At 42.6% G+C, this 72,089-nt stretch overlaps 2 protein-coding genes, 3 long non-coding RNA genes and 1 other non-coding gene across 10 annotated transcripts; 4 read left to right on the forward strand and 2 right to left on the reverse strand.

Moving 5' to 3' along the window:
* The first annotated feature begins 17,703 nt into the window (after positions 1 to 17,703).
* Positions 17,704 to 20,226, forward strand: LOC139562373 (uncharacterized). Of its 2 annotated transcripts, none has more exons than XR_011672346.1 (4): positions 17,704 to 17,994; positions 18,472 to 19,499; positions 19,620 to 19,666; positions 19,756 to 20,226. It is a non-coding gene; the product is annotated as an uncharacterized lncRNA (long non-coding RNA). The 2 variants fall into 2 exon arrangements; XR_011672345.1 differs by having other exon boundaries at positions 18,472 to 19,472.
* An 865-nt stretch (positions 20,227 to 21,091) lies between these two features.
* trnai-uau (transfer RNA isoleucine (anticodon UAU)) lies at positions 21,092 to 21,185 on the reverse strand. The gene is made up of 2 exons: positions 21,148 to 21,185; positions 21,092 to 21,127 (listed from the first exon to the last, which is right to left on the reverse strand). It is a non-coding gene; the product is annotated as a tRNA-Ile (tRNA).
* An 8,635-nt stretch (positions 21,186 to 29,820) lies between these two features.
* Positions 29,821 to 33,869, forward strand: LOC139562124 (uncharacterized). 2 transcript variants are annotated; one of them, XR_011672304.1, is made up of 3 exons: positions 29,821 to 30,207; positions 30,558 to 30,631; positions 31,700 to 33,869. It is a non-coding gene; the product is annotated as an uncharacterized lncRNA (long non-coding RNA). The 2 variants fall into 2 exon arrangements; XR_011672303.1 differs by having other exon boundaries at positions 30,558 to 33,869.
* Positions 33,870 to 34,163: 294 nt separating this feature from the next.
* LOC139562122 (transmembrane protein 229B-like) lies at positions 34,164 to 44,884 on the reverse strand. Its single transcript, XM_071379482.1, has 2 exons — positions 44,420 to 44,884; positions 34,164 to 35,440 (listed from the first exon to the last, which is right to left on the reverse strand). Exons 1-2 carry the CDS (start codon positions 44,469 to 44,471, stop codon positions 34,956 to 34,958), a joined length of 537 nt encoding a protein of 178 aa, XP_071235583.1. The 5' UTR covers positions 44,472 to 44,884; the 3' UTR covers positions 34,164 to 34,955.
* Positions 39,657 to 42,112, forward strand: LOC139562125 (uncharacterized). Of its 3 annotated transcripts, none has more exons than XR_011672305.1 (5): positions 39,657 to 39,792; positions 39,947 to 40,080; positions 41,560 to 41,686; positions 41,801 to 41,865; positions 41,976 to 42,112. It is a non-coding gene; the product is annotated as an uncharacterized lncRNA (long non-coding RNA). The 3 variants fall into 3 exon arrangements; XR_011672306.1 differs by having other exon boundaries at positions 39,947 to 40,075; XR_011672307.1 differs by having other exon boundaries at positions 39,947 to 40,071.
* Positions 44,885 to 48,502: 3,618 nt separating the features above from the next.
* Positions 48,503 to 51,604, forward strand: LOC139562400 (hydroxycarboxylic acid receptor 2-like). The gene is made up of 2 exons (XM_071380098.1): positions 48,503 to 48,647; positions 49,214 to 51,604. Exon 2 carries the CDS (start codon positions 49,312 to 49,314, stop codon positions 50,317 to 50,319), a length of 1,008 nt encoding a protein of 335 aa, XP_071236199.1. The 5' UTR covers positions 48,503 to 48,647; positions 49,214 to 49,311; the 3' UTR covers positions 50,320 to 51,604.
* The last annotated feature ends 20,485 nt before the right edge of the window (positions 51,605 to 72,089 follow it).

Here is a 72,089-nt window from a genome sequence, read left to right on the forward strand (position 1 = left end):
CCGCGTCCCTTTAATGGTCACTGGCTTGTCTAGACATTGGCTCCGAATCCTAAGAAAATATAATCAAGATCTTTGGATTACTTTTCTTGATGCGATACCATGGACATATACAGTGCATTCCTTGACATTTTTGCACATTTTGCTACGTGACAGCCTTATTCTAAAATTGATTAAATAGTTTTTTCCCTCAACCTAAACACAATAACCCATAATGACAAAGCAAAAACTGGTTTAGACATTTTTGCAAATTTATTACAAATAATAACCTGAAATATGACATACTGTAAGTTTTTAGACCCTTTAACTCAGTACTTTTTGGAACACCTTTGGCAGAGATTACAGACTTGAATCTTCTTGGGTATGACGATACAAGCTTGGCACACCTGTATTTGGGTAGATCCTCTAAAGCCCTGTCAGGTTGGATGGGGAGCATTGTTACACAACTATTTTCAGGTCTCTACTGAGATGTTCGATTGGGTTCAAGTCCGGACTTGTCCCGTAGCCACTCCTGCGTTGTCTAGGCTGTGTGCTTAGGGTCGTTGTCTTTTTGGAAGATGAACCTTCGCCCCAGTCTGAGGTCCTGAGCACTCTGGAGCAGCTTTCATCAAGGATCTCTCTGTACTTTGCTCTGTTCATCTTTGCCTCAATCCTGACTAGTCTCCCAGTCCCTGCCACTGAAAAACATTCCCACAGCATTATGCTTCCACCGCCATGCTTCACTGTAGGGATGGTGCCATATTTCCTCCAGACGTGACATTTGGCATTCAGGCCAAAGAGTTCAATCTTCGTTTCATCAGACCAGAGAATCTTGTTTCTCATGGTCTGAGTCTTTATGTGCCTTTTGGCAAACTCCAAGCGGGCTGTCATGTGCCTTTTACTGATGAGTGGCTTCCGTCTGGCCAGTCTATTATAAAGGCCTGATTGGTGGAGTGCTGCAGAGCTGGTTGTCCTTCTGGAAGGTTCTCCACAGAGGAGACTCTAGAGCTCTGTCAGGGACCATCGGGTTCTTGGTCACCTCCCCCGATTGCTCAGTTTGGCCGGGCGGCCAGCTCTAGGAAGAGTCTTGATGGTTCCAAACTTCTTCCATTCAAGAATGATGGAGGCCAGTGTATTCTTAGGGACCTTCAATGCTGCCAAAAAATGTTGGTACCCTTCCCCAGATTTCCCTTGACACAATCATGTCTCAGAGCTCTACGACATTTCCTGCAACCTCACTGCTTGGTGTTTGTTCTGACATGCCCTGTCAACTGTGGGACCATATACAGACAGGTGTGTGCCTTTCCAAATCATGTCAAATGAATTGAATTTAACACAGGTGGACTGCAATCATGTTGTAGAAACATCTCAAGAATGATCAATGGAAACAGGATGCAGCTGAGCTCAATTTCGAGTCTCTTAGCAAAGGGTCTGAATACTTACGTAAATAAGGTATTTAATTAACTCATTTTTAAAATAAATTTGCTAACAATTCTAAAGACCTGTTTTCACTTTGTCATTATAGGGTATTGTGTGTAGATTGCTGAGGATTTTTTTATTTAATCCATTTTAGTATAAGGCTGCAACGTAACAAAACGTGTAAAAGGGTCTGAATAGTTTCTGAAGAAACTGTAACTACGTTGTAGGATTTAGGAATAGCAAAAGGATATAGGAGATTGACTTTATTCAGTCAGTTTGGCACCTTTTATAAACCAGTCAACACTTGCTGTTCGGTTGTTAATCAAAGCACAGTGGCTTAAATAGCCTATGCGCCCGACTCCGTAGCTGGCTATTAGGTCAATGAAACACGTCAAAGAAAATAAATGAATGTGCCACAAAATAATAATTAAGTGGCTTTCAACTCAAAGTTACCACTTACATTATGATTGTAGCCAATCAGAGCACACAAAAGTAACACAGGTACCAAGAGGCGGGACAGACAGCAGATTGACAAACCAGCACTGTTTCCTTGTCATCGATCACTGTGTCCAATCACTAGAAGATGCATATTGTTCATTCTAGCAGAAGGTTATAGGCCTACGGACTTTCTGACTAGCAAATTGAAACTTTTAAAAATGACAAGTTCACACTAATAACACGGAACATCGCACCACGGGGGGGGGACAGGTCTAGTCGGGCACAGCAGAGTTCCACTAGACCAGCCAATGGAATAACAATGTTACAGCAATGCTCTGGCTATTACAGGACGCAGTCAATTGAAAAAGCAACAGCACTAAGCCACCAGCCCTGCCAACTCTGAATGAATCCCTGAGGAGGGAGAGGAGGAGATGGGTGTGCAGCACCTGTAAGTCCACTTGCCTGAGAGCCCAGAGAGCAGGGGGAATCCGTGCAGGGCTTTAACCCTGTGTTTTCCCAGGCCCAGCTCTGAATGGGAAGCGTTGTTCCCTGTGCTAGGCCGGCCCTGCTCTGCCAGGATCTTACTGGAGGATCTCTTTGAATCTGTGTGCATGCGCAAATGTCTGTGAGTGTGTGTGTTTATACAAGCTCATCTGTGTGCGTGTGTGTGGTGTGAGTATACTTTATGTGTGTGTGTGTATGTGTGCCTTTGTGTGTGTGTGTGAAGTAGCTCTGACTGTCACCCTGCCATCCAGGTATTAACACGATTTAACAGGGGCCTCGCTCAGATGAGCTCAGGTCCGTCTAGGGGCGCTGCCAGGGACACACTCCGGGAAAGCAGGAGAAAAAATGCTCTGGGGGAACCTGGACTTGCATCAGGACACACACATCCTCTGCCAGAGACCCCGCAAGCACATAAATCACAAGCAGCTACTTCCAATGAGCAACCCATTATTCATGACATGTATCTGGATGGGCAGCCGCGGCCAGAGGATGTGGTCTGCAGTCCAGTTCAAACTCACTGGCCAGACAGCATTCCAAAACAATCTTTCATTGATAAATGGCCTGGAAATTTGGGCCACTAAAAGCCAGTAGTAAGCATAGCAACACCACTGCTGCAGAGAGTTATGTATAGAGCTGCAATTGGTGGGTTACGGGGGAGCGAAAGTTTCGCTGAAAAAGTGTAGGTGTCTAGCTCAGACTAATCACTAGAAATATACTTTGATTTTGGACCTTTGAAAAGGTCCGGAGAACATCAATATATGCCTTCATTGTAGCTCACAAAAAAACGATCGCCCAGCACTGGGCGCAAACTCGTGATGCTCGTAGCCAAACTACGCTACTCAGAACTCTCTGCCAGCTCAGTTCACAATGCTTTAGCAAGCTGTGAGAGTTCTTGATGATGATACTTGATGGTAATATTATTATGTTGTTGTAGCCCTTTCCTACAATCAAATGGTCAAATCGCCCTCTAGTGACCTCACGGGTGGAATGTTAATATTTTTCATAATTTCCTTATTCATAAAAATGTATATATACACTACCGTTCACAAGTTGGAGTCGCTTAGAAATGTCCTTGTTTTTGAAAGAAAAAAAGATTTTTTGTCCATTAAAATAACATCAAATTGATTAGAAATACAGTGTAGACATTGTTAATGTTGTAAATGACTATTGCAGCTGGAAACGGATGATTTTTTTATGGAATATCTACATAGGCGAACAGAGGCCAATTATCAGCAACAATCACTCCTGTGTTCCAATGGCACGTTGTGTTAGCTAATCCAAGTTTATCATTTTAAAAGGCTAATTGATCATTAGAAAATCCTTTTGCAATTATGTTAGCACAGCTGAAAACTGTTGTTCTGATTAAAGAAGCAATAAAACTGTCCGTCTTTAGACTAGTTGAGTATGTGGAGCATCAGCATTTGTGACTTCGATTACAAGCTCAAAATGGCCAGAAACAAAACACTTTCTTCTGAAACTCGTCAGTCTATTCTTGTTCTGAGAAATGAAGGCTATTCCATGTGAGAAATTGCCAAGAAACTGAAGATCTCGTACAACGCTGTGTACTACTCCCATTCACAGAGCAGCGCAAACTGTCTCTAACCAGAATAGAAAGAGGAGTGGGAGGCCCTGGTAAACAACCGAGCAAGAGCACAAGTACATTAGAGTGTCTAGTTTGAGAAACATATGCCTCACAAGTCCTCAACTGGCTGCTTCATTAAATAGTACCCGCAAAACACCAGTCTCAACGTCAACAGTGAAGAGGCGACTCTGGGTTGCTGGCCTTCTTAGCAGAGTTCCTCTGTCCAGTGTCTGTGTTCTTTTGCCCATCTTAATCTTTTCTTTGCATTGGCCAGTCTGAGATATGGCTTTTTCTTTGCAACTCTGCCTATAACACTGTAAACAGGAAGAAGGGATATTAACTGCCAAAAAAAATATTAAAAGGAAGACGTGATATTTCTTCCACCAGCAGCAGTCACTTTGCTAGCAAGCTGAAGTTACCTAGTGAGTCACATAAATGTACGTTCAGCCTGTTAAATGTTTCAGACCGGTTGGACTTGTCTTACTATATCATTATGGCTTAACATAGTTTCTTTTGTTTTTGACCTCAACATTTTTGATGGATAGTTTTATTGCTAACATGCTAACGTTAGCGCTGTTAGCTTCCTAAGCCAAGGCGCTAGCTAGCTAACCTCTTATGTGGATGCCTCCATCTAGTAGTTCCCAAGAACAGCAGACCAATAAGTCAACTTTGTTTTCAAACTTTGTAATAATTTTAAAGTTGTTTTACATCCACTCATACTAGCTAATGTTTAGTTAAAAAGCCTGTTTATGTCATTGATTGTTTCTTTGTAGCTAGCTAGCTATCACTAGCTATCTAATGTAAACTCACTCACTTTTGTACATCGCCTTGGTCCGTACAATTGACCTTATTTTAGCGCCCCAAAAACGTAATACTTCCAGATCAACTGTAATGTCAATACAATTGTAAAGCACAATTTCTCCCCTTTCCAACAGAATCAATTACATGACCCCCACGCTGCCAGTTTCTGCATGATTCAAGAAGGCAATGAGCCCCGTCGGATCTTTTTAAAAATGCAGGTGGGGAAGCGAAACTAATGCGTGATAGTGAGAAGGAGAGATGTTGTGTGGGAAAATTGATTTTTTTCACTCGATCTGTCCAACTTATCACCTTATCGCCTCTAAAATGTAAATAAAACACTATAAAGAGTTTATCATTTACATTTACATTTACATTACATTTTTTTATTATAGTTTATATTTTTATATTTATTATAGTTTATATAATGTGTCATTACATACCTATTTGAAGGTTTGTGTCGAATTTGAATCGGGTTTTTAGGGCAGTGCTAAAGTGATCTTCAGAAGTAAACAGCGGCTTTGAGAATGATGATCGCTTGCAGTTATGACGCAAAAAATGATTAGGTATCCCCCCTTACCCCCGTCACTGTCCATTTCTTGTTTTTAAACGATGAGAGAAGTGCTACACCTGGAGAAGAGAGATTGTAAGACAGAAATAGTTGCTTTATGCGTGCTATATGTTACGGCATGACACGTCACGATGTAACGGAGGGTCAGTTTTTTTCAACTTTTCTCCAATACTATAGAGCCATTACCATGTCGATCAACGCATGAATAGAAACGTAGTTCACACCCCCGATTTTGAAGTCAACACAGTCACTACAGTCCCATTAGTTTTCTTTGCAGCCTCGTTTGAATGTTGCGTTTGCGCACATTTGTAAGGAATGGGGTGAGTTTACGTAAGGTGGTTAATTCAAAAAAAAATATATATATTTCACCTTTATTTAACCAGGTAGGCTAGTTGAGAACAAGTTCTCATTTGCAACTGCGACCTGGCTAAGATAAAGCAAAGCAGTTCGACACATACAACAACACAGAGTTACACATGGAATAAACAAACATACAATCAATAATACAGTAGAAAAATCTATATACAGCATGTGCAAATGAGGTAGGATAAGAGAGTAAGGCAATAAATAGGCCATGGTGGCAAAGAAATTACAATATAGCAATTAAACACTGGAATGGTAGGATGTGCAGAAGATGAATGTGCAAGTTGAGATACTGGGGTGCAAAGGAGCAAGATAAATAAATAAATACAGTATGGGGATGAGGTAGATTGGATGGGCTATTTACAGATGGGCTATGTACAGGTGCAGTAATCTGTGAGCTGCTCTGATAGCTGGTGCTTAAAGCTAGTGAGGGAGGTAAGAGTCTCCAGCTTCAGAGATTTTGCAGTTCGTTCCAGTGGTGTACAGTAGGCTACAGTGCCGTTACAGCATTAGTAAATGACAACAATATAGCCTTGTCACTACTAGTCGGCAAGTTAGTTGATATGGGGTACAGTAGGCTACAGTACAACATTACTAAATGTAGAGTAGGCTACAATACAGCAACAGTATCCTTCATACTGTTCTGTTATTCGTTGGATCTGGAAATGGTTGAATTAGCCAACATTATAGAGAGACAACACATTCATGCAGCTGTGGTGGTGTCGCATTGTCTTTATCCCTACCATAGCTGATGTTATGGATTTGCCTTTTACTTGAATGCTCTGCCCTGTTTGCTAGGTCTACCTTGATTTTATTTTTAATTGTGTGGTTTAGTGGCAGATTCTCAAAAGAAAATAAACATATACAGTACCAGTCAAAAGTTTGGACATACCAACTCATTCAAGTGTTTATTTTTTACTATTTTCTACATTGTAGAATAATAGTGAAGACATCAAAACTATGAAAAAACACAAATGGAATCATGTAGTAAACAAAAAATGGCTTTTTGAGATTCTTCAAAGTAGCCACCTTTTGCCTTGATGACAGCTGTGCACACTCTTTGCATTCTCTCAACCAGCTTCATGAGGAATGCTTTTCCAACAGTCTTGAAGGAGTTCCCACATATGCTGAGCACTTGTTGGCTGCTTTTCCTTCACTCTGCGGTCCAACTCATCCCTAACCATCTCAATTGGGTTGAGGTTGGGTGATTGTGGAGGCCAGGTCAACTGATGCAGCACTCCATCACTCTCCTTCTTGGTCAAATAGCCCTTACACAGCCTGGAGGTGTATTTTGGGTCATTGTCCTGTTGAAAAACAAATGATAGTCCCTCTGAGCGCAAACCAGGTGGGATGGCGTATCGCTGCAGAATGCTGTGGTAGCCATGCTGTTTAAGTGTGCCTTGAATTCTAAGCAAAGCACCCCCACACCATCACACCTCCTCCTCCATGCTTCAGGTGGGAACCACACATGCGGAGATCATCTGTTCACTTACTCTGCGTCTCACAATGACATGGCGGTTGGAACCAAAAATCTCAAATTTGGACTCATCAGACCACAGGACAGATTTCCACCGGTCTAATGTCCATTGCTCATGTTTCTTGGCCCAAGCAAGTCTCTTCTTATTATTGGTCTCCTTTAGTAGTGGTTTCTTTGCAGCAATTCAACCATGAAGGCCTGATTCACTCAGTCTCCTCTGAACAGTTGATGTTGAGATGTGTCTGTTACTTGAACTCTGTGAAGCATTTATTTGGGCTTTAATCTGAGGTGCAGTTAACTCTAATGAACTTATCTTCTGTAGCAGAGGTAACTCTGGGTCTTCCTGTGGCGGTCCTCATGAGAGCCAGTTTCATCATAGCGCTTGATGGTTTTTGCGAGTGCGCTTGAAGAAACTTTTAATGATCTTGAAATGTTACGTTTTGATTGACCTTCATGTCTTGAAGTAATGATGGACTGTCGTTTCTCTTTGCTTATTTGAGCTGTTCTTGACATAATATGGACTTGGTCTTTTACCAAATAGGGCTATCTTCTGTATACCACCCCTACCTTGTCACAACACAACTGATTGGTTCAAATGCATGAAGAAGGAAAGAAATTCCACAAATTAACTTTCAACAAGGCACGCCTGTTAATAATAGAAATGCATTCCAGGTGACTACCTCATGAAGCTGGTTGAGAGAATGCCAAGAGTGTGCAAAGCTGTCATCAAGGCAAAGGGTGGCTACTTTGATGAATCTCAAATATAATAAATATTTTGATTTGAGTAACACTTTTTTGGTTACAACTTGATTCCAAATGTATTATTTCTATCAGGAATCAAGGTAAGGCCCAAATGCAGACACGTCAAATTGACAATGGTTTGATATTCCAACCGGGGCAGGCAATAGACAGGTCAAGGCAGGCAGGGGTCAGGAAACCAGAGGTGGGGCAACGGTACCGGACGGCAGGCAGGCTCAGGGGCAGAGTAGGCAGAGGTCAACAATCCAGAGGTGGGGCAAAGGTACAGGTTGGCAGGCAGGCTCAGGGGCAGGCAGAGTGGTCAGGAAGGCGGGCTCAGAGTCAAGACAGGCAAGGGTCAAAACCATGAGGGACCATGAGGGCGAAAAAAGAGAGACTGGGAAAAGCAGGCGCTGAGAACAAAAACACTGGTAGGCTTGAAGAAACAAAATGAACTGGCAACAGACAAACAGAGAACACAGGTATAAATACACAGGGGATAATGGTGAAGATGGGCGACACCTGGAAGGAGGTGGAGACAATCACAAAGACAGGTGAAACAGATCAGGGTGTGAGAACTTCCCCTTGGTGCTCTGACAGAAGCCTCATCACCAACCTGACAGGGCTCTGTGGGAAAGAAATCACAATAATTATACCTTGACACATAATGAATACAGCCCCACGGGCCACTATACATAACAGCAGGGCTATATGAGCTGTCACTGCTCCCAGACGGCTAGCACTCAGCGCTAACCAAAGACACATGAATTATATCTCATGACACATAGTTCTGTCATTAATCACGAAGGGACTGAGATCTAAAGATTTTTGGCGTACAGTTGTAGGAGGCCTTTCAAAACATTGAAACGCCTGGATTATGTCCCACAGAGTTGCGGGACATCTCTCGACAATTAGGGGAACTGACAGACATTGTATGGTGAAGGGTTTTGTTTCATTTGACTGTAAAAGATGTGATAATGGTTCTGTTTTCTAGAGTGGATGTATTTCCCACATCCATTTTCTACAGCTAGTTCACTGCTCTTAGAAAAAATACTATGCATGGTGAAAATAACTGTTTTGAATCCAGTGTGGGCTCTGATCCAATTGGGAAATTAATATTTTAACCATCTGTTCTTTTAATAAATGAGTGATCGTGACAACTAAACAACTACAACTGGAGTTTTTCCAGCAACTTTATCTACAACTAAATCCTTATAGGATTTCCTCTGTGTGCAAAGCTTCACTACATTGCTACTCATATTGACTGTTCCGTCATACAGCATACAGACTTCCCCATGACCAGGGCTCTAAATTAAAATGTTCCTAAAAGAATTAGGAGCACCACATAAACTTTAGGAGCACCACATAAACTTTAGGAGCACCACATAAACTTTAGGAGCACCACATAAACTTTAGGAGCACCACATAAACTTTAGGAGCACCACATAAACTTTAGGAGCACCACATAAACTTTAGGAGCACCACATAAACTTTAGGAGCACCACATAAACTTTAGGAGCACCACATAAACTTTAGGAGCACCACATAAACTTTAGGAGCACCAGAAAATATGTTTTAATTGATTGAGATACAGCCTTTATTGGGCCTACTTGTTGTGCCCTAGAAACTAATATGTAACCCTGTAAAGACATTTGTCATTTAAAAAAGCTAAAATGTTGATACAAACACCTGTCATTGAAATTACACAGTAATTTGTGGAATATTAGGTTTCCAATAGACAGGTTGGTTGTTTAGCAACAAAACCAACGTGTGTGCAACTATGGGGCAAAACAGACAGGGTTGACTTAGATTGTTGACAAAATGTAAATTATAGTTTGTTTCCGGTGTTTATTGAAAACATAAATACATTTGCACAATCAGCACGTTTTGTCTCTCAAATAGAATTGTTATAGTTGTTGGTAAGCTAGCTAGCAAAATTTTGCCATATTAGCATAGACGTGACATCAGTCAAAACACCTCAAGACATGGCATCAAAAACAGGATAAAACTATACTGAACAAAAATATAAACGCAACATGCAAGATGTTGGTCCCATGTTTCATGAGCTGAAATACAATATTGACACGTTCTGAATAAAGCAGTGAATTGGGAGCTTTAAACAGGGTGCGGGCCTGCCTTCTTGTTTATACTAGTATTCTTTATTAGCCCAGCACCTATGTTTCTAAGGATGTGCGTATGAACACAAACTTTTCTTCTGGAATAAAATATCCCAGAAATGTTCCATACGCACAAATGCTTATTTCTCTCAAATGTTGTTTTTTGTTAACATCCCTGTTAGTGAGCATTTCTCCTTTGCCAAGATAATCCATCCACCTGACAGGTGTGGCATATCAAGAAGCTGATTAAATAGCATGAACATTACACAGGTGCACCTTGTGCTGGGGGGCAATGAACCGCAGACCACGTGTAACCATGCCAGCCCAGCACCTCCACATCCGGCTTCTTCACCTGCGGGATTGTCGGAGACCAGCCACCCGGACAGCTGATGAAATGAGTATTTCTGTCTGTAATAAAGCCGTTTGTGGGGTAAAACTCATTCTGATTGGCTCCCCCAGGCCCACCCATGGCTGAGCCCCTGCCTAGTTATGTGAAATCCATAGATTAGGGCCTAATGAATTTATTTCAATTGACTTATTTCCTTATATGAGCTGTAACTCCATAAAAATGTTGAAATTGTTGCATGTTGTGTTTCTATTTTTGTTCAGTACAGTTGAAATGAGCCATCTACAGTTCCCAACATGGCAGCTTCTTGACATTGTTGCTAGCTATCTGACCATCTAGAATCACAACAACACATGGACTTCTGCGCCATTGAAGAGTGCGCATAGTTTGTGACGTTGTCAGCTAACCCGTCCATTGAGATGCATTACATTGAAAATTGTACACTGTCTCTTTAAGAACAATGATGTGCAAATCTGTCATTCATTCATTGCTATGATCATTGATCTCCTGAAGAAGCTATCCCTTTTCCATTCTTTCTGTGCCTCAAAATGTTAGGATACTAGTAAAGTTACCAGGTTGGTAGAGACATGCTACAGAACTTTGGCGACTAGTAAGTATTTTTGGGCTGGATGTGTCAATGTGTAGTTCATACATGCATAATCTATGAGCAGAATTACTGTTTTGCCACGAAATCCCTAGTTTGAAAGTGACTGTTTTCTCTGGAAGCTGTGCTGTGCCATTTTACCTACATTTTCCCCCACGTGGGTCAGCCCCCCTAGCAATTCGAGTTTGAGCCAATGAGCTTCAGCCTCTCGCCATTTGAGTGACAGCTAGCAAGATTCACACTCAGCAGAGCGAGAGCGAAAGCAATGATCTCGTGCACATATCTGCACATATGTGACGTAGTATGCAATTTTTCAGGGACAACTTTTGGCTCATGAGCCCTCCTTTCAGAACTACTGTCTAAAAAGTATATAAAAGTACTGGAGAAGCTCTTTAACTAGTTAATGAGGTAACATGACTGGTCCTATAGATGTACAGCACATCAGCAATCTGTTTGCTAGCTCAGTGGTTCTCAAACTTTTTGACCTGTGTCCCCCAAAAAGCAGTTGTTCAAAGCTTGTATTTAGGCGTGCACAGGGCGAACACCCGTACACAATTGCTACACAAATGTAGCCTTTTTCTCACCCATCTAAACACAATACGCTATAATGACAAAATGAAAATGTGTTTTTACAGATTTTTGCAGATGTATTGAAAATGAAATGCATAAATATCTAATTTATTTAAGTATTAACACCCCTTTTGCTATGACACTCCAAATTGAGCTCATGTGCATCCAATTTACTTTTGATCATCCTTGAGATGTCACTAAAACTTGATTGGAGTCCACCTGTGACCAATTCAATTGTTTGGACATGATTTAAAAAGAAACACACCTGTCTATTTAACGTCCCACAGTTGACAGTACTTGTCAGAGCAGAAACTATACCATGAAGTACAAGGAACTGTCCATAGATCTCCAAGATAGAATTGTGATGAGGCATATATCTGGGGAAGGGTATAAAACAATTTCTAGAGTATTGAAAGTTTCCAAAAGCACAGTGGTCTCAAAATATGGAACTACCCAGACCAGACCAGAGCTGGCTGTCCGACCAAACTGAGCAACTGGGCAAGAAGGACCTTGGTCAGGGAGGTAACCAAGAGGCCAATGACTGCTCTGACAGAATGACATAGTTCCTTGGCTGAGATGTGAGAACCTGCCAGAAGGACAACAGCCTCTACAGCATTTCACCAATCTGGGCTTTATAGGAGAGTGGCAAGACGGAAGCCATTCCTGAGAAAAAAAAGCACATGACAGCATGCCTGGAGTTTGCAAAAAGGCACGTGAAAGACTCTGAGATCATAGGCAAAAGATTCTATGGTCTGATGAGACAAATATTTTACTATTTGGCCTGAATGCAAAGCGCTATGTCTGGAGAAAATCAGGCACAGCTCACCATCCATCTAACACCATCCCTACTGTGAAGCATTGTGGTGGCAGCATCATGCTATGGGGATGCTTTTCAGTGGCAGTGACTGGGAGACTGGAAAGAATAAAGGGAACAATGAATGGAGACATGGAGCCAAATACAGGAAAATCCTTGATGAGAACCTGCTTCAGAGTGCAAACGACCTTAGACTGGGGCAAAGATTTACATTCCAACAGGACAATGAACCCAAGCATACATCCAAAGCAATGCTTTAATGGCTTTAGAACAAGAATGTGAAAGTCCTTGAGTGGCCCAGCCGAAGCCCAAACTTGAATCCCATTGAAAGTCTGTGGAAAAACTTGAAGATTGTTGTTCACTGCCGCTACCATCTAACTTAACAGTGCTTGAGAAAATCTCCAAGGAAGAATAGGAGAAAATCCCCGAATCCAGATGTGCAAAGCTGATACAGACATATGACAAAGCTGTAATCGTCACCAAAGGTAGTTCTACAAAGTATTGAATACTCATGTAAATTTGATATTTCTGTTTTTCATTTTCAATAAGTTTGCAAGAATTTCTAAAAACACTGTCATTATGGCGTATTGTGTGTAGATGGGTGAGAGAAAAAAATCAATTTCATCCATTTTGAATTTTAGCTTTAACACAAAATGTGGAATAAGTCAAGGGGTATGAATATTTTCTGAAGGTACTGTATGTAGATAACTTTGTTAGAAAGAATATTGTATTTCCCTTGAAAAGAGTGTATGTAAAAAAAGCTGAATGTAAACAAATGTCTCAATTTACCCCACTCTCCCCTACAGCGAAGCCTAATTATTCTGGCAGATTATTTTACTACGCGTCACTGGTGCTCCCAAATTCAAATTCCAAGTCGCACAGCAAAATAAAAATGAGCATATGTGAAAAAACTGGTCGCACTTTAGAGCCCTGCCCATGACTATGTTACTTCACTATAACATTCTCAGTGTTGTTAGGGTTAAAGATGAGTCAGAGCAGAGAAAGTGATTTATTTTCCAATGAATGACAGTTCGGTCACCCCAGGGCAGATGAAGGAGGAGATAAAGGAACGGGCCCCACCACCACGCTCAAAAACCCTTCACCTGCTGTTCATTCCCAAGTCTCACCACTATCTCACCCTTTCACAGGGCTTTTTTCACCGAAAAAGATAGAGCTTCTGTTTGACCCCCTAGATGCACCACACCTCTCCAGAGCATCATGCCTGATCAAGTGGTAAATGTCTGTTTTCCAACTGTGCTTTGTAAGTGTGTCTTTGTATAAAATGTTATATGCTGCTATTTTGGCCAGGTCGCTCTTAAAAAATAGATTTTTAATCTCAATGAGAATAACTTTGTTAAAAAAAAATCTACACCAATATGATGACGAACCAAACCCGTACATACGCTGCTAGGCCTACATCATGCCCCATTTAGTCGTAAGACTGAGGAAGGAGATTTTGAGAGGATTTTAGCTTTGATATATGGAGACCTTGTGAAATCAATGCGACAGATCACCATCCAACAAGTACTGTTCAAACATGATAAAACTAGAAAGGGAAAACTATGCGTGCCATTTCACTGGAACACATACCTGTGTCACAAAAGATGTGCACACAAGCAACTACATGAACAACACAAACACACATTCAGTGTTTCACTACAGTCCTGTTCCTCATTTAGCCAACACAATCCACGCAAAATATGTCAGAGAAGAAACTCAGGCCTAATTTACCCAAGGGCACATTTGAGTTGAGCGTGGAGTGAGGAGAGAAAAGAACAATTGGAGAAAAAAAAGAAAAAACATTCCTGGAAATGATTGGATAGACAAACACGTGTGTTGTGGTGATGATGATGGTGTGTTTGGCATGTCTCCATCAAAACCTGTCTATACTGAACCGACAAGCTTTCATACAATACACTGTCTCCACAAATGGAGATATGGTGATGTGTGTGTGTGTGTGTGTGTGTGTGTGTGTGACTTAGGAGAAGGCCTATATGGGCAGAGAGCAGCAGATCGGCCTACGACTCCCAGAGTACAGTACAAGAACATGTGTCTTAATGGGGTTACTCTGCATTCATAATCAAGTGGGAAGGTAGTATTTACTACATATGACTGGGAAAAATCCACTTCAACACCCTCCAACTGGTAATTAGCCTACTAGTAGGAAACCTGTCCATCATCCCTGAGCTCCAACTTCTCCCACATGCTGACCTCTAACGTCACCTACGAAGGAAATTACCTCGATAACCAGGTATTAAATTGGGCCGGGTCCCGCTGGGTCCGGGACCTGGAACCTATGATCCAAATGAGAGCCAGACGGAGCTGAGACCCATTTCCTTTGGTAAAACAACATTTGAATTTTCTCATGAAAATTTGTTGTTCATTTTCCTCACCCAACAACACAAGTAAGCAACAGCAAAATTAGACAACCCCATAGTAGAATCGTTTAACTATTCAATTGGTCAGATTTTTGCATTCTACTGTATGCAAGAACATTATATTCATTTTGAGTGCCGCACAGGAAGAGAAACATGCATGCATTGTAGCCTACAACATTCTTAATGCAGTCGCGGGAAAACACATTTGAAAGCAGTTTTGATGGCCACTGTTAAAAGAGGAGGATCACAGAGCTTTCTAGTGTACACTTATTTCTCAAATCCCCCAAATTTAGGAACCATTTTAGAACCTGAGTTTTTAGCAGCGGCATGGTTTATGCGCACATAGCGTGTTACTAAATGTAACACGGGTCAGGTGTAACATGGAGGCCTACATTATATTCACAGTACATGATCCCTGGCTGAGTGCCAGTGGAACTTTTTGGGGGTACATTCAAGCCTTCAATATGTTGCTAACTAGCAACAAGATAATGCTTAGAGTTTGATCTAGCTAAATGCAGATGGGCAACCCTCAGCCTATTTATTTATAGCCAATATTCCTCATCAGTTGGGCTACAGCAGGTGATAATGTTTATTGTTGAATAGCACACCTCCCTGATAACATGGACCAAAATGTTATTGGGCTCAATTCTGGAGGGGGAAATTATATTTTAGACCATCTCACAGTCATACGCCCCCCCAAAAATTGTAGATCCATCTGTCACCTGTAGTATGCTGTGATATGTGCTTTTGTCAGCATATATTGTTTAGGCTAATATTTTAAACTCCTTGAGTCCCACCGTATCGCCGGCACGTTTTGGACTTCTAACCCCTTTTAAACATTTGCGCTACAGACTTTGGGGTTGTACCGTTGAATTTGTCTATTTATTTTGCATCCATAGATACCAGCCATTAGTCTGTGTGATAAACGGGGGCTGAGCTAGAGTGGTTTTTGTGAGACAAGGGCAGTCAATTATATAGTTCTTAGTCATTCAATTTGGGATGAGTGTGTCTTCTCACAAAAACGTCTGTAGAGTCCCGAATGGTTTGTGCTATATTATGACCCAGCTATGAAAAGCTGAAACTCTCACAAACACGTACATGTGATCTGTCTTGCTCTATGATGCTCAGAGTAGTTAAAAGGTAAAGAGATTCTTCTACATAGAAGGTGATTGGAAATCCCAGGACATAGTGCCTATAATACTGTAATAAACTCACATAGTTGCTGTCACAAACTCCAAACTCCACACAGTTGTCACTGACTAGTTGGATATTAATTTCCTACCTAACCATTTCTATTCTCCTAAATTAATTCTTATCAGGTTTTTGCTTGGTGTACCTTATTTTATTTTTTGTTGTTGACATTTGTCAATAAAACTCCTGAATGCAAGTGTTTATGTCATGTTTTGTGTTGTACTTGTAGGCCTGGTTTTCCTGAAAGTAAAATACTTCAATGGGATGCTAAATATAAGCAGTGAAGAAAATTCAGATTTTTGCTGGGGTCCTCGGGCCTGATGTTAAATTGAAAAACTCCTCCATACAGCTACAGAGCTTGTGAGAGTCTTGGAAGTACTGGTGGGGAGAAGACTTTTCATTTTTGCAGTACAAGAGGGACAAGTTCATCACCTGTTGTGACCTTGTTTCCACTGATCTCATGCTAATTGCATTTAGCGTTCAAGTGTTCCTGGGAGGGCACTAAATGGACAAAAGGTTAAATCCCTCGACACCGAATGTTTTTTTAAATCAGCTGTGTTCTTTCCGTGTAAGAGTCAATTATATGAATCTTGGAGTCATTTAATTTGAGATGATGTCAAATCCTGGGTGTGTGTATTGGGGTCGGGAAGAGGAGGAGGGAGAGAGGGGAGGGGAGTTGAGCGGAGGGGAGGGGGAGGCCAGCTGCCAAAGCTCTCCGTGCTCAGTTTTTTCTACCGTAAAATCTCTCTCCTCTATCATGTGTTACTTTTCTTCATAATGGATCCATCCACTCACACACGGTTGTCTAAATTAATTAGGTGCTACCTAAATAACAGCTTATAGCCTATTTCTAAAGAGTTCTCATCAGCTTTTTCACATTCCCCTAACGTCTATTTGTTTTACACATTCTTCCCCGCAACATTTACATTTTACCATGTTTTCTATAGTGTAATGTATACAGTAGGATGTATTCAACATTGAATCAGTATAGGAGAACATTCTGATAAAGTTCAGGGAGCGTTCTCAAACATGCGCACACAGACAAATCAGTATAGGACAACATTCTGACATTTAAAAGAAACGGTATTCATGTCAACTGAAAGGTTGCGAATGATGCATCAATCAAATGTGTCTAAATCATTCAACTAAAGAGAGGCGTTGCCAGTCACTACCAGCCACCAAGCCTCATTGATGTACTTAACTAGAGATGGCACACCCCACTCATAGCATGGACAACAGCGCCCCCGAGTGGAACTTGATACAGGACATTACGGGCTGGCCAGAGAAGTATACTAAATACACCATTCTAATGTAATACTGGTAAATTACCTCAACTACAGTCACTCTCACCTTGTCCAAGTTCAAATGCAGTTAATTATCAAATACCATCCCCTCTAGTGAAGTTAAACAGCAAGTCTTATTACAGCCCAATAGATTTGTGTAGAAATTCAGTCATGCTGCCTCCTATATATAGATAATGAGAGGGAACTACTTCAGCTCAGTTGATTAAATAGTGTGTGAGTTAGAAACACACTTCTTACACATACAGCTAAAAACGAATAATATATTTGCACTTTATACTAGGCCTTAGCAAAGTCCTCCCACCAAATAGTGTCACAAAAACAGAATAACTAGAAAATTGCTAGGCCTACACATTGAGGTGTGCTACAAGATAACTGGTACCCGCCCCTGCCCCCCGCGCGGCTAAACGGCCCTAAACAGTTTCCCATTAATTGTCAATGGGCTTTGTAAACCAACCCGGATGTAATATAACTCCGGCCACATGTTGACTCAGTGGCGCTTCTCCATACGGGACATGGGAGGGGGAGGGACGCACACTCTGTAAACAGGAATAGGTGCATCACCGGTCACTGAGCTGGCAAGCTAAAGTTAGCTAGTTAGTCACATAAATGTACGTTCAGCCTTTAAGTATTTATCTTACGAAGTCAGCATGGCTTAACATAGTTTCTTTCGTCTTTGACCTCGACATTGTTGCTGGATAGATACTTTCATACCTAACATGCTGGCGCTGCTAGCTAGCTAATGCTAACGGCGCTAGCTAAACTCATATCTGGATGCACTCTAGTTCCCGAGAGAGCAGCATACTGGTAAGTCAACTTTGCTTTCAAACGTTGTAATCATCTGTAAAGTTGTTTTACATGCAACCATACAAGCTAGATAGATAGATCTTTTGTTAAAAAAACTGATGTCATTCATTGGTTGTTTCTTTGGAGCTAGCTAAGCTATCACTAGCTAGCTAGGTGGATAATAATGTAATGTACAGTTGTCTACAGTAACGTTACAGTATACTATAGCCTTGTTACACCTAGTTGGCTAGTTGGTTGATATGGGTGTAGTAGGCTAGCGTCGATGTTAGCTTATTTTACCTAGTCAAAAATAACATAATGGTTGTGTGCACTCTCACTGGATACAATTGTGTGGTTTGGTTGCAGATTTTCTAAAGAAAATAGACATATACAGTATATGATCAGCAATTCTCAATCAGTTGAGATACACAGCGAACCCATGATGAAGTTCATTCATAAATGTGGACACTAATTATTGTTAATATTCCAATTCTCTAGGCCCTACATTCCCAAACCTGAAGCCCCCTGTACCCAGTAGGAAAGACCAGGGAAAAGTGTTAGTTTAAGGTACAACTTCCTATTGAGGAAATATAAGACAACTCAATGTCACATTTAGATTTAGAGTTACTGACATGAATAGAAGCATATACAAGCAATCTATCAAATGTATTTTATAAAAACCCATTTTACATCAGCAGTAGTGCTTATACAGATACCCAGCCTAAAACCCCAAAGAGCAAGCAATGCAGACGTAGAAGCACAGTGGCTAGGAAAAACTCCCCAGAAAGGCAGGAACCTAGGAAGAAACCTAGAGAGGAACCAGGCTCTGAGGGTTGGCCAGTCCTCTTCTGGCTGTGCAGGTGGAGATTATAAAAGAGTACAGCTATTTAGCCAGATTATTCTTCAAGACGTTTAAATGTTCATAGATGACCAGCAGTGTCAAATAAGAGGGTTATAGAGGGTGCAATAGTTCAGCAACTCAGGAGTAAATGCCAGTTGGCTCTTCATAGCTGAGCATTTAGATGTTGAGACAGTAGGTCCGGTAGAGGGAGACAGTTAGTATCTCCGATGAGCCTTGAGCAGGTCAGGGTTCCATAGCTGCAGACAGAAACAGCAGAGACTGGATGAGCAGCACGACTAGGTGGACTGGAGACAGGGACAGCCAGGAGTCGTCAGGCCAGGTAGTCCTGAGGCATGGTCCTAGAGCTCATGTCCTGCATCCTTTATTTAAATTGAGCGTAGACTAAGCCCTAGAGGTTTGTAACTTCACATGATTTAGCCTACTTGTCAATCCAGATCCTCTTTACTGTACATGGTTGATAGTAATTTTTCCCAGGCTAATCACCGAATGGCCTACTACAAGGGTGTGGTCAGGGTGTGGTCGCAATAACATCAGCGACAGCCCCGAAACCTGAAGGATCTGGAGAAGGTCTGTTTGGAGGAGTGGGCCAAAATCCCTGCTGCAGTGTGTGCAAACCTGGTCAAGAACTACAGGAAACGTATTATCTCTGTAATTGCAAACAAAGGTTTCTGTACCAAATATTAAGTTCTGCTTTTCTGGTGTATCAAATACTTATGTCATGCAATAAAATGCAAATTAATTACTTAAAAATCATACAATGTGATTTTCTGGATTTTTGTTTTAGATTCTCTCACAGTTGAAGTGTAAAAATTACAGACCTCTACATGCTTTGTAAGTAGGAAAACCTGAAAAATCGGCAGTGTATCAAATACTTGTTCTCCCCACTGTACTTACTGTCACTTTGTGCATCTCTCTTTCAGATCTGCCATGCACTCCACCACTGCCTGACAGCCTCACCCAGAAGTGCGTACACTGGGCCTATCAAGACTGACAAGCAGAGATGGGTGGCTGACAAGGAAAAATAAAACAACATGCACTCACACACATTATCCACAATGTAAATAAGTTGTAATTACTTGTTTATTTAATGTTTGGTCCATTTTATTTTAGTATTGGAGATATCTACTCCTTCATATCCATTCTCAATATCTACATAATTACTCTAAATATCTATCAAATCAAAGTGTGATTGATAATATTGTAAAAGACTATGGCTTAATGTTTACAGTTTGAGGAAATTCTGTGTGCTTTTTTCTGAGTTGAAAAACATGTCTCCCTCTCACACACCCACATTAGACCCAATGTAAATAAATTGTAATAACTTGTTTATTTTATGTATGCTACATTTTATTTGAGGAGAATATCTGCAATAAACTACAATCACAGTTAAAGCAATGTCTTTGGTTTATTGGATATTTCTCTGAATACAATGTGTGACCAGAAGGAAGTCGGCAGACCTGCAATCCTTGGACTGTGTAGGTTTTGTCATCTGGAGCTGGAAGAGTGCAGTTTAAAGGTTTATCATTAATAACTGACACAATTCTATGACACAATTCTATGATGAATACATATTACAATAATAATGCATAATAGTTACTGTACTGTGATTGTTTTGTGTTTTATTTACTCAATCAAGTAGTGTCCCAAGGGGGGATCGAACCGCCTCTCAAAAGCAGCAGAAAAAAGTCAAATAAGGTCACCAAAATGTCCGTTACGGATATACTGTACACGACTTTCCCCCACGATGGGAGTGTGGATAATAGCTATTTTGTTGTATGTCTTCATTTCGAAGCACGCATGGATGTGAATGTGATCATCACTCACCCAAATACCCCTGTGCACGTGCCTTGATCAGCGCAACATAAAACAACAGGAATATATGTTAATGATAACATGTAGCTAAGAAATAGCATGTGGCTAAGACATGACAAATCGTGATTAAATCGAATCAAATTGTATTGGTAACATACACGTGGTTAGCAGATGTTATTGCGAGTGTAGCGAAATGCTTGTGCTTCTAGTTCCCACAGTGCAGTAATATCTAGGCTACTCTACCTACATTTTTGTATCTCTACTAGGTTTAGGCTAAAAAAATATGTTAGAGAAGAAAGTCCCTACCTGATATCATCTTTGTCTACACTGCTTAATTGTCAGTCACTGACAGTTTAGGTAGGTACAGAGAGGCTGGTTCACGTATTCAATATTATCTCAAATTCAACAGATACCTAATCCACTTTTCTGCAGTAGTAAAAATACTGCTCCAGGTGAGGCTCGAACTCACAACCTCGGCATAGCTCTACAATGTACTGTCATATAAGTACCGCGCGCTAACCGATTGCGCCACTGGAGCTCCACTACTATGGCTCAGCAATAGAGATTATGAACAGTCTAAACCGGATGCTATCATCTCTTTTTTTAATGATTTATTTATCGGTAATTATATTTTCTGTTATGTGTTACAACACAAACAGAACCATACAGCATCACCCATAGAAACCGACCAAGACCCGACTAAGCTGTAACAAATGACTGATTTGCCGAATCAGTCGTTTGCGTTGTTTGAACATAGCTAACTAACTTAGCTTGCTAACGTTAGTTCGCCTGAACTGATCACTGGATGGATAGAGATCTGTCCGTTGTCGAGTCTATTGTGACTAAATTGTATTTTCCTATATTGGCCGTGTGTATTTGACAGTTAATCTGGAAAGTGATATTATACTGTGTGGTTGTAGTATGAATATTAATTTCATAACAAGTTGCTAATGCTTTCTGTGAAATCCTGGCTGCTACAGGGTCGTTACTAGTTACCACAGCCACAAAGTTATGGCTAAACCCCACATACATTTACATTACATTTAAGTCATTTAGCAGACGCTCTTATCCAGAGCGACTTACAAATTGGTGCATTCACCTTATGATATCCAGTGGAACAACCACTTTACAATAGTGCATCTAACTCTTTTAAGGGGGGGGGGGGTTAGAAGGATTACTTTATCCTATCCTAGGTATTCCTTAAAGAGGTGGGGTTTCAGGTGTCTCCGGAAGGTGGTGATTGACTCCGCTGACCTGGCGTCGTGAGGGAGTTTGTTCCACCATTGGGGTGCCAGAGCAGCGAACAGTTTTGACTGGGCTGAGCGGGAACTGTACTTCCTCAGAGGTAGGGAGGCGAGCAGGCCAGAGGTGGATGAACGCAGTGCCCTTGTTTGGGTGTAGGGCCTGATCAGAGCCTGAAGGTACGGAGGTGCCGTTCCCCTCACAGCTCCGTAGGCAAGCACCATGGTCTTGTAACGGATGCGAGCTTCAACTGGAAGCCAGTGGAGAGAGCGGAGGAGCGGGGTGACGTGAGAGAACTTGGGAAAGTTGAACACCAGACGGGCTGCGGCGTTCTGGATGAGTTGTAGGGGTTTAATGGCACAGGCAGGGAGCCCAGCCAACAGCGAGTTGCAGTAATCCAGACGGGAGATGACAAGTGCCTGGATTAGGACCTGCGCCGCTTCCTGTGTGAGGCAGGGTCGTACTCTGCGAATGTTGTAGAGCATGAACCTACAGGAACGGGTCACCGCCTTGATGTTAGTTGAGAACGACAGGGTGTTGTCCAGGATCACGCCAAGGTTCTTAGCACTCTGGGAGGAGGACACAATGGAGTTGTCAACCGTGATGGCGAGATCATGGAACGGGCAGTCCTTCCCCGGGAGGAAGAGCAGCTCCGTCTTGCCGAGGTTCAGCTTGAGGTGGTGATCCGTCATCCACACTGATATGTCTGCCAGACATGCAGAGATGCGATTCACCACCTGGTTATCAGAGGGGGGAAAGGAGAAGATTAATTGTGTGTCGTCTGCATAGCAATGGTAGGAGAGACCATGTGAGGATATGACAGAGCCAAGTGACTTGGTGTATAGCGACATAGTTCTACAGTTTATGTTCCTAACCGTAACCCTAACCTTAACAACACTGCTAACATTAATTCTAGCCCTAACCTTAAATTAAGGAACAATGTCAGCATTGCTGGTTTGGCAAAAAAGGTAAGTGTATAAAACAGTATCTTGCAGGATTCAACAGTTGGAATTGTAAGAGTTGTTGCACTGTCCCTTTCTCTGTGGTCGTTATTCTACTTGAATCCAGAAAGAACAAAACCCTTTCATTAAATATTTACATCAAAATGTGCAAAGTTATGGGCAAATACCCAAAAGATCCACATCAAATTAAATATTTATCTTGATCAAATAAAACAAGCATTTTTTGTGCAGTATTAATTTGCCATCCTTACAAACCACTTAATGTAAATGTACATTACTGTATTGTACATAGGCTGGTCATTTAGATTTATACCTGGGGACTTTCGATCACCATAAAGACAATGCACAATACAGTAATTGATTGAGTACATTGACACATCAACTGGTTTGTGATGTGATGCTGTGGATCAGTTGGTAGTAGAAAATGATGCTTTCAACTCTAGGGTTGGGGGTTCAATTCCCATGGGGGATTAGTATGCAATACATGTACTCACTACTGTAAGTTGCTTTGGATAAGGGTGTCTACTAAATTGTAAAACAACTGAGTAGACACCTTCAGTTTTCACAACGAAATAAGTTGCATTTGCAAAGTTTTTCAAGAAACTGGAAAATAAATATCAAGCAAGAATTCCACAAGTATTAACAGATTAACTGTTTTGCACAGATAATTATCAGACTGAAGTTACACATGCTGGTAAACACTCAAATACATTTAGTTGAACTTTTTTTCACAAAAGTAGTGCACTAGTCCTGTGTTAGTCCTGCAGCACCCCCACCCCAAAACTACTTCCCACGGCTATGTTGACTAAACATGTTCTTTTTCTTCAGGCTACCCTCTATAACATGATGCAGTTTTGCTTGTGTATAATAATCTATTTTCGAAAAAGAGTCCATTGTTTTATTGTAGTATGGTTATGTTAACATTGTAAACTGAATGAAAAACACTGCTAGTCTAGACATGTATGGTAGGGATAGTTTATTGGAGGATCACAATTCAACATGTCAACAACCATACTTGACAACATGAATTCAGATCATTATCATCTATCCACTAACTTAAGCAATCATCTGTCTTGTATCTGGATGGACGGATAGATGGAGGGAGAGAGGGAGGGAGGGATGAAAATGTGACATATGTAGCAGCCTTCTTTAACATATGCTTGGGAGATAAATCTGTCACATGACCTTCCTCTCCAAGGAGGCAGATTAGCAAGAACTAATCTGATTTCACAAATACATGTCTAGACTGAGCTCCCAGCAGACTGTGGCTCCTGCCAAGCTCCAGGATATCGACGGAGAGAGGGATGTAGTGTGGAGAGATGGAGCTCATTAACTTCTTCAGGATTGGTGGGACGGTTGAGCTAACATAGGCTAATGCGATTAGCATGAGGCTGTAAGTAACAAGAACATTTCCCAGAACATAGACATATCTGATATTGGCAGAAATATTAAATTCTTGTTATTCTAACTGCACTGTCCAATTTACAGTAGCTATTACAGTGAAAGAATACCATGTTATTGTTTGAGGAGAGTGCACAGTTTTGAACATGAAAAGTTATTAATAAACATATTAGGCACATTTGGGCAGTTTTGATACAACATTGTGAATAGAAATGCAATGGTTCATTGGATCAGTCTAAAACTTTGCACATGCAATGCTGCCATCTAGTGGCCAATATCTAAATTGCATCCGGGCTGGAATAATACAGTATGGCCTTTCTCTTGCATTTCAAAGATGATGGTACAAAAAACAAAAAAAACTGTAGTTTTTTTCTTTGTATTATCTTTTACCAGATCTAATGTGTTATATTCTCCTACATTCCTTCCACATTTCCACAAACTTCAAAGTGTTTCCTTTCAAATGGTACCAAGAAAATGGATATCCTTACTTCAGGGCCTGAGCTACAGGCAGTTAGATTCGGGTATGTCATTTTAGGCCAAAAAAAAAATTTTTAAAAAGGGGCCGATCCTTAAGAGGGAAAGGGGCCGATCCTTAACAAATTGATGGGAAAGGAAAATGTGAGAAACTGCTCTTTAGTCCACCTGGGGCTTGATTAGAGAGTGTGATGATGATGATGATGATGTCATATTGCCCTGCTCTTCCCATGACATACCCTTCTCTATTGGCCACGAGAGACTGAGGGGATGAGAAGAGAAACTCATTTGTGGATCTGCAACTGGTATGTGTCTTCCCCAAGCATGAATGACCCGATCTGCATTGTGTCCCACCCACCACCCGCCAACCCCTCTTTTACGCTACTGCTACTCTCTGTTCATCATATATGCATAGTCACTTTAACCATATCTACATGTACATACTACCTCAATCAGCCTGACTAACCGGTGTCTGTATGTAGCCTCGCTACTTTTATAGCCTCGCTACTGTATATAGCCTGTCTTTTTACTGATGTTTTATTTCTTTACCTACATATTGTTCACCTAATACCTTTTTTGCGCTATTGGTTAGAGCCTGTAAGTCAAATCAAATCAAATTTTATTAGTCACATACACATGGTTAGCAGATGTTAATGCGAGTGTAGCGAAATGCTTGTGCTTCTAGTTCCGACAATGCAGTAATAACCAACAGTAATCCAACCTAACAATTCCACACTACTACCTTACACACACACACAAGTGTAAGGGATAAAGAATATGTACATAAAGATATATGGATGAGTGGTGGTACAGAACGGCATGGCAGATGCAGTAGATGGTATAGAGTACGGTATATACATATGAGATGAGTACTGTAGGGTATGTAAACATAAAGTGGCATAGTTTAAAGTGGCTAGTGGTACATGTATTGCATAAAGATGGCAAGATGCAGTAGATGATATAGAGTACAGTATATATACATATGAGATGGGTAATGTAGGGTATGTAAACATTGTATTAAGTGGCATTGCTTAAAGTGGCTAGTGGTACATTTTTACATAATTTCCATCAATTCCCATTTTTAAAGTGGCTGGAGTTGAGTCAGTATGTTGGCAGCGGCCGCTAAATGTTAGTGGTGGCTGTTTAACAGTCTGATGGCCTTGAGATAGAAGCTGTTTTTCAGTCTCTCGGTCCCTGCTTTGATGCACCTGTACTGACCTCGCCTTCTGGATGATAGCGGGGTGAACAGGCAGTGGCTTGGGTGGTTGTTGTCCTTGATGATCTTTATGGCCTTCCTGTGACATCGGGTGGTGTAGGTGTCCTGGAGGGCAGGTAGTCCCTGGTGATGCGTTCTGCAGACCTCACTACCCTCTGGAGAGCCTTACGGTTGTGGGCGGAGCAGTTGCCGTACCAGGCGGTGATACAGCCCGACAGGATGCTCTCGATTGTGCATCTGTAGAAGTTTGTGAGTGCTTTTGGTGACAAGCCGAATTTCTTCAGCCTCCTGAGGTTGAAGAGGCGCTGCTGCGCCTTCTTCACAACGCTGTCTGTGTGGGTGGACCAGTTCAGTTTGTCCGTGATGTGTACACCGAGGAACTTAAAACTTTCCACCTTCTCCACTACTGACCCGTCGATGTGGATAGGGGGGTGCTCCCTCTGCTGTTTCCTGAAGTCCACAATCATCTCCTTTGTTTTGTTGACGTTGAGTATGAGGTTATTTTCCTGACACCACACTCCGAGGGCCCTCACCTCCTCCCTGTAGGCCGTCTCGTCGTTGTTGGTGATCAAGCCTACCTCTGTAGTGTCATCCGCAAACTTGATGATTGAGTTGGAGGCGTGCATGGCCACGCAGTCGTGGGTGAACAGGGAGTACAGGAGAGGGCTCAGAACGCACCCTTGTGGGGCCCCAGTGTTGAGGATCAGCGGGGTGGAGATGTTGTTACCTACCCTCACCACCTGGGGGCGGCCCGTCAGGAAGTCCAGGACCCAGTTGCACAGGGCGGGGTCGAGACCCAGGGTCTCGAGCTTGATGACGAGTTTGGAGGGTACTATGGTGTTAAATGCTGAGCTGTAATCGATGAACAGCATTCTCACATGGGTATTCCTCTTGTCCAGATGGGTTAGGGCAGTGTGCAGTGTGGTTGCGATTGCGTCGTCTGTGGACCTATTGGGTCGGTAAGCAAATTGGAGTGGGTCTAGGGTGTCCGGTAGGGTGGAGGTGATATGGTCCTTGACTAGTCTCTCAAAGCACTTCATGATGACGGAAGTGAGTGCTACGGGGCGGTAGTCGTTTAGCTCAGTTACCTTAGCTTTCTTGGGAACAGGAACAATGGTGGCCCTCTTGAAGCATGTGGGAACAGCAGACTGGGATAAGGATTGATTGAATATGTCCGTAAACACACCAGCCAGCTGGTCTGCGCATGCTCTGAGGACGCGGCTGGGAATGCCGTCTGGGCCTGCAGCCTTGCGAGGGTTAACACGTTTAAATGTTTTACTCACCTCGGCTGCAGTGAAGGAGAGCCCGCAGGTTTTGGTAGGGGGCCGTGTCAGTGGCACTGTATTGTCCTCAAAGCGGGCAAAAAAGTTGTTTAGCCTGTCTGGGAGCAAGACATCCTGGTCCTCGACGGGGCTGGTTTTCTTTTTGTAATCCGTGATTGACTGTAGACCCTGCCACATACCTCTTGTGTCTGAGCTGTTGAATTTCGACTCGATTTTGTCTCTGTACTGAGACTTGGCCTGTTTGATTGCCTTGCGGAGAGAATAGCTACACTGTTTGTATTCGGTCATGCTTCCGGTCACCTTGCCCTGGTTAAAAGCAGTGGTTCGCGCTTTCAGTTTCACGCGAATGCTGCCGTCAATCCACGGTTTCTGGTTTGGGAATGTTTTTATCGTTGCTGTGGGTACGACATCGTCAATGCACTTCCTAATGAACTCGCTCACCGAATCAGCATATTCGTCAATATTGTTGTTGGACGCGATGCGGAACATATTCCAATCTGCGTGATCGAAGCAGTCTTGAAGCGTGGATTCAGATTGGTCGGACCAGCGTTGAACAGACCTGAGCGCGGGAGCTTGTTGTTTGAGTTTTTGTTTGTAGGCTGGAATCAACAAAATGGAGTCGTGGTCAGCTTTTCCGAAAGGGGGGCGGGGGAGGGCCTTATAAGCGTCGCGGAAATTAGTGTAACAATGGTCTAGTGTTTTTCCAGCCCTGGTAGCACAATCGATATGCTGATAGAATTTAGGGAGTTTTGTTTTTAGATTAGCCTTGTTAAAATCCCCAGCTACGATGAATGCAGCCTCAGGGTGTGTGGTTTCCAGTTTACAAAGAGTCAGATAAAGTTCGTTCAGGGCCATCGATGTGTCTGCTTGGGGGGGAATGTATACGGCTGTGATTATGATTGACGAGAATTCCCTTGGTAGATAATGCGGTCGACATTTGATTGTGAGGAGTTCTAGATCAGGTGAACAGAACGACTTGAGTTCTTGTGTGTTGTTATGATGATCACACCACTTCTCGTTAATCATAAGGCATACCCCCCCGCCGATGCATGGAGAAACCAGCTGGCTGCACCGACTCCGTTAGCGTCCCTTGAGTTAGCCATGTTTCCGTGAAGCAGAGCACGTTGCAATCCCTGATGTCTCTCTGGAATGCTACCCGTGCTCGGATTTCATCAACCTTATTGTCAAGAGACTGGACATTGGCGAGTAGTATGCTAGGGAGTGGAGCGCGATGTGCCCGTCTCCGAAGCCTGACCACGAGACCGCCACGTTTTCCCCTTTTTCGGCGTCGCACAGGGTCGCCGGCTGGGATCAGATCCATTGTATTGTGTGGAAGGCAAGACACTGGATCCGTTTCGGGAAAGTCATATTCCTGGTAGGAACGATGATGAGTTGACGTTAATCGTATATTCAGTAGTTCCTCCCGACTGTATGTAATGAAACCTAAGATTACCCGGGGTACCGATGTAAGAAATAACACGTAAAAAAACAAAATACTGCATATTTTCCAAGGAACGCGAAGCGAGGCAGCCATCTCTTTCCGGCGCCGGAAGATCAAGAAAGAAAGCAAGTAAGCATTTCACTGTAAGGTCTACTAGACCTGTTGTATTCAGCGCACGTGACAAATTAACTTTGATTTGATTTGATCACCACTTTTCAGCTACTTAGCTGTTAATGCTACTTTGCTCACATTTTTCTCTCTCTTTCTACCTCTCACCCTTTCCTCCTCCCTCAGGAGAGGTCTTCTATGACTCTAGCCAAGATTCCCTCTGTCTACAGGAGTCTGATCATTCGTGGACACAGCCAGTGAGTCAGTTTTCTTTAGAATACAGGAATTAGCTAGTGTATGAGAAAGTAAAAGAGAAATAATCAAGTAAATTGTCTATTTCTTAGTTAACAGTGGAGGTGGCCTGAGGGGGTTGCCCTATTCATCTTACACAGCCCTGACCTCTGATGTCATCACCCTGGTTGTGTGTCGTCAATCTGGACCCAGACAGTAAGAGCTGATAGTAGAATAGTAAGTCCCATGCACCTTTTAGATCAAATCAAAATCAAATCAAATTGTATTTGTCACATGCTTTTTGTGATTTGTGATGCAGCCAGTCAAGATGCTCTCAATGGTGCAGCTGTAGAACTTTTCGAGTACCTGAGGGCCCATGCCAAATCTTTTCTGCCTCCTGAGAGGGAAGAGGCGTTGTCGTGCATTTTTCACAACTGTTTTGGTGTGTGTGGACCATGCTAATTCCTAAGTTATGTAGACACAGAGGAACTCTCGACCCGGTCCACTAAAGCCCTGTCGATGTGAATGGGGAAGTGCTCAGCCCTCTGTTTCCTGTAGTCCACGATCAGCTCCTTTGTCTTGCTGATGTTGCGGTAAATGGTAAAAGAAGGGGATTTTAAGGTGACGAACTCAGCCAATGAAACAGTAGGCTATTGGTTCAAACATAGAGTACAGTCAATTTAAAATGTTTTTTTAAAACATAAAAAAACATACAACTCATTTAATTGTACCTTTTATAATATACATTGCTTATGCATGTACATTCTATGAGACTGCAGAGACTGCAGTGCTAATTGTAATGTGATTCCTGCTTCCCTCCTACTCAATAACATGTGCACCCCTCTTCCCCGCATCACTTCACTCCATCACTTTACTGACAAGTGTTTCCGCTTTGGTTTTATATGACCGCCCACACCACTGTCACTAGTTTTCTTATTGTGGGAATGTAAGCAACCTTTCACCGATCACACCGGACTCCTACCCTAGTTATCCCACTTCTGTATTTTGGACTCTCAGTCTCTCTGAAACCCCCCCAAAAAACACACAGAACTAAGTGATTCAATACAAAAAGAGTTATTATTTCAGTTACAATTTTCACATCACTTTGCAATAATGAGTGGGAAACCACTTCTTGTGAACGTGGACGAATGGATTGCAGAGAACGAAAAGGCCTTTCTACCACCAGTGTGCAACAAACTCATGTGAGTAGCAGCCTAGGCTAGTTTCGTTTATAGACATAGTTATAGTTTCAGTTTTAGTTGCACACTCTGGTGTCACTAGATTAGACAAACTATAACTGATAAAGTCTTCATATAAAGTGTTCATAAGCATAGGTGCTTCACAAATCGTCTATAAGATTTATATAAAGCATCTGTTGTTATTTTAAAACGGGACCATGCTATTATCATGTTGAGCTGTAAAGAAAAAGTACTGTTTACCCCCTGACTATCTTTAGTAGTCAAAGAGTAATGATTCACGATATGTTGGCAAAGATTGACAAAGGTAATGAATGTGAGCAAGTGCATGCTTTCATATTTTCTTTCTCCGTTAGGTATTTTTGTCAGCTGAACATCGTGTTTGTCGGAGGTCCCAACAAATGATTAACACATAGAGGAAGGGGAGGAGGTAAGAGAAAAGGCCAGCATTCACCTATGACATTGACCAAATACTGTGGAAGGATTGAGTGAAGTTCTTGATTTTTTGTGTACCCATTGGCTAAGCTTCTGACTGAGTTTATGTGAGAAGGTTAGGCACGTGGGTCAGGAAAGTTACTACTGTGGCTGACTGATTGCTAACTAACTAGCGTGGTAATGTCCTTGCATCAGTTGCTTACTTTCAGATAGGGACATTGCATAGGAATGATATCTCAAGCACTTGCAGACAATGGGCATTCAAACAACTAAGAGATATTATGTATGGGATATAAGACTTATAAGACTTATTTGCGCTGTGTAAAGACTTTATACAATGAGTGTACAAAAGATTAGGAACATCTTCCTAATATTGATTTAGAATAGTCTCAATTCGTCAGGGTATGGACTACAAGGTGTCAAAAGTGTTCCACGGGGATGCTGGCTGTTGACCCTAATGCTTCCCATAGTTGTGTCAAGTTGGCTGGATGTCCTTTGGGTGGTGGACCATTCTTGATACACACAGGAAACTGTTGAGTGTGAAAAACCCAGCAGCGTTGCAGTTCTTGACACACTCAAGCCGATGCGCCCTGCACCTACTACCCATACCCCGTTCAAAGGCACTTAAATCTTTTGTCTTGCCCATTCACCCTCTGAATGGCACACATACACAATCCATGTCTCAACTGTTTCAATGCTTAAACATCCTTCTTTAACCTGTCTCCTCCCCTTCATCTACACTGATTGAAGTGGATTTAACAGGTGACATCAATAAGGGATCATATCTTTCACCTGGATTCACCTGGTCAGTCTACATCATGGAAAGAGCAGGTGTTCCTAATGTTTTGTGTACTCAGTGTATTTACAAAGCAGAGGATTGTACTTGCATTTTCAAGAACATAATCTAGCCACTGGAGGTCAGCATAAGCACATTCATAGCTTAGTGAGCACTTGAATGTGATATGAGGCCTAAGATATCCTCCATATGATGTATCTGTGTTTTTTCTAGTCTGTAGTTATTGCTTTTCACTGTCATGTCCTCTTCCTGTCTTGTTTTGTGCAGCTCTACTAGGTGGAAGGGGACATATGTCTGAAGGTGGTAGAGAATGGTAAACATACATTTAACTTGGCAAGTCAGTTAAGAACAAATTCTTATTTACAATGACGGCCTACTCCGGCCAAATCCAGACGACGCTGGGCCAATTGTGCGCCACCCTAGGGGACTCCCAATCACGGCCGGATGTGATACAGCCGGGATTCAAACCAGGGACTGTAGTGACACCTCTTGCACTGAGATGCAGTGCCTTAGACCCCTGCACCACTCGGGAGCTTGTGCATATCCATAAGGCACCGGTGAGAGAAACAACATTTATTCCAAGCTTCTCTCGCCAAGTCCACTGTTTAACATAAGTGATAGTGCCATAAAAACAATGCAGATTTTTTAGGTTTGTGTTTGTGTCACACACACACCCCATGTCCTCCTGTGTCCATATCTGGTCCTCAGACATTTCTGCTCCCAGCTCGGAGAATGCGTGGGTGGGGTGGGTGGGTGGTAAATCATGCCTCTTCGTGGTTTCAGGTACTGTGTGAATGACACTACAGACATTTTGAGAGGGTTTTACTGTGAAAACCTGAGGACCCAGCTGGTGCCAGTGATTCAAAAGTGAGACGCATGTCATTGATTTTAGTCCGGCATTAAATAGAACACTTTTTTTGTGAACATTAGTGCTCGGCAGGGAATACTCAGGGGATGCTGTGGTCCTCAGTTTTTTTTTGCGGCGGGGCAGCACAGAACAGGCAAGTTAAACCCGGGTGACTCCCCCTCTCACAAAGTGACAATGGGAAAGGTGGGCTTCAATAGGTGTTGCACACTACTTTTATTTTTTGTGTGGTTTTACATCGGGTTTGTGGATATTTTGCTGTGCAAGTGTATCCCACTACACGAGAACCCTGTTGGCCAATGTGCTATCATTTTCTGTCTGTCTAGACTTCAGACAGCCTCAGAACACCTTGCATGTGATGACCCCCTTCCACTTCAGAGACTGAGTGGAAAACAGCGTCCCTCCCTGGCCAGCTGACACCCCATCTACATGTTCGGGGCAGAGTTTGAGACGGAGGTGACCCTGGAATATCCCAATGATGACTTAGCTATTTGTTGACCTTTTACGTTCATGGAAACCTTTCAAAGCGACCAACAACCAGTCTAGACTGAGCTCCCCACTGATTCAAATTCATGACTTGCTAATATTGAAAGTTACAGTAAGTTAATCACTAGTGTAGTAGGAGGGAAGTGAGCTATAGGTCTGGTTTATCAGACTAGTGAGTGTAAAGATGATGATGGTGGTGCTGATGTTACTTCTACTACTCTGTGACAGACCATGCTGTATGGGCCCGGGCAGACAGAGGTTTGTAAACGAGAAACTGATGTCTGGTTATGGCAGCAGGTACAGTATCACTAATCTATTCAAGAATTTGCATTTCTGTCACGTCATCATGCCTTCACTATTTATTTACTCTGCTTACTCTGCTTATTTACTCTGCTCTGCTTCCTTCTGTCTATTTGCACTTTCTCTCTCACCCTCTTTTCCTCTCTCAGGAGGGATCCTTCCCATGGGACTCTGGATGGCCAAGAGTTCCCTCAGTCCACAGGAGACAGTCTACTCATTCCGGGACATAGCCAGTGAGTGGGATGATGAGTGTGGTAATAAGAAAAGGAAACGGAAGATAGAGTGGATATGTGCATGTTTGTGAATTGCCCCAATAAATAATGGCTTTAGAGAAAGAATGTTGTATTCAAGTAACACAAGAAGAAAGAGGTTGTCACTCATACAGTAGATGCTATTATTTTGTGGTTTGCTAGAGGAATACGTTTGAATTTCTGTTTGTATGATTCTGACGCTGCCGGTACCAGTGGAGGGGAGAATTTCCCTGTTTGTCACTCAAAACCCAGGGAGGAAAAGTGCACGACCTCTGACGAGCCCACTCTCTGCTGCGACGCACAAGGAAAAAGGAGGGTCAGCGAAAGAGATTGCATGTTCTTTTGCTACAGAGAGCGTGATTGTAACCCTGAGTCATAAATGACGTTAAAGATTAACACTCTGTAAGGAACTCAAAGAAAATATTTGGGTAGGTGTTGAGTAAAACAGGAAGTCAAACAAACTGTAATAGAACATCTTGACAAATAAACTTGATTAACGCAACAATATGCTTTCGGAATTAAACCATTTCATGAACACCTGAATCAGTGTTGATATGTATCCAAACTGAATTGTACATTTGTACAATTTGTACAAGTGTTCATAAATAAATACAAATATGGTATGTGATCTCTTATTTGTTAACACACCAAATGGCTTCGTTAGCACTTCCCAGCAGTCAGGATGGTTGAATGAGGAAGTTCACACGTACTTCCTGTAATACTTCCCTTCATGTAAACCACACACTGAAGCATAACTTTTATCTTCCATTGATGCAATGCTGCATTAGATTCGTTTAACAACATACATTTAACCAACTTAAACCCAGAGTTCAGAATAACTCCTTTTATTTCTCTGTAGTCCAAACCTGACGTATGTAAGATAGCAGAACAAAATAGAAATCAGCAATTCACAAAAATGTAGTCTAGATATTTGATGGACCTACTAATTAAAACCTTTTTTTAATATGAAGCCTTTGATCCTTAGGATGTTTGAACAGTACTTAGGTTGTTCAACTGAATGTGGTGTGTGGGTTTGTGACAGTGGCCCTACAGTAGATTCTCTTTCCAGCACAGTGTACTGCCCACAGAGCAGATGACTGATACATTCTGTCATGTTCCAGCTTGCCTCATTTGACGCTTGATAGTGCACTTGTTATTCGCTGCCATGGCAACCGACTAGCGATCTCTCAGTAAAAATGCTTGCATGTTGACAGTTTATTACCACGCTTACTTAAAACGATGGAATTAAGGGTTTGCGAGGACACTGTCAATGACATGGTGTGTTTCTATTTAGAAACTGGGTGGTTCAGGTCCTGAATGCTGATTGGCTGACAGCTGTGGTATTTCAGACTGTGTACCACGGGTATGACAAAACATTTATTTTTAATGCTCTAATTACATTGTTAACCAGTTTATAATAGCAATAAGGCAACTCGGGGGTTTGTGATATATGGCCAATATACATACCACCGCTAAGGGCTGTTCCCAGGCACTCCACGTTGCGTCATGCTCAAGAACGGCCATATACCACACCCCCTCGGGACTTATTGCTTAAGTATGCTGTGTATATAATAGGATGTAGGTGAGACTGTATGACTTGGTAATCCTCTACAGAGAGTCATCAGTTAGCCAGTCGTACTCTCAGAGTTTTTCTGATGACATGCTGCTCTGCTATTAGTGAGGCCAGGGCCCAGGGCAGGGCGTACTCAAGAGTCACCAGCCCTGCCAGGTTATAGCTAAACCCAGAGTAGTCCCATGGACAGGCTCCTAGAAACCTCAGCACCACACCCCAGCTAAACTCCCACAAGTAGATGAACAGGGTGTAGACCAGCATGCGCAGCAGCAGGGGGCAGCGCTGGGCCAAAAGCCTGCCACGCAGGCCCTCCATGAGGAAGATGGCCAAGGCATACATGGGGAGGGCCCAAAGGCTGGTGTGTCCTGCCAGCCTCCTGTCCTTGGTCTCCCACCAGTCCCATACAGCGGTGAAGCCCACCTCACACAGGCAGCCGTGCAGGGCGTAGACATAGAGACGGGCCAGAGGGGACAGGGGATGATGGGTCACCCGCTCTGGTGGCTCTGGTGGGGCCTCCTCGTCATCACCAGCCTCTGTCACAGGAAGAGAAGATCAAGACTTGTCGCATGCCATTAAGTATTTCTCACCTCACAAGTAGCTTCCCTTATCTCAGTAGCACTTGGCTGGGTTTGCAGGATAATTCATGGGTGGAGCTACAAATACAGTAGTAAGCATATATCTATTATGTATAACTATATCATTTTAGTGGTAGAATATTTGTAGAGTGTATTCTTAAAACCATTTAGTAAAGAGCAAACTTTACTGGGTGTAAGGGGTGAGTGACCCATGAATTATCCTGCAAACCCAGCCAAGAGCTACTGAGATAAGGGAAGCTATTTTGATTAACTTTCTCACTTGGTACTGTCAGCCAAAGAAGAAGAAAACCACCACTGAAGATGCTATGATGAGTGTGAATGTTTAAGAGAATGTTTCTTCCTTGGTTTGCATTCGCCCTTTTGCAGGTTTTGCTATATCATTGAGTCCATCTTAGACAAATTTTCTCATCTGCTTTCATGCGCCTCCCCTATGTCAAAATATTTTGTTACTTCCCCTATGCACTATGCTTTTACGGAAGCTAACTACACCACAGGTCAATATAGTCTACAAGTCTGTCTATCCTGCCCTCTATCCACCATTCATAGTGACAATAGTGGTAGGTGGATCGTTTGTCCAGATCTGCAATAGGCTAACTGTAAAATCATTCAAAGCTGCACCAAGGCTGTAAACTGCAGTGAAAATGTCATTTGAACAACGGCCCTGTGATTTGAATATTGCATTCCATTTGGATCAGTTGTGGGTCTGCCCTCGACAGTTTATAAGGTCTAGAAAGCTACAGTAGCAGGCCAGTCTGCTGTATTTTGTGGATCATCATTCTCCCAAGTCGTCCTATAATAATGTGGCCACATACAGTACCAGTCAAAAGGTTGGACACACCTACTCATTTTCTATTTTCTACATTGTATAATAATAGTGAAGACTATGAGTAGCGAAAACTATGAAATAACACATGGAAACATGTAGTAAAAAAAGCATAAAACAAATAAAAATATATTTGGGATTTGAGATTCTTCAAAGTAGCCACCCTTTGCCTTGATGACAGCTTTGCACACTCTTGGCATTCTCTCAACCAGCTCCATGAGGTAGTCACCTGGAATGCATTTCAATAAACAGGTGTGCCTTGTTAAAAGTTAATTAGTGGAATTTCTTTCCTTCTTAATGCATTTGAGCCAATCATTTGTGTTGTGACAAGGTAGGGGTGGTATATATTTTGTAAAAAACCAAGAACAGCTCAAATAAGCAAAGAGAAATGACAGTCCATCATTACTTTAAGACATGAAGGTCAGTCAATCCGGAAAATTTCAGGAACTTGGAAAGTTTCTTCAAGTGCAGTCGCAAAAACCATCAAGCGCTTTGATGAAACTGGCTCTCATGAGGACCTCCACTGGAAAGGAAGACCCAGTTACCTCTGCTGCGAGGATAAGTTCATTAAAGTTACCAGCCTCAGAAATTGCAGCCCAAATAAATGCTTCACAGAGTTTAAGCAACAGACACATCTTAAAATCAACTGTTCAGAGGAGTATGTGTGAATCAGGCCTGATGGTCAAATTGTTGCAAAGAAACCACTACTAAAGGACACCAATAAGAAGAGACTTGATTGGGCCAAGAAACACGAGAAATGGTGGAAATCGGTGGAAATCTGTCCTTTGGTCTGATCAGTCCAAATTTGTGATTTTTGGTTCCAACAGCCGTGTCATTGTGAGACGCAGAGTAGGTGAACGGATGATCTCCGCATGTGTGGTTCACACGTGAAGCATGGAGGAGGAGGTGTTATGGTGTGGGGGTGCTTTGCTGGTGACACGGTCTGTGATTTATTTAGAATTCAAGGCACACTTAACCAGCATGGCTACCACAGCATTCTGCAGCAATACGCCATCCCATCTGGTTTGCGCTCAGTGGGACTATCATTTGTTTTTCAACAGGACAATGACCCAACACACCTCCAGGCTGTGTAAAGGCTATTTGACCAAGAAGGAGAGTGATGGAGTGCTGCATCAGATGACCTGGCCTCCACAGTCACCTGACCTCAACTCAATTCAGATGGTTTGGGATGAGTTGGACCGCAGAGTGAAGGAAAAGCAGCCAACAATTGCTCAGCATATGTGGAATCTCCTTCAAGACTGTTGGAAAAGCATTCCAGGTGAAGCTGGTTGAGAGAATGCCAAGAGTGTGCAAAGCTGTCATCAAGGCAAAGGGTGGCTACTTTGAAGAATCTCAAATATAAAATATATTTTAATTTATTTCACACTTTTTGGTTACATATGTGTTATTTCATAGTTTTGATGTCTTCACTATTATTCTACAATGTAGAAAAGAGTAAAAATAAAGAAGCAGGCCCAGCTAAGAAAGGAAAGCTTAAATTGCTCTGCTTCCTCTCTACAAACTTTATAGTCTATATTTGTAATTTGACTTTTTAAATGTATTACCTTTCATGTGTGGCATGAACACAAACAGTCACAATGTATTCAACTGATTAGGATAGTTCAATGGAAACAGAGACGACTGTTACAAAACACCAAAAAGTGTAATGACATTCAGAGATTGTCAAGCCAAGCCTTCGATACTGGGTAGGCCTACAAGTTAGGGAGGGATGTAGACCTATATATTCTGTTTGTCGAGATTTACAAGTCTATTTGATTGTGGTGTTGAAAACGCAAACCATGATGTTGAGGCGCCCTACGTCGATATGCTTGGCTTATTGGTTCTGTGGTGCATTGGCACAGAAACCTATTGGTTGAAAATTAATTGCATATGTTTTATATAATTATAAATATTGCAACAACATTTTGTAAATCGGATTCCTACCTAGCTGATCATTGTCTGCAGCCGGCTCTGATGGTAGTGTAATGAAACAGGTAGGGAGAATTAACTTGTCGATGGTGGTCTGCGAACCCTCAACCTTCTGGCCCGTAGCCCTGCATGGTATCGACTGTGCCACAAAAGCGTGCTGAAGTGGCGAAGACGATATCCACGTTTTAAAACACAGGGTCGCTGCAGTTATTGTTATTTGTGTAATTCTATAAGTATGAGGGGGAGGGTGTGCATTTTTACTGAGGTAAACACATGTTAGCTAGTCCTTCCCCTAGACCTTACCGAGGTAAAGACAGTTTCAGGTTGGATATTCGACGGATATTCGCCTGTAGTTTTCCTTACATCCACCAACAGCCGTTAGGGACCGTCAACATAGTGACAAATCACATTTTTCAAATTTCAATAGCTCTTTAACCATTACTCCTAAAACTTTCAAAACTAGTTGTAGCTAACCCGATGGCATAGACACACATTGCACACACTTTTTTTAAATTCGATTTACATCTCGCACTATTTTAAATTATTTATTTACATTTTTGAATGTCAATAGCTCCTTGGTCATGTGACCTACTGACTCCAAACAAGGTTCAGAATGTCCACTCAGTGGGCCGACACATTGCACACCCTGATGTTAGTCTACTTTCATCTCATGCTATTAGACTTAGATCTCTAAGCTTTGCAGGCCTTCATTTTACATGGGGGTTCAATTTTGGGGGGGGGGAGTTAACAAATGTTCCATCCTCGCAATAACTATCTTTCACATGAACACTGAAAAGATCCGCAAATGGCTGTATGTGGTATGGATCAAGGACAGGAGAGGTGTTCAAACAGAGGTGCTTAAAGGAGGGCGCACAGATAGGCCTCATGAAAAACAATGTTTCATATGCTCTTTTTATACACTGTAATAGGCAGGGATTTGTCAGTCACAGTGAGCTTGATAACGTGAAATAATAATTTTCATAGCATCACTTTCATATACTGTACATTAAGACAAATCCTTCTACGTTGAGAATTAGAACGCAGTTTATATAACCTGAAAATGACTTGATATTTGAGTGCATTCACAACAAGCCACCTGCAGACAACTTACAAAATGCTAAAGTGCATTTGAGGGTTCGTTTTTCTGATGAAAATAGTTATTTGATGCGTGGCCTACTATTTCTAACTGGGAAAATACATTCCTACGTCTTTAGTGTAACACCAAAATGTATAACATTCACACCACAACTACACGTTGAAACTACAGTTTTTTCCTGTGAAGTGATCAACTTACATTTTGATAGCTTTTTGTATTTCTGAGTGACGTAAAGGTATCGACATAGTGATGAATTACATTTTTATGTCATTACAGAAAACATACAACAACAACAAAGTGATCGAGTTAACAACACATTAGACACAGAGCGTGTCATGAAACTGGCAAATAAAGATGACAATGGAAAGGGAAATATTGATGATGTCCAGAAATTCAGTCAACACCATCTAGATCCTTACTCCAGAGACAGAGGGACAGAAGGTGAGGGCAGAGAGACTCTAGAGGACAGGAAAGATGACAAACAATCACGAAGTGACAATGTTTTTGTTTTTTCAAATGTCAAAGGATTGTGATTTTCAGTTCATGTTTAAGAGGACAATATCTCTTCTAAATGTGTTTCCTTTCCATATTGCAGGTCACAGCTCTGTGGCGAAGAAACAATTGCGAGGTTACGGTTGCTGTTGTGAGGTCTACAGACAAAAAGTCCTCTTTCCTTCTCCATCATTCAGAGTTTAAAACTCTGCAACCCTACAAATGCTTGTGGGTGAGGTAATAAATACTAGTCATAACATGGCAATAAGCATTTTTTTTAAATCACAATTCTAAACATATTGTGTAAAAAAAAAATCATACAGTATGAAGGATGAACATAGAAGTACATTAGATGTGCACCTAACCAAGTATAAGGACATGTAATATCATTATGTAGTTAACTGGAATTGGAGAATTGGAGAATGTTTCTGATGATGTACACTTGAATATTTATGGCCCTAATTTTTTATGACATACTGTGAAAAACTCTCTTGGCTGCTGGCTCTGTCACTTTCAGACATGTGCAGAGCAGACTGAGAGGGGAAGGGTAGCTCTTGACTTGAACCACAGGGGTTCTCTGTAAAGAGAGAGTAGTCCAAAAGGCACAGACACACCCCTTGACTTTCAATTGGCACCCTTGACCTGTGTATTCTCTCCTGATTGGCTCTGTGGTGCTTAGTCAATGGGAACTCCGTTGCTGGCCCAATCATAAAGGTTTTACACAGTCTGGCAGTCTGACTAAAGTGCCAGAGATATGAGGAGAGACATCCTCCATTGTATTTATGGGAACAAATATTTTCTATCGCTTTGGATCTTATTCTTGGACAGTTAGAAGACACACTGCATCAATGCAAAAAAATATATATATACTAATTACTGGCAATGAATAACCTCAACTTTGTGGGTCTGTGGGTATTTGGGTCAATAAAGTGCCAACTCAATTCTACCAGTGACGAGTCTCTCATGCCCCTATGAACGGGGACACAGGGCAATAGTTTTTAATCTAAACCAGCCCTTTTTTACTGGAGTACACTAACCCCTAATTGGGGCTCTTTTCTTGACACATAGTAGCAGTTTACCAGATAACAAGTCAAGAAGAACAAAAAGTAGATTGTTGTAAGGGTGTATTACATCCTGTGCTGGCCCCATTGTCATATACATTCTGGATTCTGAGTGGTAAAATCATAGCTGAAAAATGCCTCTATGTATGTGTCTACTGTATGTGGGAATGTCCGATCTACATGTAGTGTTGGTACATGGAATATTCCTCAACTGCATATATCATAAATTGCTATTGCAAATAGAAGTATTGTGTTCAACAACTGACATTTTCAGATATTATTTTGACAAACACACTTTAACACACTTTGGTGCTTACAATTCATTCTCTATTGTCATAGATTTGGTGGGCACTGTCATCTGTGATCTTTGTGATGTGACTTTCTTTAAGCACGTACTGATGAAACTGTCCCTTAATATTTTTTCTTAAAGTCTACAAACGCTCAATTCACTCTGTGATAGGGTTGGATCATATATGCTACTTTTATTATTGTCCTGTAAATGGTTCAGTGCCTATAATTTAGGCTGTGTGTAGAATGGGGCATAAAGGAATATACCTCTACTAAATTACAGTGATAATGAAAACAGCATAAATTTTTGGCCTGTGTATTAATTTGCCTATATTAATCAGAATTCCGTTATGTTTAAATAAAAAAGAGAATACTTCAAAATAAGAAGATCCTGCCATGGAAAAGACGACTGGGCGGACATAAAGTGGAAAGGAGGGGAAATAACTCACACCATGCAGCAGGACACCTTCAGCTGTGGGGTCTTTGTAATGCAGGTTTGACAGTTATATTTTCAATAATGAATAATGAATGGTTAAAAATTATGTTATCTATATTTGTATGTAGTTGTGTGGGACAGCCATATGTTCAGGTCATGCCTATGATTTCAGAGTTCAACAACTGCTTCGTGTGTGCCACTGATAAAGAACCTGGATGTGGCCCAAAGACTGACTGGGTTAGTAACGTGTAAGACAATTTATGATGTAACACAATGGATGGCTAATTCATCATTCTGCATTGATATTTGATATTATTTATAACGTGTTACGCTTTGTTCTGTTTTAGATTGAATGTTTTGCATGCCAACGGTGGTTCCATGTGCTGTGCCTAGGAATGAAGACAAAAGAGTTCAACAGAGTAAAGAACACAAACTGGAAGTGCAGTCTTTGTTGTTGAAAATGTATGCTATACCCCATCCACACTGAAGAGGCTCTGACATGTACATCAACCAGGGATAAAGAGAAAGCTAACACTGTGAAATGTTTCGTACTTATTTGAAGTAAAGTGTCTGTTGACATGTTGGAAAAGATTAAAGGTCTACAATTTCTGTTTAATTTGTCAATATACATTTTTTATTCATTGATTTACTGGCCACCATTACTGTGGTTACATGGTCAGTATATGTATTGACCAGCAAACCCACTGCAGCCTACCTCACTAGCTCACTCTCCATCCCTGCTTTGGACAATTAATAACATGACTCTCGTACTTTGCCCTTTTCCTTTATGGTTGACATTAACGACAAAAGGAGATATTATCTGTCTCTCTCCTATTGTGTACCGCTGTTAAATACTGTGGCAAAATAAAAAACAGGGAAAATAAGTAATTAGAACTACCAATTATTATAGATAAAAATTTAAGAACTGGACTGAACTAATTGTCAAACTAATAATAATGTACAACAATATAGAATATACATGACTAGAGGTTATGCAATATGGTTGTATATCCACTGCACGCTTCTTATGTGTGTAATTGACATGACCAAGGAGCTATTGGAATTTAAAACTATGAAAAATGTACGTTACACCGCATGATTTTACAGTACACAAGAAGTGCAAGAAGTGTGCAATATAGAAGGGTACATTCTGCACCTTGTTTGAAGTCAGTAGGTCACATGATCAAGGAGCTATTGAAATTTGAAAGTTTCAAAATTCATGTAAATCATGTGAGATTAAAATGGACAAAGTCAAGGGTGTACAATGTGTAGGCCCACTGAGTGGACATTCTGAACCTTGTTTGAAGTCATTAGGTCACATGACCAAGGAGCTATTGAAATTTTAAATTTAGAGAAGTTCCTGTAAAATCTTGTGAGATGAAAATGGACAAACTAAAGGGTGTGCGATATGTAGGCCCACTGAGTGGACATTCTCGACCTTGTTTGAAGTCAGTAGGTCACATGACCAAGGAGCTATTGAAATTTTAAATTTAGAAAAATTCATGTAAAATCATGTGATGTGAAAATGGACAAACTAAAGGGTATGCAATATGTAGGCCCACTGAGTGGACATTCTGAACCTTGTTTGAAGTCAGTAGGTCACATGACCAAGGAGCTATTGACATTTTAAATTTAGAAAAATGCATGTAAAATCATGTGAGATGAAAATGGACAAACTAAAGGGTGTGCAATATAGAAGGGTCGTCAGTGGACATTCTGAACTTTTTTGAAGTCATTAGATCACATGACCAAGGAGCTATTGAAATTTTAAATTTAGAAAAATGTCTGTAAAATCTTTTGAGATGAAAATGGACAAACTAAAGGGTGTGCAATATGTAGGCCCACTGAGTGGACATTCTCGACCTTGTTTGAAGTCATTAGGTCACATGACCAAGGAGCTATTGTAATTTTAAATTTAGAACAATTCATGTAAAATCATGTGAGATGAAAATGGACAAACTAAAGGGTGTGCAATATGTAGGCCCACTGAATGGACATTCTGAACCTTGTTTTAAGTCAGTAGGTCACATGACCAAGGAGCTATTGAAATTCGAATGTAAAAAAAGTTTGTATTTTGTTTACGCTCCCAACTAATTCAATTAGGAATTCAAAATGCTGCTCACATTTCCACATGTTTATTAGCTTTGGAAAGCAAATTAATGTCCAAATCGTGAAAATAAGACCTGTGCAATGTTGTGCGCAATTTTTCCAACATCATGACAATTATTTGGAGTCTGTGGCTCAAGTGGTTTGAAAGCTATTGAGGTTTGAAAGCGCGAATATCCGTTGAATATCCAACTTGAAACTGTCTTTACCTTGGTTGCATTTTATTTATTTTTTTACAGTACAAGGGGAGTTTCATGTGAAAATATTTTTGACGTTGGGGAGGAAGGTGCAAGTCAATAACCTTTGTCTTCTATTGACTCACGGGGGAAACACAGACGATTTCACTACATGCTTTCCTATTAAAAGGTCTATGATATTCCATGCAAAGTTTAAGAAATGTGCTCATACTATGTCAGCATTGTTATGGTCTATAGAGCCTATTGTTCTTCATTTAACAGACAAACAATTGACTTTGTCTGTGATTGTTATGGATCAGGCTGTTACTGTAAAAGACTCAGTTTAGGAAAGAACTGAACAAGTTTTATTTCAGCATAGAAACATTTATGGCTGTAGGTCCACTGTAACAAATTGATTAGCTGATAGTCATGGTTGTTATTTGAAATTTTTTGTGATAAAAATGCAATCCTATAAAACCAACTCCCCAAAAAATGACTCAATTACTCACCCAAAGTTTTACCGCCTAGTACCCTCCTTACGTGTAGTGTTCCTGACTCCATCCCTTAGCCGTGTATGTCTCTGTGGTTACTTTGCCTTTTATACTGCTTCCCGGTCTGCCTCTTTGTGTCTATGTGTGTGTGTGTTTAGACCCTAGGCTAAACATTAAGCCAGTCCATGCTATCAGAGGTACAGAGCGACATCTCTTCTCCAGTCTAAGGTCAGGGTGGAGTGCGGAGGCGGTGGGGAGGAGAGCCAACCAGGTTTACCACTCACCTGGGCCATCAGTGACAAACAGTGTGTGTGTGTGTGTGTGTGTGTGTGTGTGTGTGTGTGTGTGTGTGTGTGTGTGTGTGTGTGTGTGTGTGTGTGTGTGTGTGTGTGTGTGTGTGTGTGTGTGTGTGTGTGTGTGTGTGTGTGTGTGTGTGTGTGTGTGTGTGTGCGTGCCTGCGTGTCACTGTCGCCAAAGTAAACTTTACTAAGGCTTTGGGGGTCCTTTCTCTACTGTCTCAGAGCAGGCTGCGTGAGGCTTATCAGTTGAGGACAGGCGAAGGGAGTGATGGACATGACCTTATGGGAGACTGATAAGGATGGGCTAGCCCTGACATTACATCTAGGTCCTCTGGAGTTACAGAGAGGATCACCATTGTCTGCCTCCCAGGCTGGTTTAATGTGTGATGTGTACATTTACATGGGATGGGAGAATTGTGGGTATGGGTTAATGTGGGATGTCTAACATGCAAGTAGGGCCTACACTCTTAGCAAAAAAAGGTGCTATCTTCTAGAAGATAAAAGTGTTTGTTGGCTGTCCCCATAGGATAAGCCTTTGAAGAACCCTTTTGGGTTCCATGTAGAACCCCTTTCCACAGAGGGTTCTACCTGGAACCAAAAAGGGTTCTCCTATGGGGACGGCTGGAGAACCCTTTTGGAACCCTTTTTTCTAAGAGTTTAGGACACTGTACCCTGTTTACACAGTGACCAAGATATTGGTACAAAGCTGATCTGTCCAATATCTAACAATTTACATTTGTGAACTTTGTGAAAAGCTAATGGAAGTACGCTTTTGAGACAGTTTGCATAATATCTTTCAGTTCTGTGCCAGAAATGTCATAGGTTACCTAGCACAGGTCCTTTTCACAAACTACATTGCTTCCCCTCAAAAGGCTCTCAAAACATTGCAATTCAACTACTTTTACAGTCATTTACAGACAGACAGAGGGGAATGACTTAGTGGTAATTGACTCCCATACTGTGAGTGTGGTCCACCTCCTAGGCCTCCCACAGTGTTTGCTGCCTGCTGCTGCGTGTTTTTGTGTGTGTGTGTGTGTGTGTGTGTGTGTGTGTGTGTGTGTGTGTGTGTGTGTGTGTGTGTGTGTGTGTGTGTGTGTGTGTGTGTGTGTGTGTGTGTGTGTGTGTGTGTGTGTGTGTGTGTATGCTGGACTCTGGTCTCTGGTCTCTTATTTTCCTACTTTATTACACCGCACACAAAACAGAGGCCGTAAAAGAGGCACCACCACCATAGGGTTAACATCTGCCTATCAACACATAATAACTAATGTATTGCAGAGTATTTGTGCATGCAGGGAAGTCGTTTTGAAAGTGTGAAAGTCGGAGGGTGCGGTCGTGTGCCCGTATTTATTTTTCACAATAAGTGCTACTTCTGTGCTCTGTGAAATAGAGTTAGTGAGACCGGCAACCTCAAAATGACTGACGACAGAGGACTTGAGACATCGCTGACAGATAGTGCTGTCATCTGAACATTTCTAAATCATTTCCTATGGACTTTGATCAGAGTACTGAACTTTGTTCAAAGTAACACCGTCTGTTGTCACATACTAGGGGATTTTTACCTTGAGATGTATATGGTTATATTATGACATTAATGCTATAAACATTATTCATAGATCAGACAATTTTTCTTTTTTTCTTTTCAAGAATCTATGGCTATATATCATTCATTTACAAGTCTTAAAACGGATGTAGCAATCCCAGAATGCCCCTTTAAGACACCCAAACTCATTCTTGAAAAATTGAAGTAGTCCCCTAATCGCTGCTATGAGCTTAATCACTGTTCTCAGCCAGGTGCAATCCATGGACTGATTCATAGACCACAGTATAGCGGGATCCAGGGGGAATTAGGTTGAAAAGGAGCTTCTGGGTTGATACAGTATATGTTGCTCATATGTCATGACTCATGGGTAATAGTGCAACTGTATGCTTCAGGAAAAAGTCTTCCCTCATTTGTATGCCTGGTTTTTGTTCTTATGAGGACATTTACAGCACATTTCACCTTCTCTTATTCCTCATAATACGTCTATATCTTGACTCACTGGTATTTTGACCAACATCCCCTATCGCTGCGAACAAGCAGTTGCATGTTAAAATAACCACAATGATACCTCAGATAAAGCAAAGTCCCCCTGTTATACAGAAGTACAGTGCCTTCAGAAAGTATTCATACCCCTTGACTTATTACACATTTTGTGTTACAGCCTGAATTCGAAATTGATTAAATATTTTCTACTCACCCATCTACACACAATAATGACAAAGTCAAAACATGTTTTTAGAAATGTTTGCAAATGTATTGAAAAGTAAATACAGAAATCTCATTTACAAAAGTATTCACACCACCGCACTTGTAGAAAAAAGGGTTCCAAAGTGTTATTCAGCTGTACCCATAGGAGAAACCTTTTTGGTTTCATGTAGAACCCTTTTTGGTTCCAGGTAGAACTATTTTGGCTTTCATATAAAACCCTCTGTGTAAAGGGTTGTACATGGAACTCAAAACGGTTCTACCTAGAACCAAAAAGGTTCTACTTGGAGTCAAAAATGGTTCTCCTATGGTGACATCTAAATAAAGGATTCTTCTAGATACACACTTAGAAAAATAGGTGCTAAGTCAATACTTTGTAGAAGCACCTTCGGTGCCGATTACAGCTTTGAGTTGTCTTGGGTGTGTCAGTATCAGCTTTGCATATCTGGATTTGGGGATTTTCTCTCATTCTTCCTTGCAGATTTTCTCAAGCGCTGTTAAGTAAGATGGGGAGCGGCGGTGAACAGCAATCTTCAAGTGTTTCCACAGACTTTCAATGGGATTCAAGTCTGGGCTTTGGCTGGGCCACTCAAGGACTTTCACAATCTTGTACTGAAGCCATTCCAGCGTTGATTTGGCTGTATGCTTGGGGTCATTGTAAATCTTCACCCCAGTCTGAGGTCATTTGCACTCTGATGCAGGTTCTCATCAATGATTTGCCTTTATTTGTCTGCATTCATTGTTCCCACTATCCTTACCAGTCTCCCAGTCCCTGCCGCTGAAAAGCATCCCCTTAGCATGATGCTGCATACACCATGCTTTACGGTAGGGATGGTATTAGACAGGTGATGCCTGGTTTTCTTCAGACATAATGCCTTGCTTTCAGGCCAAAGAGTTCAATTGTTGTCTCAGACCACAGACTCATTTACCTTATGCTCTCAGTCTTTTTGCAAACTCCAGGCATGCTGTCATGTGCCTTTTTCTCAGGAGTGGCTTCAGTCTGGCCACTCTCCCATAAAGCCCAGATTGGTGAGGTGCTGTGGAGACTGCTGTCCTTCTGGCAGGTTCTCCCATCTCAGCCAAGGAACTCTGTAGTTCTGTCAGAGTGGTAATTGGGTTCATGTCCAAACAATTTAATTGGCCACAGGTGGACTCCAATCAAGTTGGAGTGACATCTCAAGGATGATCAAAGGAGCTCAATTTGGAGTGTCATTGCGAAAGGGTTTGAATAATTATGTAAATAAGGTATTTATGTTTAATTTTAATAAATTAGCAAACATTTTGACAAAGCTCTTTTCCTTTTGTCATTATGGGGTATTGTGTGTAGATGGGTGAGAAAACAAATTGATTGAATCCATTTTGAATTCAGGCTGTAAAACAACAAAATGTGGAATAAGTCAAGGGGTGTGGATACTTTCTGAACTAGAAGACAATAAAATTAGGGTTTGGTTGTGATTGCAAACTCCCTGAATTAGCTTAGAGATCACACTTGTGATGTCATGTTGGCTCTGGCCAGCCCTCAGAGGAAGTCAGTCTTAAAGTGTCTGTCAAGACGCTCCTCTAGAAAAACAACAGAAAAGTCTGAACAGTGGAAACACACAAGAGAGGAGATCAAATCTGTTGAGGACATTCAAAGTCACCTACAGGATTCTAAACTGCCCTTCAACCCCAAATGCAGTCATTGACCCCAAACGCTCAACTGGTGAGTAGTGAATATGCGAAAAGTTATCTTGTGTGTATGTTGTTTTGAAAAATTTTCATATTTGTTTCATGTTTCTCATCAATTGTGTAAGGCGAACATGGCAAGCATTTTCATTGAATATGCACTGAGGGAGGAGTCAATTTTGAGCATAGAAAATATATAGTTTTATTACAGTTCATTCCCAAATTTTCTAGAAGTATTCATAAGTATTGCTATGAGACTTGAAATTGAGCTCAGGTGCATCCAGTTTCAGTTTTTTTGCAACTAGATTGGACATGATTTAGAAAGGCACACACCTTTCTACATAAGGTCCCACTGTTGACAGTGCATGTCTGAGCAACAACCAAGCCATGAGGTCGAAGGAACACACAGCCTGACTGAAAACGGTTTTGCTGAGCTCTTACCCAAGCCCTGTAATAGAGGAACCTCCAATTAGCTTCCTTTTTTTTTTACAAAGAGGTAGGCATATGAACAGACTATTTGTAGAAAACAGCTCTTCGTCTGTCTTGAATGCATTACCCTGGCAAATTTGATGATATTTTCTCACATTTGTCTTGATTGTGCAGATATCCCCCAGAGATGCTCTGAAAAGAGGAAGCGGCAGACTGTGTGAAAAATACCAACTCTGAGGTTTCCTGGAGGCAAAAACATACTCAATCTAACGATGGTTGAAGAAACAACAGTAGTGCACAGTAACTCTACCGGAAGACTAAACCAGCCCTTCCACTGCCTGGCCCCTCAGGATCTGGTGGCCAACATACTGCCTCCTGTCCTGATTATAGAGCTCCTAGTGGGCTTGCCAGGCAACGTAATGGCCCTGTGGATCTTCACCTGCCGTCTGAAGACTTGGAGGGCCAACACCCTGTTCCTCTTTAACTTGGTCCTGGCTGACTTCCTACTGCTCATCTGCCTGCCATTCCGCATTGACAACCTGTTCCGTGGGGAACACTGGGTGTTTGGCGAAGCCTGGTGCCGGATCAACCTCTTCATGCTCGCTGTCAACCGCTCGGCCAGCATCGCCTTCATGACTACCGTGGCCTTCGACCGCTACTTCAAGGTGGTCCACCCACACCACCTAGTCAACCACATGACATCTACCCAGGCAGGATGGGTGGCGGGGGGCATCTGGGCGGTGGTGATCTCCCTGCGGCTCCCCCTGCTGACCACCGACCTCCTCAAGCAGAATGGCAACATGTCCCTGTGTCGCAGCTTCAGCTCCTACACTGTTACTCCCCTGGCAATCAAGATACACAACATGGTGTTCGTCGGAGAGTTCTTCCTGCCCCTGCTGCTCTTGCTCTTCTGCTCAGCCAGGATTGCCTGCATCTTGCGCGAACGGCAACTGGACAAGGAGCAGAAGGTGCGGCGGGCCATCCGGGTGGTTGTGCTGATCGTGGCTGTGTTTGTGCTGTGTTTCTTTCCCGGCATCGCCACAGGCCTGAGTACGGTCTATATCAAGGAGGTCAGACCCAGGGACTGTGTGTCTTACAACATTGCTGCGCAGCTCTTCAGCCTGTCCATTGGATTTACCTACCTTAACAGTGCCTTGGACCCAGTCATCTACTGTTTTTCCAGTTCCATGTTCCGAAACTCCCTCAAGAGCTCCATCAATAAGCTGGGCCTGGTGGAGATGAGGCTGAGTCGACGGGGAAGCATGGCCAGCGATGGATGAAGAGCGAGGCACCCACCTTCTAGAAGGCCCTATAAAGGAGAACAGGAGCAGATTTCATGGCTGTGAATCGAATGGAGACTAGACATTGCAATTTTACAGCTACAATTAACAAGCCATATTATTTTATTATTTTTATTTTACCTTCATTTAACTAGGCAAGTCAGTTAAGAACAAATTCTTATTTTCAATGACGTTCTAGGAACAGTGGGTTAACAGCCTTGTTCAGGGGCAGAACGACACATTTTTACCTTGTCAGCTTGGGGATTCGCTCCGATTCTGTAGCTATGTGGGATACATACTTGAAAGGACTGAGTATGTGTGTATGTGTGTATATGTACAGTGGGGAGAACAAGTATTTGATACACTGCCGATTTTGCAGGTTTTCCTACTTACAAAGCATGTAGAGGTCTGTAATTTTTATAAAGAATTAAAAAAAAGAAAATCCAGAAAATCACATTGTATGATTTTTAAGTAATTCATTTGCATTTTATTGCATGACATAAGTATTTGATCACCTACCAACCAGTAAGAATTCCGGCTCTCACAGTCCTGTTAGTTTTTCTTTAAGAAGCCCTCCTGTTCTCCACTCATTACCTGTATTAACTGCACCTGTTTGAACTCGTTACCTGTATAAAAGACACCTGTCCACACACTCAATCAAACAGACTCCAACCTCTCCACAATGGCCAAGACCAGAGAGCAGTGTAAGGACATCAGGGATATAATTGTAGACCTGCACAAGGCTGGGATGGGCTACAGGACAATAGGCAAGCAGCTTGGTGAGAAGGCAACAACTGTTGGCGCAATTATTAGAAAATGGAAGAACTGTATGTGAAACAAAGACAGGAAAAAGAAAGCCTTCATTCTACTGAATGGTTATTTTTTATAACTGAATGATGTAGAGTGCCATTATGTTTTTGTCTTGATTTGGTAATGTCTATCAAATACACAATTTTTACCAGATGCAGTGTTTAGGGATGTTTCACAATGTACAGAACGGGGACCAGAAGGAGAATGGGGAAGGGGCATGCTTTCTATTTCAGTCGGGGTTAGTATTTTCTAAATCAAGTCCAGGGGAGGGTCATGCAATTTGTAATTGATTACATTTGAATATTTATCAGTGTTTTAGAATTAGTTGCTTATTATGCTATACAATACCTTCAGAAAGTATTCCCACCACTTGACTTTTTCCAAATTTTGTTGTGTTAAAGCAATTTCTTTTAAATGATGTAACTGGGATTGTTTTTTACATTTTTACAAATTAATAAAAAACGCAAATCTGAAATGTCTTGAGTCAATATGTCACGGCCGATGCTGGAAGAAGACCAAAGCGCAGCGTGGTTAGCGTACTTTTTCCTTTTATTAAAAATGACGACAACAAAAACAATAAACAATACAAAACCGACCGTGAAGCTTAACGGCTATAGTGCCACAAACAAAGACAACTACCCACACTGAAAGGAGGGAAAAAGGGCTACCTAAGTATGGTTCCCAATCAGAGACAACGATAGACAGCTGTCCCTGATTGAGAACCATACCCGGCCAAAACATAGAATCACAAATCATAGAAATAAAGAACATAGAAAGCCCACCCCAAATCACACCCTGACCAAACCAAATAGAGACATAAAAAGGCTCTCAAAGGTCAGGGCGTGACAGTACTCCCCCCCCCCCAAAGGTGCGGACTCCAGCCGCAAAATCTGAACCTATAGGTGAGGGTCTGGGTGGGCATCTATACGCGGTGGCGGCTCAGGTGCAGGACGCAGATCCCGCTCCACCACTGGCTCACCCCACTTTGGTGGCACCTCTGGTGCGGGGACCCTCGTTGCGGGCCCCGGACTGGGGACCCTCGTTGCGGGCCCCGGACTGGGCACCATCGCTGCGGGCCCCGGACTTGGCACCCTCGTTGCGGGCCCCGGACTGGGCACCCTCGTTGCGGGCCCCGGACTGGATACCCTTGTTGCGGGCCCCGGACTGGATACCCTTGTTGCGGGCCCCGGACTGGGCACCCTTGTTGCGGCTTCGTGCCATGAATCATGACTGGAGGCTTCTTGCCATGGATCATCACTGGAGGCTTCGTGCCATGGATCATCACTGGAGGCTTCGTGACATGGATCATCACTGGAGTGAGGAGACGTATGGGCAGTCTGGTACGTGGAGCTGCCATCAGGGCTCACCAGGCTGGGGAGACATACAGGAGGCTTGGTTCCTGGTGCTGGCACCGGATACACTGGGCCTTGGAACCGCACTGGAGGTCTCGAGCGCAGAGCTGGCACAACCCGTTCTGGCTGGATGCCCACTTCCACCCGGCAAATGCGGGACGCTGGCACAGAGCACATCGGCCTGTGAATGCTCACTCGAGACACCGTGCGCATCACCCCATAACACGGTGCCTGACCAGTCACATGCTCCCCACGGTAAGCACGGGGAGTTGGCTCAGGTCTAAACTCCGACTCCGCCAATCTCCCCGTCTGCCTCTCGGGCTTCCGTGACCGGGTCTTGTCCCCTGCCATTCTCTCCTCCCCGGTCCAGCTCGTCCTCCAGGTTGGCGCACACTGCTTGGTCCCTTGGTGGTGGGTAGTTCTGTCACGGCCGATGCTGGAAGAAGCGGACCGAGGTGCAGCGTGGTAGGCGTACATGACTTTTATTGTGGAATGACGCCAACAAAACAATAAACAATACTAAACCGACCGTGAAGCTTAAGGGCTATAGTGCCACAAACAAAGACAACTACCCACACTGAAAGGAGGCTACCTGAGGCTACCTAAGTATGGTTCCCAATCAGAGACAACGATAGACAGCTGTCCCTGATTGAGAACCATACCCGGCCAATACAAAGAAATACAAAAACATAGAAAATAGAACATAGAATGCCCACCTAAATCACACCCTGACCAAACCGTCAACGGGACAGTTGTTGCTCAATATGCATAATGTGACTAAAATATTGTTTTAAACAAAAACTAAAATTTGGTACATAGAAGTGTCTTATATGGGCATAATGCTTCAATAACTGCATTGTCCAATTTATAGTAGCTATTACATCGCAAAAATACCATGCTATTGTTTAAGTGCACAACAACAAAACACTTGTATCACAGCGACAGGTTTGATACATTCACATCAGAAGGTAAATAATTGAATTACATTCTGAAATCTTGCTCTGATTTGTCATCCTAAGGGACCCAGAGATAAAATGTAATGTAGTTTGATAAAATCCCTTTTCATATCCTAAAAACGTCCATTTAGTATGCATGATTTTTGTATTTCCACAAGTTCAACTTCGAACGCTAAACGCTGTTTCAATCAGTCAAATTACTTTTGTATTTATTCCTCTATCTTTAGTTACTCTAAAAAGTAACTAGCCTTTGCTATATCATTCTGCATTCAGTATATCCACTGGAAAGTCTGTCCTGTCTCCCTGTAGCGCTGTCTGAGGCGTCTCACATTACGGACATTGCAATTTATTGCCCTGGCCACATCTGCAGTTCTCATTCTTTTTGCAGCATGCCTAAGGCACGTTCGCACAGATGAGCAAGCACCCTGGGCATCTTTCTTTTGGTGTTTTTCAGAGTAAGTAGAAAGGCCTCTTCAGTGTCCTAAATGTTCATAACTGTGACCTTAATGGCCTACCGTCTGTAAACTGTTAGTGTCTTAACGACCGTTCCACAGATGCGTGTTCATGAATTGTTTACGGTTCATTTAATAAGCATGGGAAACAGTGTTTACACCTTTTACAATGAAGATCTGTGAAGTTATTTGGATTTTTACGAATTATCTTTGAAAGACAGGGTCATGAAAAAGGGACGTTTCTTTTTTTGCTGAGTTTATAATCCCTAATGAAATATCTGTATGAATAGCAAACAAGGCACTCGAAAGCCACAACATGTCAAAGTCAACATACAATACACTTTGGGCTACCGACTGGCGCAGTGGTCTAACACACTGCAGTAGCTGGGTCGAATCCAGGCTGCATCACATCCGGCCGTGATTGGGAGTCCCGTAGGGTGGCGCACAATTGGCCCAGCATCGTACAGGTTTGGGCGGGGTAGGCGTCATTGCAAATAAGTATTTGTTCTTAACTGACTTGCCTAGGTAAAGGTAAAAAAAAAAAAGAATGAAAATACTCCTAGCTTGCACACGCTTTTTCAGTTCTGCCCACAAATTTTCTACAGGATTGAGGTCAGGGCTTTGTGATGGCCACTCCAATACCTTGATTTTGATGTCCTTATGCCATTTGGAAGTATGCTTGGGGTCATTGTCCATTTGGAAGACCCATTTATGACCAAGCTTTAACTTCCTGACTGATGTCTTGAGATGTTGCTTCAATATATCCACATCATTTTCCTTCCACGTGATGCCATCTATTTTGTGAAGTGCATCAGTCTCTCCTGCAGCAAAGCACCCCCACAACATGATGCTGCCAACCCCTGTGCTTCACGGTTGGGATGGTGTTCTTCGGCTTGCAAGCATCCCCCCTTTTCCTCCAAACATAACGATGGTCATTATGGCCAAACAGTTCTATTTTTGTTTCATCAGACCAGAGGACATTTCTCCAAACAGTACGATCTTTGTCCCCATGTGCAGTTGCAAACCGTAGTCTGGCTTTTTTATGGTGGTTTTGGAGCAGTGGCTTCTTCCTTGCTGAGCGGCCTTTCAGGTTATGTCGATATAGGACTCGTTTTAATGTGGATATAGATACTTTTGTACCTGTTTCCTCCAGCATCTTCACAAGGTCCTTTGTTGTTGTTCTGGGATTGATTTGCACTTTTCACACCAAAGTACGTTCATCTCTAGGAGACAGAATGCGTCACCTTCCTGAGCGGTATGATGGCTGCGTGGTCCCATGGAGTTTATACTTGCGTACTATTGTTTGTACAGATGAACGTGGTACTTTCAGGTGTTTGGAAATTGCTCCCAAGGATGAACCAGACTTGTAGAGGTCTACAATTCTTTATTTTTTTTAGGTCTTGGCTGATTTCCTTTGATTTTCCAATGATTTCAAGCAAAGAGGTACTGAGTTTGAAGGTAGGCCTTGAAATACATCCACAGGTACACCTCCAATTGACTCAAATTATGTCGATTAGCCTATCAGAAGCTTCTAAAGCTATTACATAATTTTCTGGAATTTTCCAAGCTGTTTAAATGTACAGTCAACTTACTGTACGTAAACTTCTGACCCACTGGAATTGTGATACAGTGAATTATAAGTGAAATAATCTGTCTGTCAACAATTGTTGGAAAAATTACTTGTGTCATGCACAAAGTAGATGTCCTAACCGACTTGCCAAAAGTATAGTTTGTTAACAAGAAATTTGTGGAGTGGTTGAAAAACGAGTTTTAATGGCTCCAACCGAAGTGTATGTACACTTCCCACTTCAACTCTATATACTGTATCTTTATAAAAAATAATATAGATGGGGGATTGGAAGTAATGCAGACAATTACATTGATAGAAGCCACAATCTATTTGCAATATTAAAGCTGATCTACCCCCTTAATAAAAAGTATTATAGAATTGTTCATAGCTTTATGTGGTTATTTCATTGTCAGCAGTTTGTTATGTACGAGTTGATTTCTGTTAGTAGTTACTAACATTGTGTTTACTAACACACCAACATGAATATGTCTGTCTGCAGAATGAGAAGTCCTCAACTTTCACCAGCAATACCATGATCTAACTGCGAGGTGATAGAGGAAATAAGTGTAGCCCCGCCTTATCTCAGCTCACTGGTCACCATAGCAACACCCACCGTATTTCACTGGTCATCCCCAAAGCCAACACTTCCCTTGGCCGCCTTTCCTTCCAGTTCTCTGCTGCCAATGACTGGAACGAATTGCAAAGATCACTGAAGCTGGTGACATATCTCCCTCTCTAACTTTAAGCATCAGCTGTCAGAGCAGCTTACCGATCACTGTACCTGTACACAGCCAATCTGTAAATAGCACACCTCATCCCCAAATTGTAAATTATCTTCTTCTTCTTTTGCACACCTGTATCTCTACTTGCACATTATCTGCAAATCTATCACTCCAGTGTTAATGCTAAATTGTAATTATTTTGCCTCTATGGCCTTTGCTGCCTTACCTCCCTACTCTTCTACATTTGCACACACTGTACATAGATTTTTATATTGTGTTATTGACTGTACATTTTTTTATGTGTAACTCTGTGTTGTTGTTTTTGTCGCACTGCTTTGCTTTATCTTGGCCAGGTCGCACTTGTAAATGAGAACTTGTTCTCAACTGGTCTACCTGGTTAAGTAAAGGTTAATAAAAAAGTAGCCGATTCTACACCACCCACTGGTTAACTTTAACCAGAGCAAGGGGCTAAGCCTAACCATACAAATAATGCATGTTCATATAGCTAGTGGGAGGTCAAACTGTTTACCCAGGGAAGAGGCAGAGACCGAAATAACATTCTCATTAATTAATATGGATTATCCCAGTGGGCAAAACCTGGTTGAAAAGTGTCGTGGCAGAATCAGATTTAGCTAGGTAACAAAGATGTTATTTTCATCATATGCTTGTGAGATACTTGTCATTGGAATCTTCTGAGCTAGGGATTAGTAACTTGGGGCCAGAGAGGGAAGAGGTCAGGCTTGTCTTCATAAGTCAATGTATCTGTTAAACCATGTGGTGCTAGGTAGAATATCAGAAGGGGAGGAGGACAGAATGGAATGTTGTTTTCTTATGGGAACGTTGTTTTCTTATGGGAACATGTCTGTAACTATTCCTAAACCATGTGACGGGATGGAGTTATTAATTGGGGAACCAGTTAGTTATCTCATACAATGTCTGTACGCCAGTCACTCCCTACTTTTCTCATAGGGGGAAGGAGTTTGGCAGTGTTTGGAACCATTGTATTTCCCCTCTGAGGTTGCCATTATCTTGATCTAGTCTATGACCTAAGAGGCTCACTGTCTTTTCTGAGCTTATCCAGGAGGGGGTGTATTTGAGATGGGAGTATCTCAAATGACAATTGATATATGCCATTGGATGAGGTAATGGTTGGTAGACAGTGAAGTACCAAGCATGAGATTGAAACCTTGTCTTGGGAGATCAAACTGAACGATGATTTATAGCTGATGCGGTCTAGCGATAGGATACTCCTTTTTCGGGTAAAGGATTCTTTGTAAGTTGAGAGGGGTGTATCTTGGCTATAAATGAAACTAAGAATTGTTTTGTAAGCACTCTCAGAGAATTCATTTATAGACACTGAATTGATCTGAGAGTCAAAAAAGTGCTTTGGTGAAGCTTATATATATATTAAAAATGTACTTTATAATTTAACTCTGACTTGTGTGTGGTTGGCTCTCTCTCTCTCTTTATTGAGTAATACAGGAAATTACCACGACAAAAGACATCAGTATGACATCTTATTCTGGTCGTAAACTATTTTTCTTGACCACCATATGACTAGTGGGTCATAATTGTGACCACTTTATTATGTGCTATATTATGTAGCCAACTGGTCATAGTTAAGACCTCATCATAACCTGAGAATGACCACCTGACAACAATTTATTACCTACATTCTTAGAAAAAAAGGGTTCCAAAAGGGTTATTTGACTGTCCCCATAGAAGAACCCTTTTTGGTTCCACGGAGAAGGCTTTTGGTTTCTATATAGAACCCTCTCTGGAAAGGGTCCTACATGGAACCCAAAAAGGTTTTACCTGGAACCAAACAGGGTTCTTCAAAGTGTTATCCTATGGGGACAGCCAAATAACCCTTTTATTTCCATAGTCACCAATTCAAGTTAATCTGCAACATATTCTTACATTTAAAATAGAAAAAGCAATGGCAAAAACAAATCTACATCACAATTGTTCACACATCTGCATACAGTAATTTTTCAGAATTCACTCACAGAAAATCAATGCATAGACACAGTGCACTCGGAACGTATTCAGACCCATAGACTTCTTCCACATTGTTACGTTACAGTCTTATTTCCCTCATCAATCTACACATAATACCCCATAATGACAAAGCAAAAACAGGTTTAGACATTTTTGGACATTTACAAAAAAAAAAAAACTGATATCACATTTACTTAAGTATTCAGACCCTTTTTTCATTACCTTGTTGAAGCACCTTTGGCAGTGATTACAGCCTCGAGTCTTCTTGGGTATGACACTACAAGCTTGGCACACCTGTATTTGGGGACTTTCTTCCATTCTTCTCTGCAGATCCTCTCAAGCTCTCTCAGCTATTTTCAGGTCTCTCCAGAGATGTTGGATTGAGTTCAAGTCCGGGCTCTGGCTGGGCCACACAAGGATATTCAGAGACTGAGCGCTCTGGAGCAGGTTTTCATCAAGGATCTCTCTGTACTTTGCTCCATTCATCTTTCCCTCGATCCTGACTAGTCTCCCAGTCCATGCCACTGAAAAACATCCCCACAGCATGATGCTGCCACCACCATGATTCACTGTAGGGATGGTGCCAGGTTTCCTCCAGACGTCACACTTGGCATTCATAACAAAGAGTTCAATCTTGGTTTCATCAGACCAGAGAATCTTGTTTCTCATGGTCTGAGAGTCCTTTGGATGCTTTTTGGCAAACTCCAACCGGGCTGCCATGTGCCTTTTACTGAGGAGTGGCTTCCATCTGGCCACTCTACCATAAAGGCCTGATTGGTGGAGCGCTGCAGAGATGGTTGTCCTTCTGGAAGGTTCTACCATCTCCACAGAGGAAGTCTGGAGCTCCGTCAGAGTGACCATCAGGTTCTTGGTCACCTCCCTGACCAAGACCCTTCTCCCCCAATTGCTAAGTTTGGCCGAGTGGCCAGCTCTAGGAAGAGTCTTGGTGGTTCCAAACTTCTTCCATTTAAGAATGGAGGCCACTGTGTTCTTGGGGACCTTCAATGCTGCAGCTATGTTTTAGTACCCTTCCCCAGATCTGTGCCTCAACACAATCCTGTCTCAGAGCTCTACGGACAATTCCTTCAACCGCATCGCTTGGTTTTTGTTCTGACATGCACTCTCAACTGTGGGACCTTTATATAGACAATTGTGTGCCTTCCAAATCATGTGCAATCAATTGGATTTACCACAGGTTGACTCCAATCAAGTTGTAGAAACATCTGAAGGATGATCAATGGAAACAAGACGCACCTGATCTCAATTTCGACTCTCATAGCAAAGAGTCTGAATAGTTATGTACATAAAGTCGATTTTTTGGGGGGGGTATAAAGGCGCATTGTTATATTTGACTAATAAGAGTGGTGTGATGGGGTAGATCCTCATCAAGGATCTGGCATGGAGTAGCCGTCATTTCTCAGAACAAGAATAGACTGACGAGTTTCATAAAAAAAGTGCTTTGTTTCTGGCCATTTTGCGCCCGTAATCGAACCCACAAATGCTGATGCTCCAAATACTCAACTAGTCTAAAGGCCAGTTTTATTGCTTCTTTAATCAGCACAACCATTTTCAGCTGTGTTAACATAATTGCAAAAGGGTTTTCTAATGATCAATTAACCTTTTAAAATTATAAACTTGGATTAGCTAACACAACGTGCCATTGGAACACAGGAGTGATGGTTGCTGATAATGGACCTCTGTACGCCTATGTAGCTATTCCGTTAAAAATCAACCGTTTCCAGCTACAATAGTAATTTACAACATTAACATTGTCTACACTATATTTCTGATCAATTTGATGTTATTTTAATGGACAATTGTTTTTGCTTTTCTTTAAAAAACAAGGACATTTCTAAGTGACCCCAAACTTTTGAACGGAAGTGTAGAGGTCCTGGATGGCAGGAAGCTTGGCCCTGGTAGTGTACTGGGCTGCACACACGACCCTCTGTAGCACCTTGCAGTCGAAGGCCGAGCAGTTGTCATACCAGGCAGTGATGCAACCAGTCAGGATGCTCTCGATGGTGCAGCTGTAGAATCTTTTGAGGATCTGAGGACCCATGCCAAATTTTTTCAGTCTTCTGAGGGAGAATAGGTTTTATCATGCCCTTTTCACGACTGTCTTGGTGTGCATGGACCATGATAGTTTGTTGGTGATGTTGACACCAAGGAACTTGAAGCTTTCAACCTGCTCCACTACAGCACCGTCGATGAGAATGGGGGCGTGCTCGGTCCTCCTTTTCCTGTAGTCCACAATCATCTCCTTTGTCTTGATCATGTTGAGGGAGAGGTTGTTGTCCGGGCACCACACTGCCAGGTCTCTGAACTCCTCCCTATAGGCTGTCTCGTCATTGTCGGTGATCAGGCCACCACTGTTGTGTCATCAGCAAACCTAATGATGGTGTTGGAGTCGTGCCTGGCCATGCAATCAAGAGTGAACAGGGAGTACAGGAGTGGACTGAGCATGCACCCGTGAAGGGCCCCTGTTTTGAGGATGTGTTGTTACCTACATTTACCTCCTGGGGGTACATTTATCTCTTATAAGCTTCCGGGTTAGAGTCCTGCTCCTTGAAAGCGAAAGCGGCAGCTCTACCCTTTAGCTCAGTGCGGATGAAGCCTGTAATCCATGGCTTCTGGTTTGGGTATGTACGTGCAGTCACTGTGAGGACGATGTCATCGATGCATTTATTTTTTTGTAAGAGTATTTTTATTGGAATTTCACAATTTTCACCCATATTAATAACCTCTTTGGGCTATAGGGGCAGTATTGAGTAGCCTGGATAAAATGTGCCCAATTTAAACGGCCTCGTACTCAATTCTTGCTCGTACAATATGCATATTATTATTACTATTGGATAGAAAACACTCTCTAGTTTCTAAAACCGTTTGAATTTTGTCTGTGGGTAAAACACAACTCATTTGGCAGCACACTTTCTGACCAGGAAGTGGAAAGTCTGAAATCGATGCTGTGTTCAAGGGCCTGCCTATAAATGGGCATGATACGTATGACTATACGTGCACGTCATACACCTTCCCCTAGATGTCAAGAGGAAGTGAGAGGAGAAATGAGTTGATTATCTTGGTCTGAGATATAATGCATCCTCTTGGAATGACGTGTCCCCCATTTTAGGTTTTCTGGAAGGCGCGTGGAAGGACCTGTTATTGCCTACTGGAAAGCTGTCGTTATGGGCGAATACTATCTCCGGCTTTGATTTTATTTGATACATGTCACAATATCATCGTAAAGTATGTTTTTTCAATATAGTTTTATTAGAATATTGAAATTTATTCGGGACGTTAGGCGTGTTGCGTTGTTTGCGTTTGTTCACGAAGGAGAGCTTAGCACCACTTGGCCAGTGTGCTTGCTAATTCAAGAGGGAAAAACGACGTTCTGAATCCAAACAAAGACGGTTCTGGACAAAGGACCCCTTGTACAACATTCTGATGGAAGATCAGCAAAGGTAGGAACCATTTTGTGATGCTATTTCATATATCTGTCGAACTGTGTACTAGTAGCTTTGCGCTCAGGTTTTGGTTATTCCCTTACCATAACTAAGTCTTATGTCGTAATGAAGATATTTTTAGAATTCTAACACTGCGATTGCATTAAGAACTAATGGATCTATCGTTTCCTATACAACATGTATTTTTTTGTAATGTTTATGAATAACTATTTGGTCAGAATAGGTGAGAGTCTAATAGAAATATCCGCACATTCTGGGAAAAATATGCTACGTTAGCACATTGTATAACCACGGATTTCAGCTCTAAATATGCACATTTTCGAACAAAACATAAGTGTATGTATAACCTGATGTTATAGGACTGTCATCTGAGGAAGGTTTATGAAGGTTAGTGAAATTTAATATCTTTTGCTGGTTTATTCGCTAACGCTAACGTGCCTATTGCTATCGCTAACGTGCCTTGATGAATGAATGCGGTAGTGTGGTAGGCTATTGTAGTAAGCTAATATAATGCTATATTGTGTTTTCGCTGTAAAACACTTAAAAAATTTGAAATATTGGCTGGATTCACAAGATGTTTGTCTTTAATTTGCTGTACACCATCGATTTTTCAGAAAAGTTTTATGATGAGTATTTAGGTAATTCACGTTGGTCTCTATAATTACTCTGGCTGCTTCAGTGCTATTTTTGACGGTAGCTGTGATGGTAGCTGCAATGTAAAACTGATTTATACCTCAAATATGCTCATTTTTCGAACAAAACATAGATTTATTGAATAACATGTTATAAGACTGTCATCTGATGTAGTTGTTTATTGGTTAGTTTGGTTGGTTCTAGGTTAGTTTGGTTGGTTTTGTGCATGCTACCTGTGCTGTGAAAAATGTCTGTGCTTTTTTTCTATTTGGAGGTGAGCTAACATAAATATACGTGGTGTTTTCCCTGTAAAACATTTAAAAAATCGGACATGTTGGCTGGATTCACAAGATGTGTATCTTTCATTAGCTGTATTGGACTTGTTAATGTGTGAAAGTTGAATATTTCTAAAAAATATATTTTGAATTTCGCGCTCTGCCTTTTCAGTGGAATGTGGGAGGAGTTCCGCTAGCGGAACGCCGGGGCTGTAAAGGTTTTAAGAGATACAACAACAGAGACAAAGCAACAAAAAAACAGCACTCACATACACATACCTGCGCATATATACAGTGGGGAGAACAAGTATTTGAAAAAATGCCGATTTTGCAGGTTTTCCTACTTACAAAGCATGTAGAGATCTGTAATTTTTATCAAAAATCCAGAAAATCACATTGTATGATTTTTAAGTAATTATTTTGCATTTTATTGCATGACATAAGTATTTGATCACCTACCAACCAGTAAGAATGCCGGCTCTCACAGACCTGTTCGTTTTTCTTTAAGAAGCCATCCTGTTCTCCACTCATTACCTGTATTAACTGCACCTGTTTGAACTCGTTACCTGTATAAAAGACACCTGTCCACACACTCAATCAAACAGACTCCAACCTCTCCACAATGGCCAAGACCAGAGAGCTGTGTAAGGACATCAGGGATAAAATTGTAGACCTGCACAAGGCTGGGATGAGCTACAGGACAATAGGCAATCAGCTTTGTAAGAAGGCAACAACTGTTGGCGCAATTATTAGAAAATGGAAGAAGTTCAAGATGACGGTCAATCACCCTCGGTCTGGGGCTCCATGCAAGATCTCACTTCGTGGGGCATCAATGATCATGAGGAAGGTGAGGGATCAGCCCAGAACTACACGGCAGGACCTGGTCAATGACCTGAAGAGAGCTGGGACCACAGTCTCTGTCACGGCTTTCTAATTCCTCCTCCTCGGACGAGGAGAGGCGAGAAGGATCGGACTAATACGCGGAGTGGTTAGTGTCCATAATTTATTAGCATCGAACTGAACACTATAATGAAACAAAATAACAAATAGAAAACCGACAAACAGTCCCGTGTGGCACAACGACTACATGGAAGACAAACACCCACAAAACACAAGTGAAACCCAGGCTGCCTAAGTATGATTCTCAATCAGGGACAACGATTGACAGCTGTCTCTGATTGAGAATCATACCCGGCCGGACACAAACATCCCAACATAGAAAATACCACATAGACAAACCCACCCAACTCACGCCCTGACCAACTAAATAAATACAAGAAAAAGGAAAACAGGTCAGGAACGTGACATAGCCCCCCCCTTAAGGTGCGAACTCCGGGTGCACCAGCATAAACTCTAGGGGAGGGTCTGGGTGGGCGTCTGTCCACGGTGGCGGCTCTGGCGCTGGTCGTGGTCCCCACCCCACCATAGTCAAACCCAGCTTCCGTGGCCTCCTCCCAATGGCCACCCTCCATGTCAATCCCACTATACCAAAGGGCAGCACCGGACTGAGGGGCAGCTCCGGACTGAGGGGCAGCTCCGGACTGAGGGGCAGCACCGGACTGAGGGGCAGCACCGGACTGAGGGGCGGATCCTGGCTGGCTGGCTCTGGCGGATCCTGGCTGGCTGGCTCTGGCGGATCCTGGCTGGCCGGCTCTGGCTGGTCCTGGCTGGACGGCTCTGGCTGGTCCTGGCTGGACGGCTCTGGCTGGTCCTGGCTGGACGGCTCTGGCTGGTCCTGGCTGGACGGCTCTGGCTGGTCCTGTCTGGCGGAAGGCTCTGGCTGATCCTGTCTGGCGGAAGGCTCTGGCTGATCCTGGCTGGCGGAAGGCTCTGGCTGGTCCTGGCTGGACGGCTGGCTGGCTGACGGCTCTGGCTGCTCATGGCTGGCTGACGGCTCTGGCTGCTCATGGCTGGCTGACGGCTCTGGCTGCTCATGGCTGGCTGACGGCTCTGGCTGCTCATGGCTGGCGGGCGGCTCTGGCTGCTCATGGCTGGCTGACGGCTCTGGCTTCTCATGGCTGGCGGGCGGCTCTGGCTGCTCATGGCTGGCGGGCGGCTCTGGCTGCTCATGGCTGGCGGAAGGCTCTGGCTGCTCATGTCTGGCGGACGGCTCTGGCTGCTCCTGTCTGGCGGACGGCTCTGGCTGCTCCTGTCTGGCGGACGGCTCTGGCTGCTCCTGTCTGGCGGACGGCTCTGGCTGCTCCTGTCTGGCGGACGGCTCTGGCTGCTCCTGTCTGGCGGACGGCTCTGGCTGCTCCTGTCTGGCGGACGGCTCTGGCTGCTCCTGTCTGGCGGACGGCTCTGGCTGCTCCTGTCTGGCGGACGGCTCTGGCTGCTCCTGTCTGGCGGACGGCTCTGGCTGCTCCTGTCTGGCGGACGGCTCTGGCGGCTCCTGTCTGGCGGACGGCTCTGGCGGCTCCTGTCTGGCGGACGGCTCTGGCTGTTCCTGTCTGGCGGACGGCTCTAGCGGCTCCTGACTGACGGACGGCTCTAGCGGCTCGGGACAGACGGGCGGCTTTGAAGGCTCGGGACAGACGGGCAGCTCTGACGGCTCGTGACAGACGGGCAGCTCTGACGGCTCGGGACAGACGGGCAGCTCTGACGGCTCGGGACAGACGGGCAGCTCTGACGGCTCGGGACAGACGGGCAGTTCAGACGGCGCTGGGCAGACGGATAGCACAGGCGGCTCTGGGCAGACGGGCAGTGAAGGCGCCGCTGGGCAGACGGCTGACTCTGGCCGGCTGAGGCGCACTGTAGGCCTGGTGCGTGGTGCCGGAACTGGAGGTACCGGGCTAAGGACACGCACCTTAAGGCTAGTGCGGGGAGCAGCAACAGGACGCACAGGACTCTGGAGACGCACAGGAGGCTTGGTGCGTGGTGACGGAACTGGTGGAACCGGGCTGGAGACACGCACCATAGGGCTAGTGCGTGGAGGAGGAACAGGGCTCTGGAGACGCACAGGAAGCCTGGTACGTGGTGTTGGCACTGGTGGTACTGGGCTGGGGCGGGGAGGTGGCCCCGGATATACCGGACCGTGCAGGCGTACTGGCTCCCTTGAGCACCGAGCCTGCCCAACCTTACCTGGTTGTATGCTCCCCGTAGCCCGACCAGTGCGGGGAGGTGGAATAACCCGCACTGGGCTGTGTTGGTGAACCGGGGACACCATGCGTAAGGCTGGTGCCATGTATGCCGGCCCAAGGAGACGCACTGGAGACCAGACGCGTTGAGCCGGCTTCATGGCACCTGGCTCAATGCCCAATCTAGCCCTACCAGTGCGGGAAGTTGGAATAACCCGCACCGGGCTATGCACACGTACAGGAGACACCGTGCGCTTTATCGCATAACACGGTGTCTGCCCGTACTCTCGCTCTCCACGGTAAGATCGGGAAGTGGGCGCAGGTCTCCTACCTGACTTCGCCACACTACCCTTTAGCCCCGTCCCCAAGAAATTTTTGGGCTTGACTCACAGGCTTCCGTGCTAGCCGCGTACCTTCATAACGCCGGTTCCTCTCTCCGGTTGCCTCTGCTCTCCTAACTGCCTCCAGCTGTTCCCATGGGAGGCGATCTTTTCCAGCCAGGATCTCCTCCCATGTGTAGCAACCCTTGCCGTCCAAAACGTTCTCCCATGTCCATTCCTCCTTCGTGCGCTGCTGCTGCTTTCTCCACCGCTGCTTGGTCCTTGGTTGGTGGGTGATTCTGTAACGATTGTTCTCCTCCTCGTCTGAGGAGGAGCATGGATCGGACCAAAACGCAGCTTGTGGAGAATACATGTTTGATTTATTTTAAAGAAGACGAAACGAAGAACACTGACAAACTATACAAAACAACAAACGACGTCAACAGACCTGAACATGTGAACTTACATATAACGAAGAACGCATGAACAGGTACAGACTAAACAAACGAAACAGTCCCGTGTGGTACAAACACTGACACGGAAGACAATCACCTACAAACAAACGGTGTGAACAGCCTACCTTTATATGCTTCTCAATCAGAGGAAACGTCAAACACCTGCCCCTGATTGAGAATCATATAAGGCTAATTACCAATGAACCTAAACATAGAAACACATAACATAGACTGCCCACCCAGCTCACGTCCTGACCAACTAAACAAAGCTAAACAAAGGAAAATAAGGTCAGGAACGTGACAAATTGTGCAAGTTCTCCCACTTAAAAAGATGAGAGAGGCCTGTAATTTTCATCATAGGTACACTTCAACTATGACAGACAAAATGAGAAAAAAGAATCCAGAAAATCACATTGTTGGATTTTTATGAATTTATTTGCAAATTATGGTGGAAAATAAGTATTTGGTCACCTACAAACAAGCAAGATTTCTGGCTCTCACAGACCTGTAACTTCTTCTTTAAGAGGCTCCTCTGTCCTCCACTCGTTACCCGTATTAATGGCACCTGTTTGAACTTGTTATCAGTATAAAAGACACCTGTCCACAACCTCAAACAGTCACACTCCAAACTCCACTATGGCCAAGACCAAAGAGCTGTCAAAGGACACCAGAAACAAAATTGTAGACCTGCACCAGGCTGGGAAAACTGAATCTGCAATAGGTAAGCAGCTTGGTTTGAAGAAATCAACTGTGGGAGCAATTATTAGGAAATGGAAGACATACAAGACCACTGATAATCTCCCTCGATCTGGGGCTCCACGCAAGATCTCACCCCGTGGGGTCAAAATGATCACAAGAATGGTGAGCAAAAATCCCAGAACCACACGGGGGGACCTAGTGAATGACCTGCAGAGAGCTGGGACCAAAGTAACAAAACCTACCATCAGTAACACACTACGCCGCCAGGGACTCAAATCCTGCAGTGCCAGACGTGTCCCCCTGCTTAAGCAAGTACATGTCCAGGCCCGTCTGAAGTTTGCTAGAGAGCATTTGGATGATCCAGAAGAAGATTGGGAGAATGTCATATGGTCAGATGAAACCAAAATAGAACTTTTTGGGAAAAACTCAACTCGTCGTGTTTGGAGGACAAAGAATGCTGAGTTGCATCCAAAGAACACCATACCTACTGTGAAGCATGGGGGTGGAAACATCATGCCTTGGGGCTGTTTTTCTGCAAAGGGACCAGGACGACTGATCCGTGTAAAGGAAAGAATGAATGGGACCATGTATTGTGAGATTTTGAGTGAAAACCTCCTTCCATCAGCAAGGGCATTGAAGATGAAACGTGGCTGGGTCTTTCAGCATGACAATGATCCCAAACACACCGCCCGGGCAACGAAGGAGTGGCTTCGTAAGAAGCATTTCAAGGTCATGGAGTGGCCTAGCCAGTCTCCAGATCTCAACCCCATAGAAAATCTTTGGAGGGAGTTGAAAGTCCGTGTTGCCCAGCAACAGCCCCAAAACATCACTGCTCTAGAGGAGATCTGCATGGAGGAATGGGCCAAAATACCAGCAACAGTGTGTGAAAACCTTGTGAAGACTTACAGAAAACGTTTGACCTCTGTCATTGCCAACAAAGGGTATATAACAAAGTATTGAGATACATTTTTGTTATTGACCAAATACTTATTTTCCACCATAATTTGCAAATAAATTCATTAAAAATCCTACAATGTGATTTTCTGGATTTTTTTTTCTAATTTTGTCTGTCATAGTTGAAGTGTACCTATGATGAAAATTACAGGCCTCTTTCATCTTTTTAAGTGGGAGAACTTGCACAATTGGTGGCTGACTAAATACTTTTTTGCCCCACTGTACATACACTCACATACACACCCATACATACGTACACCATTTCCTCTCCCCACTCGGCGCTTCTCTCACCCCATCCCCATCATTGCGTCTCTCAAAGCATACATTTTAAACAAACCTACAAACAGAAATTAAACAAAAAAGCTCAGTTTAAACTAAGAAGTTAGGTTCCACACATGGAACGTACAGTGTAATTCTGAAATACATAGATCACCACCATTCTAAGAGAATCTTTGCAGCATAATAGCTGATACCTCAGGTTCTAGGTAATTTAGATAAGGTTCCCATACTTTGTAGAACTGATCTGTTTTAGAATGCAATGTACATGTCAGATATTCCAGAGGCACCCATTCAAATAGTATCTTATGCCAATCTTTAATAGAAGGAACCTTATCACTAATCCACTGTAAAAGGATGTCTTTCCTTGCTGCAAAGGTAAGGATGTTGTAAAGCCACAGAAGTAACATGCCTACTAGGGAGACCCAACAGTAAAGAAACTGGGTCCAATTCTAGATCAACCCCTAGGATCTTTTCAAATTCTTGCAGAACACCAGACCAGTATCTTTGTATTTTGGTACATGACCATAAACAATGTGTTAGGGTGCCTGTATCAGTTTTACATTTAAGACACTGAGGAGAAGAGGAAGAGGGGCTAAAAGCATGTCTGCGATTTGGGGATATATGCAATCTGTGTATTATTCTTAATTGGATTGCTCTAGTATGATTACATATAGATATTGGTTTTGCATATCTCCAAATGTCCTCCCACATCTCTTCGTCAATAGTAACAGACAATTCTTTCTCCCACACTTGTTTCACCCTCTGTGTGTCGACAGCAGAAAAGGACCTTAAAGCATCATAAAACAGACTTACAGACATTTTCCTTTGTGGGAAAAAAAGCATTCTTTCAATGACAGACATATCAGGGTTACCAATTAAGGTGGTGCTCTTCACAATATAATGTCTTACTTGTAGGAAGCGGAAAATGTCCTGCTTTGGGAGTCGATATTTCTCGACCATCTGCTCAAATGACAATAAAATCTTATCAGCAAATAAGTCATTTAGTCTGCGTATGCCCTTATTAAGCCAAAAGTTACAGCCAGCATCCAGCAATCCTGGACCAAAATCTGGGTTGTTAAGAATTGGGGTAAGAGCAGAGGTTTGTTTGGACCTTCCCAGGAAGCGTTGAACTGATCTCCATACATTGAGTGTGTTAAGTGTAATAGGGTTATTGCAGTGATCTTCTACAGACTTGAAACTTCTGAAAAATAAAAGATCCTGTAAGGGGTATTTTGAAAGAGAAGTCTCAATGTCTAACCAAATAGAGGAATCATCGTTTGTGATCCAATCAGAGATATTACATAGGTGGGCTCACCACTGATAGAACCTGATATTGGGCAGATCCAAGCCACCCATAGAACTTGGCAGCTGCAATATTGCCATCTTAAGTCTTGGCTTGCGTTTACTCCATATAAAGGAACATTTACATCCTTTATTACCTTATTGGAGAGTAATACTGGGATCATTTGGATTGGGTAAAGTAGTCTGGGTAAAATGTTCATTTTCAAGAGGGATATTCTACCCAACCAAGAAATTGGGAGAGAGTTCCAGCGCTCCAGATCCTATCTTATTGTATCAAACAAGGGAACAAAATTGGCTTTGTACATTTGCTGGAATTTAGGAGTTACAAATATACCCAGATACGTAAAACCTGAGGGAGACCATTTAAAAGGGAAGGGGGAGAAGTATTAGGTACAGAGTGAAGGTTACCAAGTGGCATAGCCTCTGATTTAGTTAAGTTAATCTTGTAGGCTGAGAATTCGCAGAATAATTCAATAATATTAATAAGAGATGTAGTTGAAGTCTCGGGACTAGAGATGAATATCAGGACATCATCAGCATACAAGCTTATTTTATGGTGAATATCACCAATGAGCAGCCCCTGTATAGCAGGCGAGTGCAAATAGGAGAGGGGACAAAGGACAGCCCTGTCTGGTACCTCTGTATATAGAGAAGCTATTTGACCTTAGCCCATAAGTAAGGACAGCAGCCTGAGGATCATCATATAAAACTTTCACCCATTTTATAAAGTTGTCCCCTAGACCAAATTTATTTAGAGCAAAGAATAGGTAAGACCACTCCACACAATCAAATGCCTTCTCAGCATCTAGGGAGAGCACAAGACCATCCATAGCACTTTGTTGGTAGGCTTGAATTACATTAAGAAGCCGCCTGACATTGTTGCATGACTTACGGCCCTTAATGAAGCCAGTTTGGTCTCCTTTCACAATTAGTGGCAGTGAGTCCTCTAATCTTGTGGCTAGAAAGCAATTTTCTATCCACATTCAGAAGGGAAATTGGTCTGTATGAGGAACAAGACTCTGGACATTTTCCCTTTTTGAGAATAAGTGATATGTTGGCTTCTCTCAGCGTTTGAGGGAGCTGGTCATTTGAAAATGAGTGGTTAAACACTTCACGCAATGGCTCAAGGATCAGGCCATGGAACTCTTTATAGAACTCACTACAAAACCCGTCTGGTCCTGGGGCCTTACCATTTTGCAGATTCTTAATTGCGAACATGATCTCTTCCTCGGTAATAGGGGCATTAAGGAGAGACCTCTGTTCTTCGGAGATAGTAGGGAGCTCAATCTTAGAAAAGAAGTTCTCCATTAATTTGGGTGCATCATTTGGCAGTTCTGAGGCATAAAGATTTGCGTCAAATTTCTTAAATTAGTAATTTATCAATTTATCAATTTTATCAATATTTTCATATAAATGATTGCCATCAGAATCAGTAATAGTAGCAATTGACTGTGAGTCAGCTCTCTTTTTAGCTAGGTACGCCAAGTACTTTCCTGGCTTATCGCCATGTTCATATAGCTTTTGCCTGACAAATCTCATTTTCTTTTCAGCGTCCTGTGTTAGGAGAGAGTCCAACGTTGATCTAAGAACTGATATTTCCTTTAATAGGGCAGGAGTGGGAGTTTTAATATAGTCCTTCTCTTTAGTTCCTAATTCACCCTCTAACGTTTTTTGCTTTTCACGCTTTTTCCGCCTCTTAGTGGCTGTGTATGACATAATCAGACCCCTGGCGTACGCTTTACAGGTTTCCCAAAGGAGCGAGGGGTTATCTGTTGATTGAGAGTTAATAGAGAAAAATGCTTTAAACTCTGTAATAAAATATGATGTGAATGTATGGTCTTTAAGGATGGTTGTATTCAACCTCCAATGTCTTGACAGATTGAATGCCCCGTTGAGTTTTATGTCCAGGATCACCTCCGCATGATCAGATATGGCTATGCTTCCTATCCTAGCGGATACAACAGACTACAAAGACGTCCTGGGCATAAAAAAGTAATCTATTCTAGTCTGACATCCATGAGGTGCAGAGAAAAAAGTGAACTCTCTGTTGGAGGGGTGAAAAGTTCTCCAAACATCAGCATACCCCAGATCATCACAAATAGCTTTAAGTGACTTAGCTCGAGGAGAGAGTGAAGCTATACCGCTGGGAAACGTATCAATAAGGGGGTTCAACAAACAATTCAAATCTCCTCCAACCACTGCAGTGTCTGAGTTTATTTCTGAAAAGTCTAGAAATACCTTAGTGAGGAAATCAGGGGGGTGGGCAGGGGTGAAGTAAATATTCATTATGGAAATGTTCTGCCCTTGTAAAGTACCATTAATTATAATAAAGCGACCAAATGTATCTTTCACACAATTCAAGACCTTAAGTGGTAAGTTCTTTTTCACAAGAATTGCTACACCTCTACTTCTGGATGTAAATGATGAGAAAAACCCTTGCCCAAACCCCCCT

Source organism: Salvelinus alpinus, chromosome 32 (assembly GCF_045679555.1).
Source record: "Salvelinus alpinus chromosome 32, SLU_Salpinus.1, whole genome shotgun sequence".
Lineage (NCBI taxonomy): Eukaryota > Metazoa > Chordata > Actinopteri > Salmoniformes > Salmonidae > Salvelinus > Salvelinus alpinus.

Excerpts from the sequence above, each read along its gene's own strand:
- LOC139562122 (XM_071379482.1), bottom strand. The coding sequence starts at position 44,471 with ATGGAGTCAGGAACACTACACGTAAGGAGGGTACTAGGCGGTAAAACT. Across the intron at positions 35,441-44,419 it reads ACTAGGCGGTAAAACTTTGG|AGGCTGGTGATGACGAGGAG; the intron begins GTGAGTAATTGA and ends TTCCTGTGACAG.
- LOC139562400 (XM_071380098.1), top strand. The coding sequence starts at position 49,312 with ATGGTTGAAGAAACAACAGTAGTGCACAGTAACTCTACCGGAAGACTA.